The 70,968-nt window shown below is 38.6% G+C and overlaps 1 protein-coding gene and 1 pseudogene across 1 annotated transcript; both read right to left on the bottom strand.

Moving 5' to 3' along the window:
- Positions 1–16,186: 16,186 nt before the first annotated feature.
- On the bottom strand, positions 16,187–16,871 carry LOC124102875 (ribosomal protein uL30-like; annotated as a pseudogene).
- A 16,554-nt stretch (positions 16,872–33,425) lies between these two features.
- Positions 33,426–34,448, bottom strand: LOC124102207 (sodium/potassium-transporting ATPase subunit beta-3). The gene is made up of 2 exons (XM_046458411.2): positions 34,267–34,448; positions 33,426–34,205 (listed from the first exon to the last, which is right to left on the bottom strand). The coding sequence occupies exons 1-2, from the start codon at positions 34,372–34,374 to the stop codon at positions 33,474–33,476; spliced, it is 840 nt and encodes a 279-aa protein (XP_046314367.2). The 5' UTR covers positions 34,375–34,448; the 3' UTR covers positions 33,426–33,473.
- Between the last annotated feature and the right edge of the window lie 36,520 nt (positions 34,449–70,968).

Raw genomic sequence — 70,968 nt, 5'->3', positions numbered from 1 at the left:
TTGGTCATGAATTAAAATTAGGAACTAAGGAACCAATTTATAAGTACCTGACACTTAATAGGGGTCTAGTAGGTGAATAGACTGATTTGAAATGAATTAGTTTGATATGATAGATGCTCAGAACTATGACACTTTGTTTTTTGTTTTTAAAATTTTAATATGTCAAATAGTTGTATATATTATGTACTTTTGGGGTACAGTGTGATATTTTGACATTTTGATATTTTTGCTTATTTTCCTGTGCTTAGTTATCGTCTGGCTTTGTTATCAGGATAGTGATGACCGTATAAAATGAGTTTGAAATATTCCTTCTGATTTACATTGTGAAATGATTAAATCAGGATAGTTAATAAGTCTGCCTCTCATACCATTTTTATGTGATGAACACTTACGATATACTCAGTAATTTTGAACAATGTGGTACATTATTTATTGTAGTTACCATTCTGTGTAATAGCATCATTAAAGCTTATTCCTCTTGTCTAACTGAAATTTTAAACCTTATGATCAGCATCTCTTCTTTATTTGGCCATCCCTCTCCCTCAGCCTCTGGTTACCGCCATTCTATTCTACTCTTTGAGTTCGGTTTTATTTTGGATTGCTTAGTATAGTGCCCTCTGGGATCATCTGTGTAAATACAAATAATAGAATTTTCTTTTTTTTTATAGGTGAATATATTCTATTGTTTGTGTGTACATGTTTTCTTTATCCATTCATCCAATGATGGATACTTTGATTCCATATCTATTGTGAATAATGCTGCGGTGAACATAGAAGTGCGGATGTCATTCTTCAACATTCTGATTACAAATCTTTTAGATACATACTTAGAAGTGAGATTGTGGGTCACATGGAAATTCTGTTTTTTGTTTTCTGAGGAACCTTCAGACTGTTTCCCATATGGCTTTATTAATTAACATTCCCACCAAGTGTGCAAAGGATCCCTTTTCTCCACATCCTGATCAACACTTATTTTTCACCTTTTTTGTAATAGCTGTTCTAACAAGTGTGAGGAGATGTCTCTTGTGGTTTTCATTTGCATTTCCCTGATGCTTAGTGAACATGATAATTTTTTCATATGTTTACTGGCCATCTGTATATCTTCTTAGTAATGTATTTTTAGGTCTTTGTCCATTTTAAAATTGGCTTCTTTATTTTCTTGCTATTGAGTTCCTTATCTATTTTGAATATTAGCACCTTATGAGGTTCAATGGTTTGCAATTTCTTCCATTTTGTGGATTGTTTCATCTTCTATCAGTTGTTTGTTTTGCAGAAGCTTTTTAATTTGATGGAATTCCATATATTTTTTGCTTTGGTTGCTTAAATGCTTTTAAGAGTCTATCGAATAAATCTTTGCTCAGATAAATATGTAACATTTTGCTCTGTTTCCTTCTAGAAGTTTTGTAGTTTTAAATCTTAGGTTTATGTTTTTAATCCATTTTGAGTTGATTTTTGAATGTGGTGTGACATAAGGTTCCAGTTTCATTCTGTATATGGATATCCAGTTTTTCCAGCACCACCTCTTGAATATACTGCCCCTTCCCCCAGAGTGTATTTGTTTTGTTGAAAATAAACTGACGTTAGGTGTGTGGGTTTATTTTGGGGCTCACTGTCCTGTTCCATTTATTAATGTGTGTGTGTGTTTTTTGTCAGTACCATATTATTTGGATTCCTTTAGCCTTGTAATAGATTTTGAAATCAGTTAGTATGGTGCCTCAGCTTTGTTGTTTTTCCTCAAGATTGCTTTGGCTATTGGAAGTAGTCTTTTGGTTTCATATGAATTTTAAGTTATTCTTAAAATTTCTGTAAAAAAATGACATTGGGATTGCTATAGGGATTGTGTTGAGTCTGTCTATCACTTTGGGTGTTTATGAATTTTTTTTTAGTTGTAGTTGGACACAATACCTTTATTTTATTTATTTATTTTTATGTGGTGCTGAGGCTCAAACCCAGCACCTCGCACATGTTAGGCGAGCACTCTACCCCTGAGCCACAACCCCAGCCCCTAGTTATGGACATTTTAACAGTATTCTTCTAATCCATGAACACAGTATACCTTCCATTTATTTGTATTGTCTACTATTTCTTTCATCAGTGTTTTATAGTGTTTAGTATACAGACCTTTCACCTTCTTGGTAACACTGCTAAATATGTATGTATGTTCTTATTTATGTGATTATGAATGGACTTGATTTTTAGTTTTTTCTTCATTTATCAGTTCTGATATTTTTCAGATGAAATCTTTAATAAGAGTTTTCTGTTATAAGATCATGTCATCTGTAAACATTTCTTTATATTTAAATACCTCTGGATTTTCTTTTTCTTTTCTAGTTGGTCTGGCTAGAATTTTTTATACTGTTAAAAAAACAGTGGGTGAGACTGGGCATCATTGTCTTGTTATTGATATTCAAGGAGAAACCTCAGCTTTTCACTGTTAAATATGATGCTAACTGTGGGCTATTTATATATGGCATTTTTGTTTTGGGTACATTATTTCTAGCCTAAGTTATTGACAATTTTTCACTTTTATTTTTATCATGAGAGGAGTTTGAATTTTGTTTAATGCTTTTTCTGAATCTGTTGAGATGATCATTTTTTTTGTCTTTCATTCTGTTAGGTGTATTTTATTTATTCATTTTCATATGTTGAACTATCCTGCACTACAAGACAAATTCCCTTTGTTCATATTGAATATCCTTTTAATGTGCTATTAAATTTGGTTTGCTAGTATTTTTTGAAGATTTTTTTTTCCATCTGCATTCATCAGTGATGTTGGTCTATGATTTTCCTTTCTTATAGTGTCTTCATCTGGCTTTATTATCAGGATGATGATGACCTTATAAAATGAGTTTGAAAATATTCCTTCTGATTTTTTTTATAAGAGTTTGTGAAGGATTAATATTAGTTCTTTAAATGTTTGGCAGGATTCTGCTGTGAAGTCACCTGGTCCTGGGCTTTGTGGTAGGGGTTAAATTATTGACTCAATTTTCTTACTTGTTGTTGGTCTGTTTAAATTTTCTATTTCTTCTTGATTCAGTCTTGGCAGGTGGAATGTTCCTAGTAATTGATCTATTTCTTTTAGGTTTTCTAATTTGGAGGTATGTGATTATTCATACTGGACTCATTCTTTGTAGTTTTGTAATACCTGTTGTTTTGTCTCCTCTTTCTTTTCTCGATTTATAATTTGTTCTTTTTTTCTTAAGCTGGCCAAAGGATTGTTAATTTTGCTTATCTTTAAAAGAACTTTATGCCACTTTAATCATCTCCTTTTAAGTTCTTTTTATTTTTGCTGTTCCATCATATTTACCTGAGTTTATTTCTTACTAAGCAAGCTTGTTTCTTACTGTCATTTGACAGTGGATTTTCCCCCTTGTGTTTGTCCAGTTAACCCACTGGTGAGACTGCTTTTTGCCCTTATTTGTCCTTATACATCCATTTTTATTTTCATAGCAGTCTTCCACCTACCTGGGCTTACATCTGGTTTTACTTTGTTTCGCCTTAATGTCCATCCTGCTGTATTACTTTTCCTGTGATTAGGTTTTATTGTGATTATGGTCAGAATAGTATATAGATTCCCTACTGTTTTATTAAGCCGAGATTCTTTGTTTTGAAATTTTTATAGTGTAGTTCCAATTTTATCTTTTTTAGTTTTATTTTTTGTTATTCCTTTACATATATTAAACTTGTCTCCTTTTTAATTTGCTTCTTGCCTTTGCTTGTACAGTTCCTTTATGGAGCAACCATTCTTTTTTTTTTTAAGTTGTTGATGGATCTTTATTATATTCATTTATTTATATGTGGTGCTGAGAATTGAACCCAGTGCCTCACACGTGCTAGGCAAGCACTCCACCACTGAGCCACAACCCGAGCCCTGGAGCAACCATTCTTAAAAAATATAGTGAAAAGCTGGCCTAGTTTCATCTACGTATAAAAAGAAAAGGCTGGCCTAGTCTTCATGGTCCACCTCAATGTTTACCTTCTCCATAGATGTCATTTAATACTCAGATTCTTTTGTAACTTCACTCTTTTAAACTCTATAGCACTTTTTTCTAATCTTAAAGGACTTAAACATTTTCTTTATTATGATTCAATTTTTGTTTTTCTCATTTAAACAATGTATATAAAACTCACCATAGATAAAAGCTGGATTGGCGGGTGCAGCTACAACTCTGAAGGAGCTATAGCTACTGGTAGTGACTTGTAGAAGATAAACACAGGAAAGGCTGGGCGTGGTGTGGTGGGTGGTGCATGCCTGTAATCCCAGCAGCTCTAGAGGCTGAACGGGAGGATTGAGAGTTCAAAGCCAGCCTCAGCAATGGCAAGGCACTAAGCAACTCAGTGAGACCCTGTCTCTAATAAAATACAAAATTGGGCTGGGGATGTGGCTCAGTGGTTGAATGCTCCTGAGTTCAATCCCTGGTACCCCCCCCCCCCCAAACAAACAAACAAACAAACACAGGAGATAATGGTGAGGAAAGCCAAGGGGGTGGTAAAGGAAGTGGGCTGTGGAGGACCCTAATCTAAGGTGGGGGAGGTAAGAGGAAGAACCTGTTTTTGCGCACAATGATGGAGCCTTTCACCTTTTTTTTAGCATCTAGCTTTATAGATAGATAGTCATAAGAATCTGTTTAATTTCTAGCGAGATGTGAAAATAATTTGTTCCCAAGTTTTCACCATATCTGTGAATGTGGTTAGAAATATGTGCACATACATGGACAAAGACTCTTTGAAAAGGTCCTCCAGAAATTTTATTAATTGAACATTGACTAATATATGTGATGGTATCACACTTTGATCATGTAGAAGACAGGGATCAATTATTCATGCTGAAATCTGGCTAATAGGTTCATTTGTTCCATTTAACAAAATTTATTTTGGACCAGTTACATGCCAGAGAAAATTTAGAGCTTGGTTATAAAGTATATGAATAAGACATAGTGAATGACCTCAAGTTATTCCTAACCTAGGAGAGGTAGATGTGTGATGGGTACAAAATGCTTGGACTAATTTCTAACATCCATGTTTAGTGACTCTGTCAGTAGGGAGTTCTTTGAAGTGGCCTCTTCGCAACAAATTTTTGGCTTGGTTATGCCATATAGGGATCACAAAAGTATTGTCTTTGGGTGATGTGCAAGCCTGTGACTTGTGTTTTCTCTCTTTTAGAATAAGCAGTCAAGCCTAAATTCTTACAGATGTCAATTAGCAGAGGCCTGGTATGTGGTGGGGGTGATGCCTGGGATCCCTGGTCTAAGGCAGGCCGTATCTATCTATCTATCTCTATCTGTATCTATCTATCTATTTATTTTGGGGGTGGTGGTGGCCATTTTTATTTCAATAAGGATTTACCCATATTTTGTATATTGGGCATGACAAGCACTTAGACTTATAAACCTCTGATAAGATCAAACTAATTGCTTTCACTTTTATTTTTCCTGAGGCAAACAATATATGATGTTCAAATTGGAGTCAAAACTTCCTGTTATCATCCACCTGCTTCCAATTATCCTATCCCATTTTTCACTCTTTGTCCTTTTCCTCATCATGCATATTCTGTTTTTCTAGTCAGAATTCAGAATGTTCTATGAATGGCAAACACCTTGTAGCCTGTTTGAGGCTCCTGTAATTCCAGCCTTTGCCAGTAGAGCTGGCTTAGGTAGGACTTGGCCATTGGTTCCTCTCAAGTGTGTAGAGGCCCTAAGAAGCTGAGTCTGCTGGAGCCTGGAGAACCTTGAAAATAAGGTAAAATTCTGCGTCTTCTCAGAGGACCTGGTCTCACATCAGAAGATTTCTTTTGGAAACCCATCCCTGGTGATCCTGAATGATTGTCTACTACCCACTTTGCCACGCCTCTCACTTGGCAGCACAACAGCATTTGCTTGAATCTTGGAAGGGCTTTTTTATGTTTTTAACTTAAATTATTTACATGGTAATTTTCTTTACTGAATTCTGAATTCCTTTAGAGCTTCTAGTACAGTATCTGATATTGAACTTAATGTGATCTGTGCCTTCTCTTATAATTTTAAAGGGCTGTGTTCCTCTGGAGTTCTGAATCAATTGGGATGTAGATGTGGGAGGCAGATATCAATGATAAAACTGGAAAGGAGATTGTGGCTTGGAACCACAATCAAATTGAGTTTGCACTTCTTTGCTCTAAATTGGACTTACCCACCCAGTCACTGACTGCAGGCCTTCTTCCACAGGCGCTCTTCCCTGGAGAGGGATGCGTCAAGTCACAAGCACTACAGTTGCCTTGGGAAGGCTAGTGCCTCGAAAGTGCCTAGGCCATGTAATGCAATGATTTTTTCCAGATCTCACAATAAGGTAACTGTTTCCTCTGATGGGGGTAGATGAAGGATGAATGTTTTCTTTCCGAATACTGCCTAAGTAGGCAGAATTTTGTTTGATTAGCTAAGGAAAGAAGATGGGGAGATCTTCATTCCAAAGACCCTGATGCAGCCCTCATATTGACCTGGCATCTATGAATGGAAGGTAATCAGTCCCTGTGCATTAGGTAACTTGTGGTGGATGAGATAAATAACTTTTTCCTAGAAAAGACTAAAATTGGCCTGACCTCTGGGGACAGTTGGTTGTGGCATCAGACAAGACCCTCTTCCTCTCTCATCTCAGGAATGAAGTAGTGCTGGCCATTCTTAAATCTGTGCACTTTAAATCTTTTGATTAAATCATTGATGTCCCAGGCACATAGCAGTATTTGTTGAAATAAATCATTCTTTTTATGAGCTGATGTGTTTCTTTGGGACTATTTCATTGTGAAGATTAATGGATTTAGTTTAAACTTAAAGAATCAGACTTGAGAGTTGAAAGGGAATTGTACATCATATAGTCCAACTTAGTCTAATTTTGCCTGACCAAACTGAAACCCAGAAAACTTCAATTGATTTGTCCAAGCTTTCTTAGAAGGCCTGCAAAGGACAAGTTATTCTTTATTTTCAGCATTTGTATCCTTTAAGTTTCCATGTGTAAATAAAATGGATGCTGGAATAATAGGATTGTGCCCTTTGAGAAACACCTACCCAAGACCTACAGATCAAGAGAGGTCATCTAGGATAAGGGAAGGGAAACCATGGAGAGGTAAGTAAATAGGGGAGGCATCCTCTCCAAGCTGGTTTCCCTCCCTCCCCGATCACAGTGGTTTCACAGTCAGGCTGTGAAGCATTGACCTTCAAGGCTGGTCTAGAATTTCAGAGTAGAGGCCCAGCAACAACTTTCAGAGTTTCCCAGTCTCAGGAATCATTTTTTGCACAGGCAGCTCGATATGATAGATGTGGCTTAACTTTTCAAGCAGAGAGAGATTTGAATTCTAATATACACTGGTGTGTGACCATGGTTCTTGGGTTTTTAGACACTACTCTTTGTGAATTGGCAATGTTTGGGGTTGTGTGGCAAGGTTTAAATAGGATAAAGTCTAATGCCCTAGGGACTGTGCTGGTGCATATGGGGCCTCAGTAGTTATTATGCTCAGGCCCCTCCTGTTTGTAGCATTGAGGTAATTTCCAGCTATGGGAGCTGTACCAATTTCTCCAAATTCCAGTGGCTGGAATAGTCTAGGTCCTACCTTTAATCACCTGGGTTCTAAGCAGGGAAGACTTAGAAGTTTTCCCAGGGACAAAAGGCCTTGAGTGGTTTGGGACTTGCTCCTTGCTCTGCCCTGAGGGTCTCTTAGAACAGGTAGTTTTCCAGGACCATACCAGAGTTTCATCCTTCTCCTTGCAGCCTGCAGCCTAGATTCTTCTCTCTTCTTAAACTTCAGAATGGCTTAATTGTGGGTGGGAGACTTGAATTCTTAATTTCTCTGCTTAGTATGGGGCAAGAAATTTTCTTAGCAATCAGTTTTCTTTTAGATAAGAGAAATAATCCCTAACAATAATTCTTGATATATTTAAGGAAGTTGTGCTGCTCATTAGTAGTCTTAATTATTTATTAAGTAGTGGCAAAATAATGCTTAAAAATATAGGCTCTGGAGACAGATTGCTGGAATTTGTATCTTGGCTCAACCATTAATTTGCTGCGTGACCTTGTGTACACATTTAACCTTTCTGTGTTTCATGAGTTATTTATCAAGATTAATTTTACTTACGTAAAGGACTTAGACAAAGGTAGCTGTATTTTGATGTCTTTGATATCTGCTAAGCCTTGAGATTCTCTATATAGCTGCCTTTCCCCTTTATTACTATTTAACTACACACACTAATTGGATTTTCATTCTTTTACCTTTAGTATCTTGCCTGCGTGGAGTCTAGTGCCTTTCCTCCTCTCTTTATACTTTCACATCTGGATGACTGACACAGCCTATAGTACAAGGATGCTATAGAATCTTCCAGGAAAAAAAAACAAAAACAATAAAAAACTCCCAACCCTGGGTACCCTTATACTTTGTTTCCTGACAGCAGAGGGTGCCATAATGTTTTTAGTGACAGAAACCTGTGCAGAATGATTTTTCCCTACCTGGTATTTAAAAGTAAGCGCTTTTTCAGGACACTGACAGGAGGACTTTTATTGTCAATTATATAATGGTCACACAAACCAATATTGAGAATGCACAATCATTAAATAGTTCTAAAATTTAATTAAGCATGTCTGTTGCCAACATATTTCATATCTGCCTGTTTGTGAAATGGGGATAGATGGGGTTTGTGTGGCAAGGTTTAAATAGGATAAAGTCTAATGTATTTCTTGGGTCAGGTCTATAAAGACAGAGTATTTTCAAGAGTATATGATCAATGTTTTGTTAATGTTATGTATACATTTTGGAATGGCAATGGTTATAGGAAGGATTAAGAAGTCAAGTAGTAAGCGCAGGGATCTGGGAGCCAGCAGCACCATACTAATGAGTTTTGGTACTATGTGGAATCTAAGAGGTGTACAGGACCAAATAGATGATAGTGTTAAGCAGGAAAAGTACTGTTTGACCCGCTGATAATTGGAAACTGTTCAGAACCAGATAATCAAATGGGTTTACCAAGGGGGATGTAAAATGTGGCAGATTGAATAGTCTAAGATAGCTGCAACAAGATTGCCAATGTAACACTGACAATTTTTCTTAAAGCCATTTTTGTTTCTTATGCTTAAGAGTAGTACATGTTCATGATAGAAATTTAGAATATGTAGAAAAGAAGGAAAAAAATAAACAGTGGACCTTAATTGTACTACCCAAAGACAATTATCTGAGCATTTTGGTTTGTTTCTTTATAATTTCTTATCTAAGCATTAAACACCCCCCCCCAAAAAAACCCCCTGTTTGTGATCATAATATAATCTGTATTTTTATCTTGCTAATTTTCATGTGATAGTACAACATATCCCTGTAATACTACAATCTCTTTGTAAATATCATTTAAGTGTCTTGAACAGTGTTTCAATTTATAGATGCTGAACATTTAGAGTGCTACTGGTGTTTTTCATTTGCAAATATGGTGTGATGAAGAGTGCAATACACAATACGTGGCCTATGTTTCAGATGTTATCTTTAAGAAATATGTCATTTAGGGCTGGGGATGTGGCTCAAGCGGTAGCACGCTCGCCTGGCATGCGTGCGGCCCGGGTTCGATCCTCAGCACCACATACAAACAAAGATGTTGTGTCCACTGAAAACTAAAAAAATAAATAAATATTTAAAAAAAAAAAAAAAAAAAGAAATATGTCATTTAAAGTGGTAAGAAAGGTTACTGTTCACTGAAACATAACAAAATCAAATAAGAATATCACAGTCTGAGAACAATCTGTTCAATCACCAAATATTTATTGAACTTCTGCTATGACTCCTTTAGCACTGGGCACACAGTGGTAAGTGGTCTGTCCTCTCAAAATGCTTATATTTTAGAGTGTGTACGGAAAGATAGTTAACAAGTGAATAAGATTGTTTCAGACAGTGGAGTGTTACTTTATTTTATTTCAGACAGTGAAGGGGTTACTTTAAGTTAAGTTTATTTTTAACTGATACATACAAATACAAAGATTGCACATATTAGTGGGGTACTTTGTGATATTTCCATACATGTTCACTGTCATATTTAAATCAGATTATACATATCTGTCTCCTTGTTTGTGATTTGTTTCTGGTGAAAACTTTCCAAATCCTTCCTTCTAGCTTTTGAAATGTATAGTACCTTATTATTTACAGTCAACGGACTGCAATAGAACGTTTTGCTCCTGTCTACCTGTAACTTGGTACTTGTTATCAACCTTTCCTGATCCCTTTCTATCTGATTCTCCCCAGTCTGTGCTAACCTATTCTAAACTTTGATGAGATCAGTTTTTATGATTCCATCTATGAGTGAGATCACACAATATTGGAGGGGTTACTTTAAAAAAACAGGTCTTTATGGGCCTCCAGATAGACGATAAATTTTGATTCATTGGAAGTGTGAGGATGAGCAATGAAGGAAGCAGGATATGGGATATCAGAGTATATGAACATTTTATTGATAGAAGTTGAGAGGACGATCATTTTATTTATTTTTGTACTGAGGATTAACTCAGGGGCACTCAACCACTGAGCCAAATCTCCAGCCTTATTTTATATTTTATTTAGAGCCAGGGTCTCACTGAGTTGCTTAGTGCCTCACTATTGCTGAGGCTGGCTTTGAACTCACAATCCTCCTGTCTCAGCCTCCCAAACCGCTGGGATTACAGGCATGTGCCACTATGCCCAGCTGAGAGGATGACCATTTTAGGATGAAAATTTCAAAGAGATGCCTAAAATGATAGCTGACTTAAACTGCTAGCCACATAAAAAGACCCTTAACATCATTAACCATCAGGGAATCAAAACTAGAATGAGATATCACTGTATACCTACTAGAATGACTGAAATAAAAAAGAAATAATAATAAATATTGATGAGGATTTGAAGAAACTAGAACCCTCAAATATTGATGGTAATAAATGGTGCTACTGCTTTGGAAAATAGTTCAACAGTTCCTGAAAGGGTTAAACATAGGATTGCATATGAACCAGCAGTTTTGCTCCTAAGTATATACCTAAGAAAACAGCAAACATGTGTCCAGACAAAAATGTGTATATGAGTGTTCATAGTGGCAATATTCATAACATCCCCAAAGTTGAAAGAGCCTAACCTGATGAATGAATATTATTATTAATATTATTCAGCTATAGAAAGAAATGAACCAATCATAACATGAAGAGAGAGCCTACAGAATGGGAGAAAATCTTTACCACATGCACCTCAGAGAGCACTAATCTCTAGGGTATATAAAGAACTCAAAAAACTAAAACCCCCAAATAACCCAATCAATAATTGTGCTAAGGAACTGAACAAACACTTCACAGAAGAAGAAATACAATTGATCAACAAACATGAAAAAAATGTTCATCTCTAGCAATTAGAGAAATGCAAATCAAAACTATTCTAAGACCCTAAATGTGCAAAATTATAGCAGACCCACATCAAGGCACATTATAATGAAAATGCTTAACACACAGAATAAGAATAAAAATTTAAAAGCTGGGAGAGAAAAATATCAGACTACATATAGTGGGAAACCAATTCTCAGCTGATTCTCAATTCAGACCCTCAAAGTTAGGAGGTCCTGGAATAACATATACCAATCTTTGAAAGAAAATAGATGTCAACCAAGAATCCTATCCAGCAAAATTAAGCTTCTGATTTGAGGATGAAATAAAAGCCATCCATGATAAACAAAAATTTTAAAACTTTGCAACCAGAAAGACTGCACTTCAGAATATTCTCAACAAAATATTCCATGAAGGTGAAATGGAAAAAAAAAAATGAAAACCAATGAATGGGGGAACTACACCAAAGGAATAGTCACAAAGGAGACACTAATTCAAATTAAAAACTAAAAATAAACCAAAATGACTGGGAACACAAATCATATCTCAATTATAACCTTGAACATTAATGGCCTAAACTCATCAATCAAAAGAAATAGACTGGCAGTTTGAAATAAAAAACAAGACCTAAACATATGCTGTCTCTAACATATGCTGTCTCACCTCATAGGCAAAGACATCCACAGATTGAAGGTGAAAGGATGGGAGAAAACATATACTTTCATGGATCAAGAAAATAAGCAGGATTTTTTTTTCTAAAATAGACTAAGTTATGTAAGGTATATATAAGTGTAATATTACCTTAATGCATCTTTAGCATCTGTAGGGGTGATTTGATAGCTCTCTTTCCATTGATAGTATTTTTTTTCTTGATTAGGACTTGTTAGATTTTTAAAAATCAACTTTTAGCTGTATTATTTCTTTTCAGTTTTGCATATTTCTGCTCCTACTGTTATTTTTTCCTTCCTACTACCTAATTTGAAAATAATTTAATTGTTTATCTAAGTTTTTTCTGATACAAATACTTTAAGTGTTCGTCTGAGTACTATTTTGTCCCAGAGATTCTGATATTTTAAGCTTTTATTATCGCTTAGTTCACAGTACTTTTTATTTACTTTTCTTGTGCTTTCTTCTTTGACCTGTGAGATATTTATAAGTGCCATTTAATTTTGAAGTAGTTGAGACATGGGGTGGGGTTCTATATATCTTAAGGAGATTGATTTTAATGTAATATATCATGCAGGAAATACAGTCTGCATGATTTCACATTTTTAAAATTCTCAAAGCTTACTTTATGACAGAAGATGGTCTATTCTTATTAATTTTCTACTTATAATTTTTGTATATAGTTCTCTATAGATAACAAGTAGGTCAAGGTGGCTGATAATGTTAAACCTTCTATATCATTACTCCCTCCAGCAAAGTGAGGGGGATTGAAATCTCCAAATGTGATCGTCGTTTGTCTTCCTAGTCTTATTAATTTTTACTTCATGTATTTAGAAATTTTGTTATTAGGTACATACACATTTAGGATTGTGATACTTTCTTGAAGAAGTTACCCTATTATGGTCTTGAAATGTTCTCTTTATCTCTAAAAATATTTTTTCCTAAAATTTATTTTATATTAATAACTCTACTTCAGATTTCTCATGCTTATTTTCTCCTTCTTTTGCTTTTAACCAATTGGTGTATTGATATTTAAAGTATGATATATCTATAGAACATATAGTTATGTTTCATATGCTTATTTTCCATTTGATTATCCTCTTCAACAAAATACCTTTTATGTGTTTTGTTAATTTTTAATTGTATTATTTGCTGATTATTGAGTTTTCCAGTCTTTGTATATTTTGCAAATAAGTATGTGTATTGCAAATGTTTTTTCACACACACAAAATTGTGATTAAAATCAGGCAAGTGTAATATACAAAAATCCCAACTGAATTATATACTTCAATTATTTTATAATATGTGAATTATAGTTTAATAAAACTATTATTTAAAAAAATCTGCTAAGCAGGGCTTGGTGGTGCATACCTGTAATCCCAGCAACTCAAAGGGCTGAGGCAGGGGGATCACAAGGTTGAGGCCAAGTTTAGCAACTTAGCAAGGCCTTGTCTCAAAATACAAAAACTCTAGGGATGGGATGTGTAGCTCAGAGGTAAAGTACACCTGGGTTCAATCCCTAGTACCCAACCACCACCAAATCTGGTAAAACTACATCAAAGCATGATTTCAGATGGAGTGACATGATGTCTGGGATTTGCTTGAACATAGTTCATTATTAGGGGCTAAGGTTCTGAAGGAAAAAAGGTTGGCTGTGATTTGATTATTGTTGAAGCTGAGATATAGGTACAAGGGCATATTATTTCATCTACTATTTTATATAATTGGTATTTTTCATAATAAACATTAACAACATACTGATAAGTTTACTTTTATTTTTTAATTTTATTTATTTTTTATGACAATTATTTATTCATGTAAGATTATAAATTTAAAACCATTTTTGTTTTAACAACCATGTGTGGCAAACAAGCTAGAGGATATCAGCTCTATTTTTGCAGTGCTGCAGACTAAACCCAGGGCCTCAAGCATATTAGGCAAGCACTCTACCACTGAGCTATAGTCCAGCCTGTTTCCATATTTAGTAAGAGATCTGGGATATAAACCCAAGGCTTCCCTACCTACACCTATTTTTCCATGACTTTGCAATACATCATTTAAAAATAATCTGATATCACAATGCTCTCCAATATTAAATAATAACATTTATAATAACATCTGCTTCTGGCAGGTTAAACTCTGGAACCAAATCCAATTAATTACCTCATAACCTGGCACATTTTAAGGCATTCCTATACCTTTCATTCAATTTTCATAGCTGTATTCGAGGGTCTTAAGAACCAAAACTGCTGCAGAGCTGATCCCAAAGGATCAAGAAACATAATGTTTAAGCATGTTCTCAGTTTAACTGGGCTCTAACACATTCTCACCAACTGTTTAGATGATAAGCTGAAGTGTTAGGAGCTGCCATATGAGAACTGAGTGCCCCTTAGCCCTGAGCTATGAGAATGTGGAGATGTGGCAAGCCAGCCATGGCTGTGTGTGTGTGTGTGTGAACTGAGCATTGAGCGCACAAAGTGGACTGAGCCAATGTTGCCTCTCTGGGTGGACCTCGCTCCGGTCTTTTTGCTTGCTCTGCCATGATCCCCACACAGCTCATGAGATGGGCATGGCCTTCCTAAAAGTCAGTCAATATGCCGACAGCAGACATCAACCCCCTGAAATCTAACCCCTTGCCTCATTTGAATGGCTTATCCCCAATAAAAGGGTTCAGCACATGCTCCTTGCTCGCTCTTTCCATGAACCCCTAAAAAGGCATTTCTGTCTCTCAGTGATTATTTCATGTCAGCCCACTTCACCTGGAGTGACTTTGAGTGTTTAGTTGTAGAACTCGACACTGAAGCAATCAAGAGGGAATAGAGGGAAGTACCACTTCAAGGATAGACACTGATGAAAATAAATAGTATCTACTTTTTTTAGGATTAGCATCCCCAGAAACCTTGTTGATCTCCCTCATTACTAGAAAGATAAAGGACAATACTTCCTAAGTCCAGAATAAGGTGGGGGGGGGGCAAGAAATCCAACTGAGTTGCCTGCCTGGGTCCTAAAAAGTCAAAATAATGCTAATTTCATTCATGCCAAAACAAGAATATAGCTCCCTTCTTCCTAATCTGGATTTTAAGGAGAAGGCTGATCAGGGAAACCTGGAAATTGCATCCTGAATCCCAGGGGAGAAAATAATTAGTAATGTAGTTATAGATGATGTAGAAAGTGAAAAATCCATCACTCTATCCTTTTTTTGGCACTGGGGATTGAACCCAGGGGTGCTTTACCACTAAGCTACATCCCCTCCCACACTTTTTTTTACATTTTTGAGGCAGGGTCTTGCTAAATTGCTAAGGCTGGCCTTGAATTTGTAATCCTCCTGCCTCAGCCTTCTGAGTTGTTGAGATTACAGGTGTGTGCCACTGAACCTGGCCCGCCATTATGTTCTTTACAGAAACACAATTGGCTGGGTAAACTTTGGTCTTCTGCAGGTCATGGAATCAGAAGACTAGCAAGATCAAGACCTGGGTGACCAAATGCTAATAAGAACAAGACTTCCTTAGAGAAGATGTGTAAGTCCTGAAAGAGAAGGGTCTATGAACACCCTGAAATTCTAGGCAAAATTTGAGTACGTTGTGTTCAGGGTGAAGGATTCCTCCTTTCTCAACATCTGAGCTTGTGAAGGGAACTTAAGTCTGTTGCAGGATAGGATAGAAAAGCCCCCTATACACTTAGAGCCAAGGCAAGTCTGACAGTTCATAAAGCTGTCAGGTGAAAGGTGGAACATGGATTCACAACAGAGACATACGAGAACTTGGTTTTTGTGCTTTCTTCCCAAGTATTTTAAGTCTTTTCAAGACAAGGCTCTTGGGACATCTAGATTCAAGTGTGCTCCTGGACTTGGTCCACTGCTGCAAGAGGCTTAGGGAGACTTGTATACATGCCTGGGTTATTCATTCATCAATATTAAACCGCAGGACAAAAGATGAGACAAAGTAGGGCTCCTTTCTCCATGGCATGTGTTGATTTCAGAGCAGAGGTGGTCAACGTGGAAAACAATTTTCCTTGGAACTGGGCTGTGATGAGAGGTGCCTGCCATGATCATAACCTACTGTCTCTTCCCCAATCCCTTCCTTCCAGTTTCTTAAGGCAGAAAATAATCTTCTGTGAAGATACTTGGCAACAGTTCCACCCAACAGAAACACATACTTCTGATGCACTGCTTTCAGATATTCTGGGTTTAGTTCAGCTGGCGGATGAGCTTATTGATGCTGTCACCCCTAGGAAAGGGTGCCATAATCCAGGGATCTCCCAAAAATGCTTCCCCAGGGAGGCAATTTCATGAATGAGGTCTTCCAGACAAATGATATCAAACTTCCCCAGATGCTCCTCAATCACTGTGTTGTCTGTCAGGGGGATGGTCTTATTCTTGACCCTTGCTTATCCACGTTTCGAGATGAGTTCCCGGACAGACTTCAGATTTGGAAATCCCCAGGTCACATAAGGTTCTACTATCCATAGCATTTTTAGGCTTTTGGGGGTGACTTTAACAAAGACACCACTAAATATTTTCTTCAGACGAAGTCTTGCAATGGTCCTCTGCACCAGTAAGCTCACCCCATTAATCCTTTGGATGCTACAACAAAGGCCAAGGAATGTTTATCAGGTACTTCCAAAGCACAAGGTTTCACTTCTAGTCTGATGCGCATGTGGTCGCGTTTCTGCCTCCAAGAATCATGTAGGAATGATTCTAGTCACTTAAATCTGAATTCTTTTCCTTTTCTCTTCTTCTTTGCCAAAAGTACCTGCTTTGCCTGGGTAGCTTTGAGGGCCTGATTAGCCTTCCTCTTTTTCAGGAGATTTTTCTGGAACCAAAGGGATCTTTTTCTTTGCTCTTCCTCCGCCATCTCTCCAGTGCTGCAATTACTCAAGTTTACTTTTAGACTTTGATTCTAGGGTACTTACCAGCAGGTCATAACCATGAGAATTGAAATAGCACTGGTTAAGAGTCTGGCATTTGGGGACAGTCTATGTATTTTGAATTCTTGTTTTGCTTTGTGACCCTGGCAAACCATATAACTTCTTTATGCTTTAGCTGCCTTACTCATAAAATAGAGGTTTAAAGCACCTACATTATAGAAATGTTACAAGGATTAATGAGTTCATAGTCACAGAGTGCTTGGGACTTTTCATGTGAGAAAAAAGGAAGGCAGGGAGGGAAGGAGGAAGAGAGAAAGGAAGAAATGAGGGAGTGGGAGAGCGAGGGAGGGAAGGAGGACTGATTTCTTCACTATTTTTGAAGAACTTCATTTTCGTCTCCTCCCCTTGCTTTTAAACTGAGAATATGCTTTGGCTTTTTAAACATCTGTACTTGCTGCTCATCTATAGAGAGACAAGTGCTGTTGACATGCCCAGAGGAAAGTGCTGCTCAGACACTAAAGCAGAGCAGGAACTGATGGGTGGCCTGTCCCCATCAGCCTGCCGTTCCCAGGCACTTAGCATCATTTGTCAGATCCTCTGGGAATGCATTTCCATAGATTGTTGAAATAGGCAGATTCCTTGCAGCTGCTGCTCAGTCTCACTGCACCCTTATTTCTGACCCAGGCAGCCATATTTCTGCCTGTGGTGGAGTGGGAGGTTAGTAGAGATAATTGTGCTTTTTGGCCAATCATTATATTAAGTGTTTTCTGCTCTTGTGCTTGAAAATTATCTCTTTGCTCTGAAAGCATCCAATAGCTTCAGTCAGAGGGCCAGGTACAGGTTTCTTTTTCTCTACATTAATGGATGCTTTTATGGGCTTACTTTCACTCTTGGCAGGACACATTTTCTACTTTCTACCAAGGCTGGCTCTTGGTTCTGACCCTGGTCTTGGCAAGGATGGGTTCATGGCTGCCTCCAAGGTGATGTTCTTGATTTCATAGCAGGAAGCATCAACTTTTCCTTGCCATATACTACCCATTTCTCACCCTCTTTCTTCCCCACAAACCCTGAACACTCATCTATTTACCCAGCAAGCATTTACTGATTTCCCACTGCATGAGGAATGCTATAATAAAGATTATGGGGATTCCACAAAAGTAAAGGAAGGAAGATAAGAAGGCAAGAAGGAAAGAGAGGAAGAAAGGTAGGTGATGGCTGAGTTTGGGAAACTAATTATCTAGTTGGAGATTTGTTTAAAATTTCCACAGCAAATTATCAGTGCCTTATAATCCCTTTCTTGCTTATAACACAACATCTTCTATCTTGCATTGTAATTTGCTTTCTTTTTTTAGTTTTATTGATTTTACTTTTTTAAATACACGACATCAGAATGCATTACAGTTCTTATTACACATATAGAGTACAATTTTTCATATCTTTGTATATAGAGTATGTTCATGCCAATTCATGCCTTTATACATGTACTTTGTGTTTTTTTTTGCATTACAATTCTTATTACACGTATATACCACAATTTTTCATACCCGTTTATATATAAAGTATGTTGATACCCAATTCATGTCTTCATACATGTACTTCGGATAATGATGATAATGATGTCCATCACATTCCACCGACCTTGCTAATCCCCTGCCCCCTCCCTTTCCCTCCCACTCCTCTGCCCTATCTAGAATTCCTCTAATCCTCACATGTTCCCCCTCCCTACCCCACTATGAGTCAGCCTCTTATATCAGAGAAAACATTCGGCATTTGTTTTTTTGGGATTGGCTGACTTCGATTAGCATTATCTTCTCCAACGCCATCCATTTATCTGCAAATGCCATGATTTTATTCTCTTTTGCATTGTAATTTTATATGTGCAATAAAAGCTCACCTGTTCTTTATTCTTATTTGTCCCTTCATTCAAATCCTCTTCTATGAGAAATAAACTTTTTATGTTGGTGCTTTTGTAAATGTCATCCACCCTGACACAGGCCCAGCACATAGAAATGCATTTCCCTCCCTCCCTTCTTCCTTGTCCATTCTTCCCTTCTCATCTTCCTTCTTGGTATTTGGATTGTGCTAATAATTTTGTATAAACCATGCATATATCTAGGGTTACTCTTTTTTAATATTTATTTTAATATTTATTTTTAGTTTAGTTATTAATATACACAATATTTTAATTTTATGTGGTGTTGAGGATTGAACCCAGTGCCTCACGCATGCTAGGTGAGCAGTCTACCTCTGAGCCATAACCCCAGCCCCTAGAGTCACTTTTTAGGTTTATCAGCAATAAACAATACCAGCAATACTTCATTGACTCCTAGTGGCTTCATGCAGAAGATGGAGAGGAAAGGTTTGAGACTGATGATGTGAGCCAACACTACGTGAAGAAGAAGTGTACTGCCATGATAAGACATTTAGATTTTATGTAGGAAGTAATGTCTATTTGTGTTATATATTTGATGAATATTTACTATGAGTAGGCTCTCTTATAGGCACTGAGAATACAGCAGTGATAAAATCGATTAGGTCACATGAGGTTCTTACCCTGAAGGAGCTTTATTCTAGTGGAAGAAGACAGGTAACAAATGCAGAAATATGGTTTCTATGAATGAATAATAAGTACTATGAGGAAGATAAAATAGAATATTGTGAGGAGGAGTGTCTGGGGTGATGCTGGTCCCACCAGGCCTTTCTGAAGTGGTGACATTGGAGGTGAGAAGTAGACACTGGGAAGGAGGAAAGCATGTAGTGATGGGATGGGCAGGCTGGGAGGTGCACAGCATTCCAAGCTCAAGGTGCAGCAGATGCACTGCATGGACAAGTTTGTGCAAACAAGTTTGGCATCTTCAGGGAGGGAAAAAAAGGAGTGATGGGAGCCCAGGGCTGGGGACTGAATAGAGTGAGATGTGTTTCGAGAGATTAAAGGGTGGTCAGTTCTGCTGTCATTGGTAAGAAGTGTTGATATTTCTCAGTGGGAAATTCTGGAGAATTTTAAGTTAGATAGTTCTTCTAATTTACTTGAATGGTTGTCTGGAGGATAGATGGGAGAGAAGCAAGGGTCAAGGGGCCAGTTAAGAGGCGGTTGCATCCAGGGGTGAGGTTAGAGTGGTTCTACCTGGGGACTAAGCAGGAGGTCACATATAGAGAGAAACTCACTTTTGTCTCACTCATTCCCTCACCCCTTGTAGAGAAGAGACATAATTCTGTGTAGAAACACTGATGATGAGAACAGTGTTCATACCCAAGAGAGAACCAAGGGTTCTGAGGTTGACTCTCACTTTATTTCACTGTTCTAACTCATTATCAGGCAGGGCTCTGTGTCTCACTCCACTGTTAAAAACACTCTGTGTCACAGAAGAAACAGAGGTTGGGTGATGAGAGACTTTGTGGCCCCCAGCCTGCATTCTCTTTTCCCAGTTGATTCCAAGACTTGACCTCTCAGCTCCTGAGGACATGGATAGTCTTCTCCAGCTGCTCTCTCTAAAATTAACACCTTCCCCCAACACCGGGGAGAACTTGACAAAGACATAATAATTGTGGGAGATTTCAACATCTCTTTCAATTAAAGATATTTAGTAATCCAATTAAGTGAACACACAGAAGAGCTGAATTTTTTGCTACTTTTAATACATTTAATTTAATTGTCATTTGTTGAAATTTAAACTGGAGAATGTTCAGTTTTCATTTGTAAATGGATGATTTATAAAGATTGAGGTGCTTGACATTGAAGAAACCCTCAAATTTTGACAAGTAAAGATTTTACATGTCATATTCTTGGGTTACAATCCAGTAAAAACAAAAAGATAGATGGATCACCTAAATTTTCTTCACTACTAGGATTAAATGAAGGGCTATATACCTAAATAATCTCTAAATAAGTCAAAAGGGAAATTATAAGTTTTCTAGGAAGGATTAAAAACAGAGAGTAGTTCATGCCCAAATCAATGTACACTGCAAAAGCTATACATACCCAAAGAAAAATACATAACCTTAAATATTTTTATTAGTACTGAGGAATATAGACTACAAATACAACTTCTTAATATTTATTTAAGAAATTAGAAAAACATAAAAACCAGAAGGAAAAGAATTAAAGATAAAACTATAATGAATTGAATTATAAATAGAATAAATAATTTTTAAAAAATGACCAATAAACCACTTGTTGAGTCTAAGGAGAAAAAGAGAAAAAGTATTTACTAGATTAGGTATAAGAAAGGGGGCATAGACATAGATATTAGAAAAATTAAGAGTCCTAGGAGGTATTGCTTGCAATTTCATTATAACAAATTTGAAAAATTTGAAGGGAATAATTTGAAGAGAATAATTTATTTCCCAGAAGATATAAATAATCAATAGTAAAGAAGATATGGAAAATGACTGTTGGTGAAAACTGAAAAGGTGATAAAAGATCTATTTTTTAAAACCCCAGGAGAGGATAAATTCATAGCAATTGTCTAATTTTTCAAAAATGAATAACTTCTTTTGTTTTTTCAAGTGATTCCCAGCCATTTAAAAAAGAGAGACATCTCTCCAAAAGGTTTCTTGAAGCTATCATGACTTTAATACTAAAACTTGAAGAGGATAAGTAACAAGTATAATAAACCTCACTTATGAATATAGAAGCAAAAATTATAAGAAGTATTGAAAGAAATAATATGGCAATAAATAAAAAGAATTACACATTTGAAGAAGTATTTTTATTTTAGACATGTAAAAATAGATTAATAGCAAGAAATCTAGCAACATTATTATATTAGCAAATAATATCTTTTGATAGATATGGAAGAAGGGTTGCTAAAAGTTATTAGCTGATCCCAATTAAACTATAAAGAGCCAGACATAGCAGTGCTTACCTGTAATCCCAGCTACTTGGGACGCTGAGGTAGAAGGATCAAGAGTTCCATGCAAAAACAGCCCAATTATACTATAAGTAAAATAGTAACAGAAGGAAATTCTTTGTGGACATCATTTTAGCTGGCAATCATTATTTGTCCTATTTTGAAAATTAAATTTTCCTACTGCAACAATGTTTATGCTGCCCTCCCAAATTCATATGTTAAAATCTTAACTCCCACACTGATGTTATTAGGAGGTGGGACCATTGGGAGACTAGATCACCTTGAGAGTGGTGCCTCATATATGGGATTAGTACCCTTACAAAAGAGACCCCAGAGAGCTCTCCCACTCTTGCAATGAGAGGTCAAAGCAAAATCATAGCTGTCTATGAACCAGGAAGCAGGCCCTCACCAGATCCAACGCCAGCAACTTGATCTTGACTTCCCAGCATCCAGAATTGTGAAAAATAAATTTCTGTTGTTATAAGCCACCCAGTTTATGGTATTTTGTTCTAGCAACCCGAACCAGTTTTGACATAACTTTATGACAAAATGTTGTATTCTGAACTTGCTCATCAAGAGACTTCAAACAACTCTCCAACTAAATGGTTAGCTAGACCAGGTTTCCTTTCTTTTGCTAACTACAAAAATTCCATTCCATTACAAAATACTCATAACATTCACTCAGTTCCCTTGATATGAAATGTGAGGGGATCTCAGTCATTTCTCAGTAGAAAAACAATTGTTTGATGGTAGATAACTATGCACTGTCCAGGCCGAAGGTCAAGGGCATGCATGCATGCAGATTAACCTAATGATGACTCCTCCCTTTATTTACTCACTAACACTAGTGTGCTTTGTTATTTTCAGTTCCATCACAGAATTAAATAGAAACTCTATGTACCAAACCTGACAGCAAAATTATTCTAAAATCAAATTGTAAAATTTTTTCTACTAAAATTGGGAACTGATCAGGGATGTTCACTTATTATCATTGCTATTTACTACTGCATGGGAAATCCTAGTGATAAAGAGACAAGAAAATGTAATAATTGCTATAAATATTGAAAAAAGAAAAGAGAAAACTATCATTTTTTTGCTGCTGATGAAATTCAAGACTTCAGCAAATAAAAACACAAAAATTAATGAGAAAATTTGGCCAGGTGACCAACATAGATTCATATACAAGAGTCAGTCATTCAAAATTCTTTTTTTTTTTTCAAGATAGTAACATTTTTTTTAAAGATTGAGATAGAGAGAGAGATAGAGAGAGAATTTTTTTTAATATTTATTTTTTAGTTCTCGGCGGACACAACATCTTTGTTTGTATGTGGTGCTGAGGATCGAACCCGGGCCGCACGCATGCCAGGCGAGCGCGCTACCACTTGAGCCACATCCCCAGCCCCAAAATTCTTAATAATAAGCACTGAGTAAAAGAAATGGGAAAAATATCATTTATATAAGTTATAAGATACAGTATTTCTAAATAAATTTTAAGAGAAAAGCACAGGAACAATATGAAGAAAATTATACAAATTTAGTTATGACATTGTTCCAGTCAACTTTGCATCACTGTGACCAAAATACCTGACAGGAACAACTTAGAGGAAGAAAATTTTATTTGGGGCTCATGGTTTCAGTCCATAGATGACCGACTCCATTGCTTGGGGCCCAAGATGAACCTAGCATATCAGGAGAGGAGGACCCAACAGATGAAATATGCTCCGGTCATGTGGCAGGCTCAGGAAGCAGAGAGGTGCGGGCCACAGGGAAGATGCACCCTTCCAGAGCACACCCCTAGTGACCTACGCCCTCCAGTCATGCTCCCCTTGCCTACAGTTACCATTCAGTCATTCAAACTAGGATGGACTGATAAAGTTATAGCTCTCATATTCTCATCATTTTACCTTTGAACATCCCCACATTAACACAGGAGCCTTTGGGGGACACCTGATATCCAAACCATACAGACATTAAACAGATCTGAATAAATGGTAAAGTGAGGTTTTAATTTTATTGTTTTTAACATTTTAAATTGGTGCATTATAGATGTACATAGTGTTGGGATTTCTGTTTACATATTTATACATGCACACTATATAACCGTATAATTAGGCCAATATCATTCCCCAGTATTTCCCCTTTCCCCCGCTCCTTCCTCCCTGACCTCTTTCCTCTACTGTACTGATCCCCCTTTGATTTTCATAAGATAAAGTTTTTAAATGAGAAGACAATATAGTAATAATGTTGATTTCCCCTAAATTAATATAAACTTGATGAGATTTAGATTATAATACCAACATGGAATTAAAAAATCTTTTTGGAATAGGGTAAAATTACCTTAAAGTTTGGGAGTAAGAATAGATGCTTAATAATAGTCAAAAATATAAAAGCATAGACTGACAAAGGAGAGTGTTTCTTATCAGATATTAGAACACACTAAAAAGCCATTCAAATCAAATCAATGGGATAGTAGCCTAGGAATTGACAGGTAGACAAGAGGATCAAGACAGAGAGGGCAGAAATAGATCTTTGCATGTAAGAGAATTTACAAAGCAAAAATTGGTATTTTAACACAATGGGAGAGATTAGAATCATTTAATAAATACCAATTCTGGAAGAAAGTAAAATTTAACATTATATTATACCATATTAAAATAAAATTTCGAGATCATTAAAAAATGTCAATAAAGAAAAGAAAACATAATGAAAATTCTTCAAGAGAATTGTAAAAAAAAATAAACTACTATTTAGGGATGGAAAACATCTCAAGCAAGACCAAACACCCCAAAAGTCTGTAGTGTGTGTGTGTGTATGCATGTACACATGCTTACACATAATGCTTGTATATTTTTTCCCCAAATGGTAATGGTCATATCAAAGGTGGTTGAACTCACTTGTAGTCAGGAGACACAAATGAAAGTAACAATGAGATAGCTCTTAATAATCACCAGCCTGGAAAACATGTAAAGTTAATAACATTCCTTGCTGATAAGGATCCAGAGCAAAAAGTAGCCATATGTTACATATTCCAAACACAAAAGGATATTCTCCTACACAACCATAAACAACCGTCCAATTCATTGATTATTACTATTCAATCTGCAGAATCCATGCAAGTTTTATAAATTATCTTAATAATGTCCTTTATTACAAGAGTCCAGTTCATAATCATGTGCTACATTTAATTGTCATGTCTCTTCAGAACAGTTCCTTAGTTTTTCCTTGACTTTCATCTCCTTGGTACTTTGAAGATTACAATTTTTTTTTTTTTTGCTAATTCCTTACATTTGGGTTTGTCCAATGTTTCTTCATGATTAGATTCAGGTTATGCATCTCTGACAGAAACACCATTGAAAGGACGCTGTGCTCATCTCATTGTGTCCTACCACATGACACATGCATCATGTTTTTCCCACTACTAATCATATAAATATTGATTGCTTGATTAACATGGCATCCACCAGACTTCTCCACTGTGAAGTTATTCCTCTTGTTGTTTTTGATTAATATTTTGCAGGAGGTCATTTGAAACTACATAATACATAGTTTATTTCTCATTAAAGCCCAATTTACTTGTTGATTTGTTTATACTAGTATGGACTCATGTTGCTTATTTTACTCAATGGGGTCTAATTTTTCCCTATTATTATTTGTTTTCATGTTCAGAATGTGCCCAACTTGTCTGTAGAAGTCCTCTAGTTAGCATGTGTTTTCTGTCAACAGGTCCCATCATTTTATAGTGCCTCCTTGCTTTCCATAACAATATGATATAGGATCATCTTTGAATTTATCTTGTCCCAGCCCTGAGTCAGCCATTTCTCCAAGAAGTCCTGGTATCCTTAGTGGAGAATGATATTATCTGGGAGCTAGGTGTGTCCCTTGATGTTGAGGGAACTCTGCTTCCAATGCCAGTTTATGGACACTGTTGGTGAATATTGGTATCTGTCTCTCTCTCTGACACACACACGTACATACGCACACATGCACGCATGCACACATGCGCACACACCCACAAATACACCTATTTTTTTGTATTCATAAATTGAAAACCACAATTTGCATCAAATCTTCATTTCCAATCCAACAACACAGGTGTAATCTAGTTTTTGCCCTTCCCATCATCATTTGAAGATTTATCTATTTAACCTTCCTTTTCACCTATTTATTTTTGTGAATTTTTAATAATACATTTTTAATTTGATCATTCTGTCTCAGTCAACATTTGCCCTCTTCAACCAGTGACTGAAATAAAAATCTAAAATTAAATAGCACTCAAAGTATACAAACATATTATTATAGAAGAAATTTCAATGAACATTGTAATTATTTTTTACAAGTTTGTAGAACTTATGCTGCAGAAGTTATTATAGTTTAAAACTGAAGACTTCTAGGACACCCTGAATTTGCTTCTTTGATCGATCCCCTCTGTGTAACCGATTTCTCATCCCTGTGGCCAAGCCCTGGAGGCTCCGTGTGGATACCCTACTGGCTGTGTCTTCCTGTAATTCCCATGCTGGTCCACCCCTTCTCCGGAATGTGGCCCTTGCTCTGTTCAGGCTCTGAATCCTGAGGCAAGGGCTTAGAGGTAACCTTCCACCTTCGATAGGTTATGCAGGGCCCCTCGCCTGCCTGCTCACCTTCTTAACCTCCTAAGGCTCCCGCTCTGGGTTCTGGGCCACTGGCTCGCCCTCTATCCATTCCTAAGGAGTGGATGCCTATTTTTTTGAGTTCATTTAATATATTTAGGGCTGATTTTTTTCAGGAAGGGTAGGAAGGACAAAGAATGGAAAGATGAAGAAGAGGAAGAGACATAATTTGTTTTTAATCTTCCTTCAATATATTCAAAGATATAAAATTCCTCTAAGTGCTATTTAGGTGAATCTCCTAGATTTTTAATATATAGTGCTTCACTGTCATTCAGTTCTAAGTAGCTTATAATTGTCCCGGTGATTTTGTTTAACATTGGCAATATTCACTTATTTAAATAAGATGAGACTTTCAATCTGAAAGGCATTTTACTAGGCATGTTAAGGGCCAATGACCTCGTTCTGGCTTAACAAAGAAAGTCAACAATTATTTGTATTTTCAAGATGCCAATTTACACATCACCAAGGCAACACATCATAAGACAACCCTCAGCATTCTCAGCTTCTGAGAGCTGAGGAACTATTTCCCCGAGAGGTAACAACCATCTCTGACTTCTAGGTGTCTTACAAATCTTTGTTAAAATGATGCTGTCAGGTCAGTTGTATGCTGCAGAACATCCTGTGCTTTTCTGAAAGCTTCAGGGGAAAGTGAAGTATTTGTTCCTTAATTTGAAAAAATTCTTCACCAGATTTGGAAGCACCTACCACTTTTTTTTCAAGTGTAAATGGTAACAATATATGAAAATAAAAGAGAAGACAAAGTGAGAAGTTGCAGTTTATGAAAAACTGACCCTCACCAGAAACCACATATGCTGTTACCTTGATTTTAGACTTCCCAACCTCAAGAACTGAGAGAAATCTCAGAAAGCCCCAAACTCCATTTGGATTGGGTTATGTAATTTCTGCCTCTATGTTTAGTAACATGTTTTTAAGATTCAGACATTACATTACATTGATTGCTATCCTTGCACAATCAGTGTGATACTATATCAGTATTTATAATATCTAAATATCTGGATAGAGGTTTCCTCAGTGCTCTACAACATAGACAGTTTTGGGGCATGTATTCTAAGTGTGGGATAATATCCTATGTATATCTCTGGGTTTTGGTTTATGTATCTATTCATTTGAGATTAAACTACTCTGTATTTTTCTTCCTGCCCCCTTTACTTTGGCTATCAGTTTCTCAGATTGGTGCCATGATCTGTCTTCCCAAAATTTACAAGTTGAAACCCGTTTCTCAATAAGAAGTGGGGCTTTGGAGAGTTGCTTAGGTCAAGAGGGTGGATCCCCCAAAATGGGATTAGTACTTCCATTAAAGAAGCCCCAGAGACCGGCCTTGTCTCTTCCATCATATGAAGACAAAGTGAGAAGGTACAGTTTATGAAAAACTGACCCTCACTGGAAACCACATATGCTGTTACCTTGATTTTAGACTTCCCAGCCTCAAGAACTGAGAGAAATCGATTTTTGTTCCTCATAAGCCGCCTAGCATATGGCATTTTCATTATAGCAGCTTGAGTGGACAAAGACAAAATGTAAGTTAAAAAAATAATTAATTAATAATAATAATAATAATTAATAATTTCTTCTCTGTGTTCTGTCAATTATTGTTTCATAGATGTTTAAATTTACATTATAAACTATATTATTAAATATACATTATATTATAAATATAAATTATACTGAAATCTTTTTGGTCTGTTATTCCTAATACCAGTATAAAACCTCTATTTATGCCACATGTTTTACTTTTTTTATGTTTTTTTTATCTAATATTAAAATTTTTTATATTTGTTTTTTTTTCTGGTTCCAATCTAGTAGTTTATCTTTTATTCTTTTTTTTTTCAAAGATTTTCCACTTTGAATTGTAACCCACCCCTTGACTCAAGAAGTACAACAATAAAAATTGCTTCTGCCAGTGTGCTTTCCCCTACCTTAATGCCCTGCTTTTCCTTGGAAATAATAGTAATCCTAAATTTTGTATTTATCATTGCCTTTTTTAAAAAAATAGTTTTACCATATATCTATCTTTCAGCCTACCTATTATATATAATAAATATGTGGCATGAGAACATATATACATACATACATATAGTAAATACACCTACACACACACACATATGGCATATGCATATACATACCTGCATACATAAGTGTGTGTAAATGCATTCCAAAACAATATTCTTTATTATTAGTTTTTTAAAACTTTACCAGTATTTTTCCTGCCTGGAGCTGTTGGGGATGGAACTCAGGGTCTCACACACTCTACTACTGAGCTACATCCCCAACCATCTTTTCCTATCTTTTTCATTATTATTTTTTTATTTGTTCTACTTAGTTGTATATGACAGCAAAATGCATTTCAATTCATCATACACAAATGAAGTGAAACATTTCAATTCTCTAGTTGTACACAATGTAGAGATGCACCATTTGTGTAATCATACATGTACCTAGGGTAATGATGTCCATCTCATTCCACCATCTTTCCTAACCCCATAACCCCTCCGTACCCTTCCCTTTGCCTAATCCAAAGTTGTCCCATTCTTCCTGTGCCTCCCCCTGCTCCGTATCATAGATCAGCATCCTCTAATCAGAGAAAATATTTGGCCTTTAATTTTCTGGGATTGGCTTACTTCACTTAGCATATACCCAAAGGACTTAAAATCAGCATACTATAGTGACATAGCCACATCAATGTTTATAGCAGCCGAATCCACAATAATTAAACTATGAAACAACCTAGATGCCCATCAATAGCTGAATGGATAAAGAAATTTATACATGGTGCCAATACCATGCTGTTTTTGCTACTATTGCTCTATAGTATAGTTTAAGGTCTGGTATTGTGACCTTAAGGTCTGGTATTCTCCAACTCCATCCATTTACCTGCAAATGACGTAATTTTATTCTCTTTTAATTCTGAGTAATATTCCATTGTGTATATACACCAGAATTTCTTTATCCATTCATCTATTGATGGGCATCTAGGTTGATTCCATAGTTTAGCTACTGTGAATTCAGTTGCTATAAATATTGGTGTGGCTATATCACTATAGTATGCTGATTTTAAGTCCTTTGGGTATAGACCAAGGAGTAGGATAATTGAGTCAAATGGTGGTCTCATTCCAAGTTTTCTGAGGAATCTCCATACTGCTTTCCAAAGTGGTTGCACCAATTTGAAGCCCACCAGCAATGTATGAATGTACCATTTTCCCCACATCCTCTCCAAAACTTATTATTGCTTGTGTTCTTGATAACTGCCATTCTGACTGGGGTGAGACGAAATCTTAAGAGTAGTTTTGATTTACATTTCTCTAATTACTAAAGATGTTGAACAATTTTTTATATATTTGTTGATCAATTGTATATTTTCTTCTGAGAAGTGTTTGTTCAGCTCCATAACCCATTTATCTATTGGGTTGTTTTTTTTTTTTTTTTTTTTTTTTGGTATTAAGTCTTTTGAGTTCTTTATATATCCTGGCGATTAGTGCTGTATCTGATGTGCATGTGGTAAAAATTTGATCCCATACTGTAGGGTCTCTCTTCACCTCAATGATTATTTCCTTTGCTGCAAAGAAGCTTTTTAGTTTGAGTCCATCCCATTTATTGATTCTTGATTTTATTTCTTGTGCTTTAGGGGTCTTATTAAGGAAGTCAGGGCCTAATCTGATATGATGGAGATTTGGGTCTACTTTTTCTTCTATTAGGCACAGGGTCTCTTGTCTAATTCCTAGATTCTTGATCCACTTTGAGTTGAGTTTTGTGCATGATAAGAGATAGAGTTTTAATTTCATTTTGCTACATATGGATTTTCAGTTTTCCCAGCACCATTTGTTGAAGAGGCTATCTATTCTCCAATGTATTTTGTGGTGCCTTTGTCTAGTATGAGATAACTTTATTCATGTGGGTTGGTCTCTGTATCTACTATTATGTACCATTGGTCTGCATGTCTATTTTAGTGCCAATACTATGCTGTTTTTGCTATTTTTGCTCTGTAGTATAGTTTAAGGTCTGGTATTGTGATGCCTCCTGCTTCACTCTTCTTGCTAAGGATTGCTTTGGCTATTCTGGATCTCTTATTTTTCCAAATGAATTTCATGATTGCTTTTTCTATTTCTATAAGGAATGACTTTGGTCTTTTAATTGGAGTCTCATTGAATCTGTATAGCGCTTTGGGTAGTATGGCCATTTTGACAATATTATTTTTGCCTAACCAAGGGCATGGGAGATCTTTCCATATTCTAAGTTCCTCTTCAATATCCTTCTTTAGTGTTCTTATTTTTCATTGTAGAGGTCTTTCACTTCTTTTGTTAGATTGATTCCCAAGTATTTTACTTTTTTTTGGGAGGTTATTTTGAATGGAGGTAGTTTTCCTAATTTCTCTTTCAGTGGATTCATCACTTATGTATAAAAATGTATTTGATTGGGTATTGATTTTATATCCTGCTACTTTGCTGAATTCATTTATTAGTTCTAGAAGTTTTCTGGTGGAATTTTTTGGATCTTGTAAATATAGAATCATGTCATAGGCAAATAGTGATTGTTTGAGTTCTTCTTTTCCTATGTGTATTCCTTTAATTTAGTTTGTGTGTCTGATTGCTCTGGCTAGAATTTCAAGGACTATGTTGAGTAAAAGTTGTGAAAGAGGGCATCCCTGTCTTGTTCTAGTTTGTAGAGGGAATACTTCCAATTTTTCTCCATTTAGAATGATGTTGGCCTGGGGCTTAGCATAGACAGTTTTTATAATGGTGAAGTATGATCCTACTATTCCTAGTTTTTCTAGTGAACATGAAGAGGTGCTGTATTTTATTGAATGCTTTTTCAGCATCTGTTGAGATAATCATATGATTTTTGTATTTAAGTCTATTGATGTAATGAATTACATTTATTGATTTCCATATATTGAACCAAACTTGCATCCCTGGGACGAACCTCACTTGATTGTGGTGCACTATCTTTTGAATATGTTTTTGTATGTGATTGGCCAGGATTTTATTGAGAATTTTTGTGTCGCTATGTTCATTAGGGATAATGTTCTGAAGTTTTCTTTCCTTGATGTATTTTTGTCTAGTTTTGGTATCAGGGTGATGCTAGCCTCATAGAATGAATTTGAAGAGTTCCCTCCTTTTCTATTTCATGAAATAATTTGAGGAGTATTAGTGTTAGTTATTCTTTGAAGGTCTTGTAGAACTTGGTTAAGAATCCATCTGGTCCTGTGCTTTTCTTGGTTGGTAGGCTTTTGATGGCGTCTTCTATTTCCTTGCTTGAAATTGATTCATTTAAATTGTGTATGTTCTCCATATTCAGTTTAGGTAGATCAAAAGTTTCTAAAATTTGTCAGTGTCATTGAGATTTTCTATTTTATTGGAGTATAGATTATAAAATAGATTTTCTAATTATCTTCTGTATTTCACTAGTGTCTGTGGTGATATTTTCTTTTTTACCATGAATTTTAGTAATTTGAGTTTTCTCTCTTCTTCTCTTTATTAGCATGGTTAAGGATTTATCAGTTTTATTTATTTTTTTCAAAGAACCAACTTTTGATTTTTTTGAATTTTTTCCTTTGTTTCAATTTCATTGATCTCAGTTCTGATTTTAATTATTTCCTGTCTTTTACTACTTTTGGTGTTGATTTGTTCTTTTTCTAGGGCTTTGAGATGTAATGTTAGGTCATGTTGACGTTTTATTCTTTTAATTAATGAGCTCAATACAATGAATTTTCCTCTTAGCACTACCATCGTGTCTCAGAGATTTTCACATGTTGCATCAGTGTTCTCATTTATCTCTAAGACTTTTTTTTTAAATCTCCTCTCTGATGTCTTCTACTATCCATTGCTCATTCAATATCATATTATTTATTCTCCAGGTGTTAGAGTAGCTTCTATTTTTTATTTTGTCATTGATTTCTAGTTTCATTCCATTATGATCTGAGAAAATACTGGGTAGTATCTATTTTTTTGTATTTGCTGAGAGTTGCTCTTTGGCATAATATATGGTCTATTTTAGAGAAGGATCCATGTGCTGCTGAGAAGTAGATGTATTTGTGTGATGACTGATGAAATACTCTATATATCTCTGTTAAGTCTAATTCATTGATTGTATTATTGAGCTCTATAGTTTCTTTGTTTAGTTTTGGTTTGGAAGATCTATCCAATGGTGATAGAGGTATGTTAAAGTCAGCAAGTATTATTATGTTGTGATCTATTTGCTTCCTGAAATTGAGAAGGGCTTGTTTGATATATGTAGGTGCTCCCTTGTTTAGAGCATAGATATTTATGACTATTATGTCTTGTTGATGTATGGCTCTCTTAAGCAGTATGAAAAGTCCTTTATCTCTTCTGACTAAGTTTGGTTTGAAGTTCACTTTATCTGATATGAAAATGGAAATCCCTGCTTGTTCATGTGGCTTATGTGAATGGTATGTTTTTTCCCATCCTTTCACCTTCAGTCTGTGTATGTCTTTTCCTGTGAGATGAGTCTCTTGAAGGAAGCATATTGTTGGATATTTTTTTTTTCATTGAATCTGCCAGACTATGTCTTTTAATTGATGAGTATAGGCCATTCACATTCAGGGTTATTATTGAGACGTGGTTTGTTTTTTTTTTTACACTTTTAGATCCACTTTTATTTTCTTTTTTTCCTCCTCACATACAGAACTTCTCCACACACACTGCTTGTAGCTATAAAGTCACTTGATGTTGGCCAGGTACCATTTTATCCCTAAAATTTTGTTGGCATCAAAATATAACAGTTAACCAGTGTTAAATCCATAAAATATTTACATAGCACAGCACATTAAGCTTTAGACACTTGGCAATTAAACCACATAAAAAGAGGGCAAGACCCCATCCTACGTGTTCAGAATCAGGTGTTCACTGGTCCCTATCAGGTGAATGAACTGGTTCAAAGGGCAGCAGAGGCAACAGGCAGTTACTTCAGAGGACACTGAACACTATGATCTGGAAGCACGTTATGATGTCACCCCAGTGTCATGTACCACACACCTTCTCCAAGGTGGTCTCTTAATTCTAGAATGGCAGGTCCAGCTGATGCAAAATGAAGACAGACAACACAACATTTATTCTGTGGAGACATCCTACACATACTATGCACGTGCTATAATTTTGAACACAACTCGTCCCAAAAACTTGTCACGATCATTCTGGTTTTTTAGGTTGGGTGATCCATCAATTTTGCACTCAACTGTTACTTCATTCCTGGTACTATTAGATCCAAAGATGACCTGGACAGCAACTAATGGCTGCAGATATCCCACATGCAGTTTTTTCCCATAATATGGAAAATACTTTAAGTCTATAACTCCAAGATTAGGATATGTTTCTACAATTGCTGTGCTTCCATCCTTTGGAACACATTCTATCCTTGGATCTCCTTCAGGTTTTAATCCAATTATTCTGTTCATTTTTACAAGAATACAAGGTTTTCCTTTGGAATAGCCAAAATCAGGATCACCTATACCACTGCATTCTTGGAGTAAGGCAAGAGGAAACTGACATGCAGTATAAACTGGACCCTTCTGTTCAAAAGGAACTCCATCAGGACAGTCTTTGAGATTACTCTGTTCTTCTCCAGAATATGATTTTAGAAACTTCTTAAGGTCTTTAACGTACCCTTCATAGGAACTTGGATCTGATACACTAAATGTATATTCCAACGCAGTCACTGGTTTTGGGAAAACCATAAGTCCTGGACTAGGAATCTGGTCACGATATTTTGGAACCTCATCGTTCAGAGTCTGAAGCATAACCCACATTGTGAATGAGAAGAGTGCAGCCAAGAACCCATAAAAAACTAGGTAGAAGAGCAAGATCAAACCTGTAATCCCAGCTACTTGAGAGGTTGAGGCAGGAGGATCACAAATTCAAGACAATTTGGTCCCAGCTCTTGGCGGTGCGCCCCAGGAACTCTCCGGTGGTCGGGTTGTAGATGAAGAGCTTCCACTCGGCCAGGCTCTGGTTGAAGGACTTCTTCTCATTCTTCGTCATGGTGGGTGTGCGGACAGCGAGGGGAGCGGCGGCCGCGGGGGTGCAGGCGGCGAGGAGGGCGGAGGCGCGTCCCGGCTCTAGCGGCGCAGCCCGGCGACGGCGGCGGAGGGCGGCACAGCCGAGGACACCTCCTCCTCACCGGGAGCACTCGAGCCGACTGAGCCGCGCCAGGCCAGGCGGCCTTGAGACGTGGTTTGTATTCCCAGTCATTTTGGTTTATTTTTGGTTTTTAACTTGAGTTGGTTTCTCCTTTGATTGGTTTTTCCTTTAGTGTGATTCCTTCCTTTGCTGATTTTCATTGTTGTTTTTCATTTCCTCCTTACGGAATATTTTGCTAAGGATGTTTTGTAGTGTAGGGTTTCTTGTTATAAATTATTTTAATTTTTGTTTATCATGGAAGGTTTTTATTTCATCATCAAATCTGGATGATGAAATATTGCTGGATATAAGATTTTTGGTTGGTATCCATTTTCTTTCAGAGCTTGGTGTATGTTGTTCCAGGATCTCCTAGCTTTGATGGTCTGGGTTGAAAAATCTGCTGAGATACAAATTGGTTTCCTGTATATGTAATCTAAAACTTTTCTCTTGTGGCTTTTAAAATTCTCTCATTATTCTGTATTCTAGACATTTTCATTGTAATGTGCCTTGGTGTGGATCTGTTGTAATTTTGTACATTTTGTGTCCTGTTATCCTCTTGTATTTGATTTTCCAATTCATTCTTCATGTTTGGGAAATTTTCTGATATTATTTCATTGACGAGATTGTACATTCCTTTGGTTTATAACTTTATGTCTTCCTCTATCCTGATAATTCTTAGATTTGGTCTTTTCATGTCATCCCATAATTCTTGGATGTTCTGTTCATGGTTTCCTTATCATCTTTACTATGTGGTCAACTTTATTTTCAAGATTATATATTTTATCTTCATTGCCTGAGGTTCTGTCTTCCAAGTACTCTAGTCAGTTGTTGACACTTTCTATTGATTTTTTTATTTGGGTTATTGTTTCCTTCATTTCAGGGATTTCCATTTGTCTTTTTTTTTCAGGGTCTCAATCTCTTGAAGTAATCTTTTGCTACCTGTATTTCCTATCTTATCTCTTTGTTGGAGAAGTCAATTATTGCCTATATTTGCTCTCTTAATTCATTCTTTGCTTTGCATATCATTTTAATTGTGTACATTCTGAACTCCTTCTCTGACATTTCATCTACTGTGCTATCAGTGAAATCTATTATTGTATCAACTTGGTTTGTTTTGGGCATTTTCTTCCCTTGTTTCTTCATATTGTTTGTGTGTTTTCCTTTCTAGCAGTGTGGATTTGAGGTATTACAGTTTCTACCTTATAATCTTATAGTGTCCCTGTAGTTTACCAATACCTTGCCTGCAGGAACCTGGATGATGGCCTTGTAAGTCCTGGCTGTTGTCACTAGATGGAAGCCAGTGGGAAAAGCCACCCTAAGAGATGGTAGATGGAGCTCAAGTCCTACCATGCATGCATGGTCACTCTGCTTCTATGGGGTCTTCTGCTGCTCCTCCTTCCACATGGAGGACAGGTGGAGGTTGTCTGCTCTCTTTTATATCTTAAAGACAACTATCTTCTTGCTGTGTCCTTGCATAGTGGCAGCAGAGCTCTGATATCTTCTTGTTATGGTACTAATACCATCATAAGAACCCTACCCTCATGACCTCATCTAAACCTAAGTGCCTCCCCAAAACCTCATCTCCTATTGCCATCAAATTGTTAGTTAGGGATTCAACATATAAATTTGGGGGCACACATATATTCAGTTCATAATGAAAGCCTAAACATGATTTGATTGGCTTATACCTAAATATTTAAAATTTTGAACAAGTATGAGTTATTATATTTTAAATTTGGTGTCCACGTGTTTATCACTCATATGTAGAAGTACAATTGATTTTGTATATTTATTTTCTATTCTGTGACCTTGCCAAAATGGTTAATTAATTGTGAGAATTTTGTTTTAGTTTTAGATTTCTTGGAATTTTCTGCATAGACAAATCACTATGTTGAATGAGAGTGATGAATGGAAATTTTTACCTTGTTCCTGAATTCAGTTAAAGCATTCAGTCTGTCACATTAAGTATAAGGTTAATGACAAAGACTTCTGTTGAAGCTCCTTATCAGTTGAAGAATTTCTCCTCCATGTCTATTTTTCTTAGAGTTTTATAATGAATGAGCATTGAATTTTGTCAAATGATTTTATCTATCTACTAATATGATCATGTGAATTTTTTTCTTTTTAGCTTGTTAATATGCTAGATTACATTGATTAGTTTTTGAATGTTTAATAAGTCTTGTAGATGAGAAAGAAAAATCCATTTATTTATGGTTTTTAACTGACTTTCTTTCCTTCTTTCCTTTTTTCTTTCTTTCTTTTCTTTTTTGTAGCACTGGGGATTGAATCCAGGGCCTCACACATGCTAGGCAAGCACATCTTCTGCTGTGCTATGTCCTCAGTCCTTTTTCATTTAAAAAATTTGAGATAGGCAGGGTCTCACTAAGTTCCTAGGCTATCCTCCTGCATCAGCCTCCTAAATAGCTGGCATTACAGGTGTGCACCACTGCAACCAGACCTCCTCCTATCCCTTTTCCTTTTTCTTCTTCTTTTCCTCCTCTTCCTCTTCTTCTTCCTCCTCCTTTCCTTCTACTTCTCCTTATATTTCTCTGTGTAATGGCTTTGAATGGTTTTGGTATAACTGTAGTATTTGATTTCTAAAATGAATTAAGAAGTGTTTCTTTCTCTTCCACAAACTAAGATTGTATAGAATGGGTCTTAATTTTTGTTTAGACATTTGATAAAATTTTCCAGTTAAACCATTTGGGTCTGGAGATTTCTTTTTTGGAAGTTTTAAAACTGTGAATTTGAATAGACTTTGATTTTGTTGGCATGGGTATTGGTTGGGTCATAATATTTTCTGTGATACTTGGCTGCAGTAGAGTAGTTACTGTTTAAAAGTTTTCTGTCTTGGTAGATTGCTCCTTTAGTCCTTTGGCTGAGAGAGAAGCTTTTGTTTTTGTTTTCCCTGTGCTCATTGGTGTTTCTAGGCTGCCAGTTTCTTTAGTTTCAAGTCTGTGACATATAAAGGAAAAAAAAAAAAGAAAGAAAAGAAAAAGAAAAAATTCCAGGAACCTCATCATTGTGTTATTTCTTGGGCTCTTAGGTCCCTAACTGGTCTGCTTTCTTCTTTCCACCTTTTAGATTCTTCTTAGTTTTAGACATAACATCCAGGATTTCTAGTTGTACTTAATGAGAGGAATAGGGAAATTTAAGTTTAACTCATCTGCTCCAAAGTGGGAGTCCAGAGTGGTTTTAATATTTTCATTTTACAGAAGAAACATCTCATATTGAAAGACATTAACTTGTCTTAGATCACACAGAAAAAATTAGGATTAGGGCAGGATCAAAACTCAGGTTATGAATTACTGGATGTCAGGATTGAGGGACAATCCCTTTGAGCATCTTTGTTTTTCCTTTCTGTTAACTTGGGTCTTCTTTTTGATGTCCACATCAAGTGGTCATCATTGAAGCCATGCTGAATAGCTGTACAACTCCTGATTTCCTGCTTCTTGCACCAAAGCATGGCCTTTTCTAGGTAGCATGAATCCAGGGTGTCCTGTTGCTCGATGTTTCTGTAATTCCCACTCTGGTGCTAGACAAATATGGGTGATCGGTAGCTGTTAGTTGATTTTGGTTGTTTAAAGCCCATATTAGGCAGCTCCAAGCAAACACCATCTGAGATGTGTGAGAGAGGTTTGGCTGACTTCATTTTTTCTTTTACATCTGCCTATCCATGCTTCTCCAACATATTAGATCATGGTGCTGCTCTACTCGGAACCCCTTGAACACTATATCACCATTTTTGGGCACCACTTGGTTTTGCTGTGCTTTCCAAATCCAGTACTTGTGACCTTTCTCCAAAATGCTCTGTCCCTAGAGCCTGATGAGCCTGATTTTTCAGAAAGGTAAAAAGGTAAAAGTACAAGGGAATTACCTCCCCTTGGGATAGACCTTAATGATGACAGATGAGTCAGGCAACTCTGGGGGACAATTTATACTCTGATTTCCCTCACAAGATTAGGCTGAAGTTACCCTCTGTAGGACTGTGTCCAGGTGGTATTGCTGCCTTTCTCTTTTCCTGTACCACTTGGTCCTACCTTTCTGGTTTCCCTTTGGAGCATTTCTTTTTAATAAATCGCTTGCACACAAACTCTAATCTCAGGGTCTACAACTGGGAAATCTGACCTAGGACATCCATCAAAGGAATTCAGAGGTGTACATTTGTCTATTCGGTAAATGAAAGTGTATGGCATTGTTACCATGATCACTGCTGAGGAGGAAGAGGGAGGAATCACAGCCAAGTTGCCATGATCCTGTTGTTATGGAGACAGACATGCTGGGCTTCATCACAGACTGCTTTTTCTCCAGGTATGATGTTGCTGTGGAAACAGAGTCCGGAGCCTCAAAGAACACTCAGTTCTAATCCCAGCTGCTTCATCCATCTGCTTTGTGTCTCTATGAGCAAAAGGAGCTCAGTAAGATAGGCTGCTTTGATTACGTGGATGTTCAACCTGGCTCCCTAAGAAAGGGATCTACTCCTGGTCTTTTTCCTGGGAGAATGAGAAACTTGGCTACTTTGGGATAAGATTTTCTAAATTAGAGTGAAGCAAAAATCTTCCTGTGATACATGGTTTTCAAAATCACGGCTTGGAATCATAGCACATGTTCATTTCAATCTAGGATCAAGTGAATCCATGTTAAACTCAGACTTATTTTGGACCTGTAGATTCTTTGAGCATTAGCCTCTCTGATCCCAGAAATGAGAATGCTCATGATAATTCATGGCCAATGTCTTCTGTGGTCAAGAAAGCAAGATTTTAAACTGAGTAGTTATGGATGCGACATCTCTCCACGGGGACGGCACTGATATTGGAGTCTGAGTATAAGTATTGATGTGGCCCAAGTCTAGTGCCCCAGTGGATCATCATTTTGCAATTATGATAGAAGGTAGTAGATACAATCTCATGATTAAGGGCTTGGACTTGTCAGATGGGTTTTTGGTTGAGTTGGGTGGAGAGCCATGGAAAAGAGGTCTCTTGGTATAAATTTGTTTACTTTGCCTCTTAGAATGGCAGTGACTTCTGTTTTTCATCATTGTCACCATTGTTGTTGAAATTAAACTCTGCTGTTGAATTAGAACTTCTAAAGTCATCCATCACATTTACTATCTTTTTCTCTTAGAGGTATCAGCTAGATTAAGGGGTCAAGATCAGTTTTCAGAGAAAAGCAGTAATATCAGCCAGGGTGCAGACAAAAAATCATTCTAGGTATTTCACACAGAACAAGATTTAATATGGGGAACAAGGTACCTATACTACACCAATCATTGAGAGAGCAGAAGAAGCAAAAGGATGAGCAGAGAGATCTGCTGATGCCCCTCAGGGGTCGGAAACCAATGGACATCACCACTGGATCCTCTGCAACATGGGGCCAAATTTCAAGGGAACATGGAAGCTGTTATTAACACCTCCACTGATGAAGCCCACCTGTCTGCCTGGATGGCAGAAGAAGAAGGGTAATTCCATCTCCTTTCTGCCTTCTAAATCTTGAGTGGCTTTATACGCTCCTTGTTATGAACCAAACCAGACCCTGTACTGTGCTGGCCATTGAGTATGTGACATTTAATTCCCAGGATGGTAACCCTTGAGAGTGAAGAGGATGGGAGAATGTGAAGAAGAGGATGGGAGAGTGGGGAGAGCCAATAAATAATATCTGGTATCCATTTTAAAGGTTTAGTGGCGGCAACTTAATTCTATTTCTTGGCACTTGTAATGGCGAAATGGATTGTGATGTACGTGAACTGAATGTTTCTAACTAGTCTGCAGTCCTTACACTTTTGCCCTTTTGTGACACCATATATTGAATAGAGAAATTCACAAGTATGTGCACAATAGATTATATGATTTGGGGTCAACTGCAAGTCAAGTGTGGGTTTAGTGAAAGCTGAGAAGCCAAGACCCAATCATTACAGTGCCGTTAACTACCGGGATGGCAGAGCGACAACAACAGGAACAATGATGATAATAACATGATGACAATAATGACAACGACAGCTACTGCTTCTCTTTTTTGTTGGTCCCTGTTCTAAGTGCTTTACATTTACAAAGTCATTTGATCCTCACTCCAGTCACGTAAGATAAAAAGCCATTACTATTTTCATTTTGTAAATGAAAGCATTGAAGGCATTAAAGTATCATATGGTTAAATGAATTTCCCGATTTCATACAGCTAGTGAATAACAAAACTAGGATGTGAATCCCAAACCAGCTTTCCACCACTACAAAACAAAGAAATTCTAGCAGACGTGAGAGTTCTTATTCATTTGTTGCTTAATTTTAAATGTATTTTTATTGAGTGGCACCAAAGCATGAACTTTCTCTGACTTTCCCTTCAGTTTAATTAACCCTTATATTTTGTGATAAAATTAGTGGTTAATATTTATTGAGAGGTTTCCACAGGCACTTTATCAAAGGATTTGCAGGTACTATATCATATAATACTCAAAACAACTTTATGAGGTTAAAGGAAATCAAGTTTTCTACTCAGGATAACATGGTAAGGATGTAGCAGAGCTCAAACTCTAGAGCTACGCTGGCCAGTTTGGTAGCTTCTGGCCAAATGTGAGGATGGAGCATTTAAAATGTGTATAGTCCAAATTACAGTGTGCACCAATAATAAAATAAATATTGAATTTCAAAGACCTTTCATGCTGCAGTGTATGTGGGAGATGCTGTTTTGTAAAATAAGACTAAAAAATTATTTCCAGCTTCAGTCTCTTGCCAGAAGTTATCTAAATGTTACTGAGTCATGTTGGCTATGGAGGTTGGAGAATATGTTCCTGAGACCGAGAAGCTTGGGTTGGGGCAGGTGTGGTATGGATTGGTTGGGATGCTGAAAGGATATGGTAAACTTGCATTTCTTAGAAATAAATGTCAGAGGTATTTTGGGGTCAATGAACAAGTCGGTCTTGCTGAAGTGATGTGTTATGATTAAGTTATAGTTAAGTTTTTGGATGGTTCTGGACTGCCTCCTACCCCACAAGCAGATAGGACAGTGGAGTCTCATGTGGAACTGGAACCACTGGAACCAGGGCTTTGAAATCTGCTAGGAATGTAGGAGGCCACTCCTCTTTTCTTGGGGTTGCCTAGTCTAGCAAGCAAGGCTCACTCTCTAGATTGGCTAAATATTGTTGTTTTCTAAGCACATGGTAGAAATAGACCCACAGTACAAACCCTTGGTGTGTTAGTAAGCTTTCTATCACTGTGACAAAATACCAGAGAAAATCAACTTTAAGGAGAAAAAAATTTATTTTGGCTCACAGTTTCAGAGGTTTTGGTCATAGTCATAGAGCCATGTGGTGAGGTAGGACATCATAGTGGAAGGGAAGGCAGAGGAACCTGTTCTTTATGGTGGCCAAGAATAAGGGGTCAGGGAGAGAGGAAGAAGAGGAGAGAAAAGAAGAGGGAGAGGCCAAGGAACAAATACACCTTCAAGGTCACACCACCTGTGACCTGATTCCTTCAGTAGATCCTACCTCCTAAAGTTTCCACCATCTCTCAGTGCAAAGTTAAGCCATTAATCCATCGCTGGATTAATCCATTAATGAAGGTAGAGCCCTCATGATCCAATCACCTCCCCAAAACCTGGGTCTCTGAACACTGCTGTATTGTGGACCAAGTTTTCCACACATGAACTTTTGGGGGATATCTCAGATTCTAATCATAACACATGGGTAACTGTGAATACTGGTTCCCAAAGTTCCTTAGAGGTAGAGCCACATTGGTGGGGTTTTGGTAAATATTCTTTCAAATAAGTTGGTCTATGTAAACTAAATAATATGACTGCAATAGAAATAACTTCTAAATTTCTTACTTGCTCTTGTATTGTGAGTGCCTTGCTCAATTCTTTTGCCTCCCAAAATAAGTTTAAAATTTTTTTCAACTCTATAATCACATCACAGTTCTTCAACAAATAAAACAATATAGTTAGTGCTTTTATTTAAGGATGTTCCTGATCCAGGCATTCTGAGAAACCCTCTAGGGTTTGGCTAATGTATGTACCTTTTATTATTCCTATGTTTCATGTGTAAAAAATCAATTAGGTTGCAGTGACATGGTGAACCTAGAGGACATTGTGGTAAGTGAAACAAACCAGGCACAGAAAGACAAGTGCTAGATGACTTCACTTATGTGGGGAGTCTGAAAAAGTTATTATTAACAGTAGAATGATGGTTACCAGAGGCTGGGGGCGAGGAGACCCGGAAGATGTTGGTCAAGGCACAGGGATGATGTTGGTTAAATTTCTGGATGGAGCCTATAATAAGTTCAAGAAATCTATTGTACATCATCATGTTTTTAGTTAATAACAATATATATTTTCTACTTAAAAATCACTAACAGGGGGCTGGGTTGTGGCTCAGTGGTAGAGTGCTTGCCTCGCACATGTGAGACCCTGGGTTCGATCCTCAGCACCACATAAAAATAAATAAACAAAATAAAGATATTGTGCCCATGTATAACTAAAAAAATTTAAAAAAATCACTAACAGTAGATTTTTGTCTTTTAACTACCAAAAAGATGTTTTTGAGGTAATATATATTTTAATTGTCACTTTATGATATTTTGTTTATCATTTAGATAGAGTTGGAGTATGAGGTTCTGGAAGACAAGGACTGTGTCTTGTCTTTTAAGTTCCTAAGACTGTTGCATAATATACCTTTCCATGAATGTACTGAATGAATGAATGAATGACTAGCACTGTGTTTTCCATATAAAAAGGAAAGATATTTTTGTTTTACTTACTCATATTTTATTGGTGTATTATAATTATACATAATAGTAGAATTAATTGTGAAATATTTGTACATGCACATAACATAATTTGCTCAATTTCATTTCCCACTACTCCCCCTTTTTCTCTCCTTCCACCCTTCACTTCCTTCCTCTACTGATTTCCTTCTATTTATTTGTAATTGACACATTATAATTACACAGAAAAGTGGTATTCTTTGTGAAATACTTGTACATGCACATAGCATAATGTAGCCAATTAAAGGTTTTTTTTTATTTTTATGGTCATCCACCCTGTCATCTTTTCTAATATACCAGTATTGCTTTTCAAATGACTTGTGCTTTGTACTTTCTTTCTTAAATGGGGAAAATATTCACTTAAGATTATTTTGAAATAATCCAAACATACTCATGTAAGACATGACACTTGGTAGCTGAGTTGCACCTTTTCTCTGGAAAGGCTTTTCTCAGTAGGGCTCAGTCCTATAAAATGCTCTACGAGGGATGCTCTCTGAAGGGAGCCTCCAATAAACAGAAGAATGGTTTCATTCCTTGTAGATGGCTGTCGTTTAATAGATTTATGAATGGAATTATGCAATTGTTTCTCACAATGTGTTTGGGGCTTCTCTAAGTTTTCTTCTTAGCCATGTTTATGGGTATGATTATTGCCTAGATATTTTCAGGATAAAACGGTCAATACAAAGTCTATTGCTATAGGTTTAGCTACAGAAGAGGATATTTTTGGCCTCTTTAGCTGTCTACAGGATCATATGTCCTGGACAGTAGCCAAATCTCTGTTCCATATTATGCTCTGGAACTAAAACTCCAGAGTAAAAGAATATTGCTGCTAATTTTGGAGCTTTAAAACCTTGACAATAATTATTAAAAACCATTAACAGTTCAAATTTTCGGCAGTTTAATGCCATAAAAGTTAAGCCAAACCTTCAAAGGTTTCTACTCTAATTTAACTGATTCACATATTACATGCAAAATAGGTCAGTTTAAAATTGCTTCAGTTCTACTATTGTGAAAAATTACTTATTTTACCCTTGAAATGAGGAAATTTCCATCTTGAACAAGAAAATTGAATTATTTATTTCCTTAGTTTGTACTAAACATTTGATATGGACAATTGCAAATTTTCATTTCATTTTATGTTGTATAGTGAAGAAGAAGATGATAATAATGATGATAATAATAATATATAATAATAATATAGACACATGTATTGAATTATTCCTATGTGTTAGAAACTTTGCATGTTTTATGTTGTTTAATATCCCAAGAACTCACAAGATTATCTCCATTTTGCTCATATGGAAATTTATATCTTCAAGGGTGATAGTATGTAGAATAGCTTGGTATTTAAAAATCTGAGTGATTCTAAAGCTCTTTTTTCCCTAATATATCAAGATACTCCTTTTTTTAAGTTCTCTTCTTTTAAATGCCTCAAAAATAAAAATACATAGATTTAATATGATATTAAAAATAATAAAGCTAAGGATATTTTTTTTCTGGATACAATGAAAGTAATGATATATTTACTAAGATAACTTCAACAAGGATGATAGAAACAACTGCCTTTGGGCCCAACTCAAGTGTTCCCAAGCTGTTTCTAAGTGTTCTGAGGCGACTTCATGGGTCCTCAGGAACAGGAGCCCACAGATCCTTCTTCCTTGATATCTGGCTATATCTTGAGGCTGAGTCTCTTCCATGTCTCAAAGTTTCACTCTCTCTGCATGGGCACTCTCACTTTGACAGAGGAGACCTGTTGAGGCTAACATTTCACTGTTCTTTGTAGCTCTGTTCTCCTTATGGTTTAATCTTATACTCAGTTTGCAGCACAGACTGTAGGATTTCAGGGTCTCTTTAAACTTTGCAAACAAGACTTTCTGAGTTTCACAGTATGCCTTGAATTGTTAGTTTGCTAACCTGAGACTATAATTTCTTTTGTCTAGTTTTCTAAATGTATTAAGTAAAACCAGTCAGCTTCCCAGTGGTAATTTTCCTGGGCCCCACCATGCAAGGGTCACTGCTAGCACCGAGACCAGTGCTTGGTCTTCCACATGCTCCTTACCTCAGTCCATCAGAGGAACATCTTGGTCGTCACATTTCTCTGCATCACAGAGGTCATTACCACCCCACATCTGTGTGGTCTTCATCTCAGTCTGACCATGAGATCTAGCCCCAGAACCCCATCCTGAGGGGCTGTTTTGCAGGGTTTATTTTGGTAACAACTCTCTTGGCCTAGGTCTTTTTGAAAGCAGGGCCTAAGATAAGGGCTTGTGATTAGGATTTTTATGCTGGGATCATGGGAGTGGGTGGAAGCCAATCCAAGGGTACATGAAAGTCCCATGTCCCATGTGGGACACCAGGGCTTGATCTTCTCAGGAAACTTTTGAGAATTATGCCAATTACAGCTCAGAATTGTCTGTTTGAGAAGCAGAAGATGGAGAGTTTATTGCCTCGCATCCCTCACTGGTCAAGGGTTGCTCCCTGGTGTTACTTCCCTCTGACGTCCATCCACAGATGTGATCAGAATGGCTGTTTGCGACACCTCATGAAGCTTGGCAGTGTCAGAGAAGCCTAGAGTAGAAGGTAAGCAATGTCGGGGACTGACATACAGTGCTTTCAGCTCTTGTCTAGCATAGCTGATTGCTTCTGTAAGGACTGAAGTAAAAAGGGAGATCAAGAGCATGTGAAAAGGGGCACAGGAGGTGTCAGATGCAGATAGGGTCTTATTCTGTAGCTCCAATGTATTGATCACACAATGGTCAATAGGATTGTCAATAGGAAGTCTGGGTCAGTGAGAGCTTGGTCACCCCACATCTGGGCACCAATGATAGTCTTGGTTTGCATGCCCCGGTTTCTCTGTGCTTCCTTCTCATCCAGCATTTTCAAATCTTGAGGGTTAGACTCAAGGTCACATTATACAAATATTCAATGCCTTATCTAAACTAAAACCTATTTACATTCCTGTGGCCAGTGCCCAGCATGGGTATGTTTTGGCATAAAACTCATGTGGCTACTGATGTTTTTGAGGGCTGTTGTGGTTTAAAAAGCTGCTCTTCTGTGAATCAAGGAAGCCCAGAAACTGGCTTAATGAACTCCAGAACAAAGTCCAGGACAAAGACGTGTTTCTCAATCAGGTCCTCTTGAGGTACTTTTCCTGCTGCCATACAATATTCTTGGGAAGGGAAAAATGGCAAGAAATAGGAGAGGAAGAGTACGTGTTGTTTGGATACACTCAGGGTGCTGCTGGACTGCCCTCATTTTCTTTTGAGAATACTGAAGCAAGTTCAGTTGCCCAGTGGCTAGCTGAAACTTCTTATTGGGCTCCATCAGGTTCCCGTAGTAATATCTAAGGCCAGGAGAGACAATGTGGAACCAGGGGAGCTCAAGATAGAGCTCCAATAATAAAGCAGAGGTAGTTAGCATCAGGAGTCCTTGCACCTGTTTCGTCAGCTTTGGAAAACTCACAGTCACCCTCTTGGCCTCTTATCCACATGTGCTCATGATGCCTTCTCCCCCAATACACAGAAGGGTCTGAATCTGACTATGCCTCCCTAAACCCGAGTCTTGAGGCTGGCAGTAGGCTGTTTTCCAGGCTGCAGATCATCTGCATGTGCTGGGCGTCTTGCCCACCACCTTCCCAGCCTGGGCAGCCTCCGGGGATGTTTCCCTTGGCAGGAGTATCTTACAGCTGCACTGATTATTAGTGAGTTTCTGAATTATTTATATCAATGCTCTCTTTCATTAGTGTGAATTGTCATGAATTGGTTGTAATTAAAATGATTTAGGCTTGAGAAACAAAAGAGTGAGGTACATCTTTTAGTTTAATGTTATAATTTGTTGGGTTCTGCTGTTGCTTTTCAAAGCTCTCAACAACATTGTTAGGAGAAGCAGTTTGGTGTGTTGGAAAGGACGCTGGATGTGGAGTCAGGCCTGCCTGGACTGAGCCTTACCATTCCTTGGTGATCACCTTATCCAACATTCAATCCTTCAGTGAAGCACAGGCCCAGGAAGGAAGCTTAGTGGTAGAACTGGAATTAGAAGCCAGATGGCTGAGTTCCCTCTTTGCTTTGATACACACACTCCCATCAACCTGTTGGGAGTTTATTTAACTTCTCGAAGCTTCAGATTCTTTATCTTTTAAAATAAGGGGCACTCTGTGCTGAGTTGTGCTCCTTCTAAATTAGTATGGTGTAGCTCTCTTACTAAATGTAACTGTATTTGGAGACAGGAATGTATTAAAGGTTAAAAGAGGTCACAAGCAGGGGGCCCTAATCTGATAGGACTGTGGCCTTTTGGAAGAGGATGACCTAGCAAGTGGGAGGCCCTGGGTTTGATCCCCAGTGCTGGGGGGCGGGGGAAGAAAGAATGGAAGAGGGATCTGTTTTGCTTTCTCCCTGTCTTGAGGACACAGTGAGAAAGCAACCATCCACAAGCCAGGTAGAGCCCACCTGAGAAACGACTGTGTGGGTGCTTTGCTCTTGGGCTTCCAGCCTCCAGAAATGTGAAAAAAAAAAGTGTCTGTTGTGGTGAGCCGCTTCTGCCGTTTCTGCAGATTATGGTCGCCATTACAAGATGGCGCTGGCTCCGCTGTGGTCTGTGACAAACAACTTCTTATCTGGGAAAGTTGGCACATGATTTTTCACCACCCTGTGAGAAAGTTCCACGCGGCAGCTTTGCATTGGGGCTTGGGATGCTTTATTAAGGCTGGGAGGGGCACCCGAGAGTGAAGAAGAAATATCCAGGGACCTGAATAAAACTGTTGAGAGAAGATTCTCGAGAGTTGCGTCTTCCTTGCGGGCAAGGGGGTCGCGACAAGTGGTGCCGAAACCCGGGAACCAGAACTTTCAGCAGTCAGGGGTGGTGCACCGGTTAGTCCCAGGTAAGTGGGATCCGCGATCAAAGCGGGGTTAGTCCCTAGTAAGTGGGATCCGCGACCAAAGCGGGACAGCTCCTCTGTAATGAAAGAGAGAGCCTTACATTTTATTGCAGCTGCACTGTGTACTTTCGCTTCTACTTTTGCTTTCTTTTTTTTGTGCTTCCTTTGTTGTTGTGTCATGGGTGCCGCATCTTCAAGTCCGCTTCTCCTGGCCCTAGATGGCCTGTTACGTTCCAAGGGACTGGAAGTGAAACATAGTACTTTACAGAGATTTTTACAGAAGATAGATATCGCTGCACCGTGGTTTGCATTTTCGGGCAGCCTTACTGTGCCTAGTTGGGATAAATTAGGCAAAGATCTTGACTTTGCTTCTGAGCAGGGCATATTAGAGGGTGGGGTGATACCCCTTTGGAAAATGGTCCGTGGTTGCCTTACAGATGGTAAATGCCAGGAAGCTGTGAGTGAGGGTCAAGCTATTCTTGAGCAACTGCATGAGGAAAAATCTGAAGGATCATGTAGTGAAGTGGCAGAGAGTATTAAAAGTAACAGTAGTGAGAAGGCAAAAGAGTCTGAAGATAAAAATAGGAGAAGGCTCTACCCAGACTTGACCAAATTAAAAACGCCTGAGAACACAAGCGACTCAGAGAGTTCTGAGGACCTTGATATATTGTTACAACAACTACATAAGATAAAAATGAAAAAGAAGAAAAAGGAGACACAGGGCACGCAGGCCTACTGTAAGAAGGGGAAGGGAGTTAACATCGGTCAACAAAACTCTGAGGAGGAGGAGGTAGAATATCTAGAAGAAGATATGGTGCCGATTGCCCCACCTCCGTATGTGGGGGGGAGCCAAGGTTCCGGGAGATCTTTTCATGCACAAGTTTGGAGGACAGTTAAGACAGATACGGGACTTGCATACCCTGTATTTCAGGACAATAACAGGGGAAGATATCATGAGCCTTTAGACTTTAAGATAATTAAAACCTTGGCAGAATCTGTCCGCACTTATGGCATAGATGCCGCTTTCACTCTCACTCAGGTGGAGGGACTTACTAGATTTTGCATGACTCCCTCAGATTGGGCTAGTCTAGTCCGCGCTTGTGTTTCCCCAGGGAAATATTAGGAGTCCAAAGTTGGCTGTTTAATGTTTCTGGAAGTACCCAAGACTCGGAGCGAGGTAGGAGGCTTAAAATTTCTACAAATAATTCACAATTATCTAATGCTACATTACCCTCCACAGCAGTCTGTCTCCAATCTCCGTTCCTGTTTCTTTTGGCTAATGTTACATTACAGGGGATGCTTAATTGTTCTAATATTACCTGTTATTTGTCTGAGTGTTGGAATGGATCCTGGACTATGGCAATGGTTATGAAATTTCCAACCTTTGTCCCGATCCCGGTTACTGCAGATCCAGAGTCATTTCCTATTGTTGAACTGATTAGAGCCCGTAGAGATTTTGGAATTACGGCAGCCATAGTGACAGCTGTGGCGGTATCTGCTGCTGCAGCAGTTATAGCTGGAGTAGCCATGGCCAGCCAGGTACAAACTGCTGCCACTATTAATCAGGTTATTCAACAAACATCCACCATACTTGAATCTCAAAGTAGAATTAATCAACACATTTTATCTGGGATTCTGGCTGCTAATCAAAGGATAGATCTGCTTCAAGCTCAAGTTGAGGAATTGTCTGACCTAGTACATTTGGGTTGTGTTGATCAACGTGCACATTTATGTATAACCTCTGTCAGATTTAATGATTCCAGAAATGCCTCCCGCATCATCGGAGAGTATCTATCCGGAACCTGGTCCATGGAAGCAGAAAACTTGATCCAGTCTCAACTAACTCAGATTGCTGTTTTGAATAGTACCTGTGTTGAACCAGTGACTTTGGGTCAATTCACCGATTGGATATCTTCTGCTTTTTCCTTCTTCAAAGAGTGGGTGGGGGTAGGCATTTTTGGTGCAATGTGTTGCTTCAGTGTTGTACTTTGTTTGTGGCTTCTCTGTCGCCTTAAAACTCGCCATGCACAAGAAAAGGCTATGATCATACAAGCTCTTGCAGCTTTAGAAAATGGCAACTCGCCTCAAGTCTGGCTTGCGCATCTTAAGCAGTAAACCTTTGTCATGGTCGTTACACCCCAAGTTATTATAACATTGCACTGGGATCGACATGACTTTCCTTGTTATTCTCTTAGTGTTGGAAAGCCCTTGCACTCTGCCGGTCTTACTGCCATTGCACGCAGATGGGTTTCCACACTAGTGCTTTTCTATCGCCTTGAAGTTCGTGCCTTTCTTTCAGGGTGCTGTCAACTCGTTTGTCATTATAAACAGCCACAGTTCAGCCTCAGCTATCCCCCTTCGTCCACCATCGTCACGATACAGGATGCGAGGCAAGGCACTGCACTTGAGTGATCCTTGACGTGGACCTCAAGGAGAGCATGTCCTATTGCATGCGGGTTAGACGCATTCACGCCCCGCCCCACGAAAAAAGGCGTCGGCTGATATGGCCTCAGATCTGGGGAAGGCGCCTCCTTAGGACTGAGTCATACTATGCAGCCACTTCTGCACAGTGCGATAGGACCTCTACTCTCGCCTGTATTGTTTTAAGAAAACAGAAAAGGGGGAACTGTGGTGAGCCGCTTCTGCCGTTTCTGCAGATTATGGTCGCCATTACAAGATGACGCTGGCTCCGCTGTGGTCTGTGACAAACAACTTCTTATCTGGGAAAGTTGGCACATGATTTTTCACCACCCTGTGAGAAAGTTCCACGCGGCAGCTTTGCATTGGGGCTTGGGATGCTTTATTAAGGCTGGGAGGGGCACCCGAGAGTGAAGAAGAAATATCCAGGGACCTGAATAAAACTGTTGAGAGAAGATTCTCGAGAGTTGCGTCTTCCTTGCGGGCAAGGGGGTCGCGACAGTCTGTTGTTTAAGCCACCCTATCTGTCCTGTTTTGATATGACAGCACAGTGGGCTATAGGAGGGACTGGAATAGAACACAGAGCATTGGAAGTGAAGGTAACGTGTCTCAGGTGGAGTTCTTCTGGAAGTACACCTTGAAGTGAGGGCGTGAAAGCTTATTTGGGAAGTGATTCTAGGAAGCCGTGTTGAGGTTTGTGGAAGTGAGACAGAGGAAAATGAGAAAACCCATAGTGAGCTGGAACTGTGGGAAGCTGGAGCTCCTACTGCTGAGAACCCTTTGCTGCAGGATTTTCCTATCGAAGACTAAGAAAACTTTGAGGCTCACCTGCCAACCCACTGTCATGTGAAGATGTTAAGGTCCTGCCCTTCTAGCCAGCCTGGCACACACCAGCCTAGCAAGCTTGCTTGTTTGCATGCTGTCAGGCAGAGCTGTAAGCAGGGCACGCCTGAGAACTGAACATAGGGTGCAAATACAACACAGACATCGTCTACAGCAATGCTCTCACACTTCAAAGTGAGCACCAAACACCTGGGGCTCTTGTTAAAATACAGAGTGATCCGGTAGGTCTAGAATATAGCCGGAGATGATGCATTTCTAGGAAGCTCCTAGTGATGCAGCATAGCTGGTCCACAGGACAGACTTTGAGTGGCAAGGAGTTACACATTCCTTCATGAATTCAGCTCAGTTCAACAACATTTGCTGAACAACTGGTGAGCTGAATTCTGGGTATGCACTGTGCTTGCCGTAGGGAATAACAAGACGAGAACACTGGGATCAGGTGGTACACTGACTTTACAGATGATCTAAGGGGTTATTTTAAATGCCTATCATTGGGAGGGTCCAGAACATACCTATTTGTTTTAAGAAACAGAGGAAGGCAGGAGTCTTGATCATTTTCTGTTCCTTGAACGGAATTTCAGGCTCTAAACATTTTAAAAGCCATGAGCACAGATCTACTTCTAGGTAGGTGTCCTAATGTCTTAGTGGCAGCCTCTCTGGGATGATGATAAGGCTTTCCTAAAGTCCTTGCTCCCTTTAACATTTTAAAATTTTAAAAAATCTGAGGTCATAATAAAATTCACTACATCTTTAGAGTACAGCTCACAAAGTGCTTCCCACCACATTATCGCATTACGTCCTTTGCAGGCCTGAGATAAATAATCTACAAACGGCATTTTAAAAGAAATCTGTTGGCCATTAAGTCAGGTACATTACACAGCTGGGCATATGATATTCCACATCCCATGATAATGAAAAATGACTGTGAAGAAGCTGTGTGTGAACACCTACTGTGTCCTTGGGCACTTAGACTCGACATGAGCTAGGAGAAGGAGGTTCAGACTTCTTGGGGTTAGTTTCTCACTTTAAAATTTTCCAAGTTAAAAGATGAAACATTTATACAAGGGTCTTACCCCCCACCCTAGCTCTCTGTGCAGATCTTCCTGTATAATCACATGTCTCTTCTTTCCCTCGATTGGCATTTGTCCATCTATTTACACACCAACTCCCAGGCCAACCACAAGGAGTGTGGCACATGTTCAGAGGGCACCCACAGGGCTGCCAGCTTCTTCCTGGACAGCCAATAGTCAGAGAAGTGAATGCAAATGAGATGACAAAGACTTCCTTCTGGCATTGTAAAATAACTTGGCTGTAATGAATACCCTTGTCAAGATTTAGTTTCATATTCCAGTGAATTCTACTAGCACCTATCAAACATTATCAATTATGTTATGTCTCACTTATAAATCAATCAGGGCATAGATTTTGTTTATAATAATATTCAATAATTTTATTTGTAATAATTTCAATAACTTTACAATATGGAATAAAAGAGAAGTAGATGTCATTCATGACTATTTCATCAGGATAAGTTTTGCTTTAAGAAATAAAATATTTAATAGAGCTTAAAAACAAGAGTTTATTATCCACATACCACAAATTTGAAAATAACTGATTCTGAGGTTTAACCATTTAATAGTACAGTTGATGTCTGGTTCTAAGTCGGCTTCTCTGTGATTCTTTTGGATTTTATCTCATGGCCACAGAATAACTGCTATTGCTCCAAGCATCATGTCCTCCCACAATTTAATTCAAACAAAAAGGAGGGTACTTTCTTTATTATTATTATTTTTAATCATAAAGAAAAACCATTCTCCGAAGTTCCTAGTAAGTTCCCCTCAGGTTCTTTTAGCTATGAGTGGGTCCTGTACTTAACTCCAAACCAGTCACTGGTAGAGGAAATGGGATCAACATGATCCTCTTGGCTAAACATGATCCTCTTGGCTAATTGTGATTCATCTTCAAAGGCTGGGCAGAGACTAAACTTTCATAAGGACATTTTCTCCTCAAATCTGAACAAAATTAGCATTGTTAGGAAGGAAAAGGGAGTGACTTGGATAGGTGAGCACTACTGTCTGATGAACACATTTTCTATTGTTTTTTTTTTAAATTTCTCCATTGCCTTCTGTGATGGTTAATTTGGTGTTCACTTGATTAGGTTAAGGAATGGCCAGAGGCTAGTCAAACATTTCTGGGTGTGTTTGTGGGGATGCTTCCAGGAGAGATTAACATTGAGTCAGTAGGCAGAATAAAGAAGTTTGCCCTCACCAATGTGAGCAGGTACCCTCCAATCCATTGGGGGCCCAAGTGGAGCAAAAAGACAAGGAAGGATGAATTCACCCTCTCTGCTGAGCTGAAATGTCCTCCTCTCTTACCATGGGACATTGGAGCTCCTGGTCCTTGGGTTTTAGACTCAGACCGAGACTTACACCACTGATTCTCCTGTTCTCAGGCCTTAGAACTCAGAGTGAATTATACACTCGTTTTCCATTTTGCAAAATGGCAGTCAGATTTCATCCATCAGAGTAAAAATCAATGTCTTTAATAAATCTTTTCTTGTACATATCTTTATATATCCTTTTGGTTCTGTTGGAGAACCCCAATACATCTTCTAAATGAAATGGGGACACATTCAGGGACTATAATCAGAGATTAAGATTGAAAATCTTACATCTTACTAAGTTTCTAGATGTTTAAAAATACATTATGGGACAAGCTGAATTTCTTGCTTGTTTGGGTTCCTTATAAAATGGAGAAGCTCCTGTCTAGAGCTCAGCCATGGTACACGTTCCTGCCATATTGCTGCAGGCAATATGGGGTTTTCAGGGGGGTCAACCAGAAAGGGCATGAGGGTGATAGTTATTGGAAGGAGTTTTCTGAGGGAATTTCCAGGGATTTGGAGGTTGAGAAAGGGCAGAGCTAGGAGTGGGAAGAAGATATGAGGGGAATGGGAATGTAAAGAAGTGCTATGGTAATCAGAAGTCTACCTCCTTTACGTATTTAAAAGACATAGCTAATAATGTGAGTTAATCTAGAATTGACTAATGTCTGGTAGCTTGTGTCTCTTTTCAACATTGTTCTAAAAGTTACAGCATTAGCAGGCTTACACATTCATATTCTGATCATTGATCTCAGGGGATAGGCATAGTATTCCAACACAACCCCTCATTTCAAATAGAAAAGCCAAACTAGGCCCATGGGAAGGTCCTGTGGAAATGATAAGACTTGGGGATGTCTGTGCTCAAGGCCATTTCAAGTTTTGAGACAGCTGTTCAAACTCTAGCCATGACATCTATATTTCAGCATGCATCAAGGAAGAGGAAGGAAGAGGAGGAGGCCAGGGAAGCGCTAGCTGGTTTCTTAAGCCTGCCTCTTGATACATTTGTTTGTATCCTATTAATCAGAATTTAGGCACAGAGTCTATCCAAGCAGCTACAAGAGAGTCTGGGAAGTGTAGTCTTTATTCCATGGACTTAGCAGAAATCTTGCTATGATGAAAGAAAGAAAGAAAGAAAGAAAGAAAGAAAGAAAGAAAGAAAGAAAGAAAGAAAGAAAGAAAGAAAGAAAGAAAGAAAGAAAGAAAGAAAGAAAGAAAGAAAGAAAGAAAGAAAGAAAGAAAGAAAGAAAGAAAGAAAGAAAGAAAGAAAGAAAGAAAGAAAGAAAGAGAAAGAAAGAAAGAAAGAAATTGGAGGAACAAAAAGGGAGGTGCTTTAAGGTTCAGACCCTTCTCTCCTCTCTCTGATTCTCCCTCTTTTTTTTTTTTTTTTTTGTACCAGGGATTGAACCTAGGGGAGCTTAACCACTAAACCACATCCCTAACCCTTTATATATTTTGAGAAAGGGTCCCTCTAAGTTGTTTAGAGCCTTGCAAAGTTGCTGAATCTGTCTTTGAACTCACAATCTCCTTCCTCAGACTCCCGAGCCGCTGGGATTACAGGCGTGTGCCACCATGCCTGGCTTGGACCCTTCTGTAAGTGGAAATGAACTAGCACTGTTTGTGGTTCTTTGCTTTTGTTCATGGTATTTATCCAGCATAGGAAGTCCTTTTATCCTCCTATCATCTCATAGCCCTTTAACTCCTTTGTTGTCTACTAAAATTTTATTCATCTTCAAAGCTTAACTCAAAGGAGTCTTCTTGGATTCTGCCAATTAGAATTCTGTGTTCTGCAGCAGTATCCTCGATTCTTCTTACAACAAAGTGTTCATTGTGTTTCACATTATCAGCAATTGTTTATGTTTTCCTTCAGACCATAAATTTCCTGAGGGCTGAGTTTTGAATTTAGGCATCTTAAAATACATACAGTAACTGCATGAAAGAGAAATAAACTCATATTTTGTTTAAGGCAATGTAATTTTGTGCTTTTTTTTTTCCTTTTACCACTTCCAGACAAATATAATTCTAACTAATATAGGATCTTTTCCTCTTTCCTGTATAGATGGGCACCACCCTATTTCTGAGCTAATGATTATATAGATAACACCAAGAAAGGGCTGACACATTAAATGAATGTTTTCCCCCACATTTTTTATTGATGCATTATAGTTATATGTGATGGGATTTGTTGTTGCATATTTGTACTTGCACACAACATAATTTGGCCAATATCTCTCCCTAGCACTCTCTCCGCCACTCCACGTACTCCACCCCTTTGCGCCTTTCCTTTCCCAATCTCCCTTTGATTTTTAGGAGATCCACCCCCATCTTTCTTTTCCTTTTTCCTTTCTAGCTTCTGCATATGAGAGAAAACATATGATCCTTGATCTTCTGAGTTTGAGTTAATTTACTTAACATGATTGTCTCTAGTTCTATCCACTTTCCTGGAAATGTCTTGATTTCATTTTTCTTTATGGCTGAATAAAATTCCTGTGTGTATATATACCACATTTTCTTTATCCATCTGTTGATGGATAACCACGCTGGTTCCACAGTTTGGTTATTGTAAATTGTGCTGCTGCAAACATGGATATGCATGTGTCACTGTTGTAAGATGACTTTAATTTTTCAGGATAAATACCAATGAGTGGCATAGATGGGTCATACCATGGTTCTATGCCTAGTCAAATGAATGTTAGTGAATTGAAAAAGACTGGGAAACATTCTTAAATTGTTACTATGATGTATTTTCAATTTTCAGGGCTGGAAGAGTTGGAGTGGTGTAGAAAAAATAAAGCAAGCATTGAAATTGGAGATACCTGATTTAAAATCTTGGTTGAGCAACCTCAGGTAATAAAGTTCTTTCTAAGCCTGAGTTTCTAGATACATATAAAGGAATGAAAATATTTACTTTGTAGGGCTTATCTGAGAATTAGATGTCTGTAAAGAACCTGACACTTAGAGGGTACTCAGTTCCTGGTCATTATTATAATCATCATACTGAAGACTTGTAATGATTAGGGAAAAGCTTCATATTCCCTACCCCAGGGCCACAGAGGTGATTACACAGGGGTCAGGGGATTTTGGAAGGAAGGTTGATATTGAAGGCAAGAAATGTCATTACTGGTAACGGAAACTGAGGACATATCATTTATACCTTATAATTGAGTTGAAATTTGGCATATTGACATGGACACTCTACTTCCACTTAAAAGTCTCCAGATGAAAAACAGACATGAAACCCAGGCACTCACTGACGTTTTCAATAGTCATAGCACCATGGAAGATAATAGTGAAAATGGTGAAAATGATAACTCTGCTAACACTTGGGCTGAAGCCTACCTATTAAATCAGATCCACAGTTAGAGGATGTTAACCAGGCTGTTTTCATAGTTCTCCATGGAGGAGCATTTAAACTCTAGGCTTTAATATAGAAGTTATACAGTGACACAGCTGTCAGAAAAAAAAAAGTAGAGGCTGTGATTTTAAGGAAAATTGGAGAATTTTATGTGAAGACTTGGTTAAAAGATTATCTGTGACTTCCTGAAGCATGGGAATAATTTTTTTGACTTTGTTTCATGTAAAGCCTACATGAAGCTTTTGTTGTACTTCAAGATTGATTATCTAACAGATCTATCTATCTATCTATCTAGATAGATAGATATAAAACAGATATGCTTTGGCATATGTCAATTCATTTAATTATTGTTACTTTTCTATCACTGCATAACAAATAGCTATAAACTTAAAAGTTAAAACAATATAGATTTATTTTTACACAGTTTCTTTGGGTCAGAAGTCTGAAACTTATGTGGGTCCTCTTGCGTAGGGTCTTGCAAGCTGTGATTAAGGTGTCAACTGGACTGTATTCCCATCTGGTAGACCAACTGGGAAAGAACCTGTTTTTAAGTTCTTTCAGTTTATTGACTGTTATGATTTAGATATGAGATGTCCCACCAAAATTCATGTGTAGGAATGTTCAAGGGTGAAATGGTGGGATTGTGAGAGCTGTAACCTCATCAAGTAGATTAATACACTTGAATAGATTGAGTGGTAACTGGGCAGGTGGGATGGGGCTGGAGGAGGTGGGTCTCTGGGGGTGTGGCTTTACAGTTTATATTTTGTCCCCAGTGAGTGGAGCTCTCTCTTTGCTCCCTTGTTGGCATGTTTTGAATTGTTTTCTTTCACCATGCTCTTTTGCCATGATGTTCTGCTTCACCTTGAGCCCAGAGCTGTGGAGTTGGTGAACCATGAACTGAACCTCTGAAACCAAGAGCCAAAATACACTTGTCCTCCCCTAATTGTTCTTGTCAGGTCTTTTGATCATAGTGACACAAAAGTTGATTAAAATATTTGCAGAATTCATTTATTTGTGATTGGAGGACTGAGAGCCGTGATTTCCTGCGAGGCCCTCAGCACCTAGAGGATGCCATAAGCTCTTGAGGGCTGCCATCAGCTCCTGAAGGTCACTCACAGTGCCTTGGCATATTTTGTTTTTCTAACATGGCCATTGGATTCATCAAGCTAGAAGAGTCTCCTGAGTCTGTTAGCAAAAGGAGTCATACAGTTGTCCTTTGGTAGCCATAGGGAACTGGATCTAGGACCCTGATGGACCACCAGATCCACAGTTGTTCAACTCCCTTATATGGCATAGTATTTACATATAACTTACACATAACCTCCCATATACTTTAAATCATCTCTAGATTATTTATAATACTCAATATAATGCAAATACATGTAAGTAGTTGTTATCTTGTTTAGGTAAGATGATAACAAAAGTCTGTACATGTTCAATACAGACACAAATTTTGGGAAGAACATTTCTAAATTATATTTGATTGAATCTTAATTTGTGGAATCCAAGGATACTGAGGACTGTATAATGGAATGTAGTCAGGAGTGACCTCCTGTAACTTGCCATATTTTCTGGTTAGAAGCAAGTCACATGTCCTACTCACACTAAAGGGGAGAGGATTAAACAAAGGCATGGGCATCAGGAAGCAGAGATCATGGAGGGCCACCAGATTTATTGCAATTCCAATCAAAATCCCAATGGCATTCCTCATAGAAATAGAAAGAGCTGTCATGAAATTCATCTGGAAAAATAAGAGACACAGAATAGCTAATACAATCCTTAGCAAGAAGAGTGAAGCAGGTGGCATCACTATACCAGACCTTAAACTATACTACAGAGCAATAGTAACAAAACCAGCATGGTATTGGCATCAAAATAGACTTGTAGAACAGTGGTACAGAATAGAGGACACAGATGCTAATCTACATAATTACAGTTATCTTATATTAGACAAAGGCTCCAAACATATACATTGGAGAAAAGATAGCCTCTTCAACAAATGGTGCTGGGAAAACTGGAAATCCATATGCAACAAAATGAAATTAAACCCATATCTCTCACCATGCACAAAACTCAACTAAAAGTGGATCAAGAATCTAGGGATTAAACCAAAGACACTGTGCCTATTAGAAGAAAAAGTAGGCCCTAATCTTCATCATGTTGGATTATACCCCACCTTCCATAATAAGACTCCTATAGCACAAGAATTAAAATCAAGAGTCAACAAATGGGATGGATTCCAACTAAAAGTTTCTTCTTAGCAAAAGAAGCAATCAGTGAGGTTAATAGAGAGCCTTGGGAGCGAATTTTTACTGCTCTCACATCAGATAGAGCACTAATCTCTAGGGTATATAAAGAACTCAAAAAGCTAAACACCAAAAAAACCCCAAATAACCCAATCAATAAATAGGCCAAAGAACTGAACAGACACCTCTCAGAAGATGATATATAATTAATCAATCAACAAATATATGAAAAAAAGTCCAACATCTCTAGCAATTAGAGAAATGCAAATCAAAACCATTCTAAGAGTTCATCTCACTCCAGTCAGAATGGCAGCTATTAAGAACACAAACAACAATAAGTGTTGGAGAGGATGTGGGGAAAAAGGCACACTTATACATTGCTAGTGGAGCTGCAAATTGGTGTGGCCAATATAGAAAGCAGTATGGAGATTCCTTGGAAAACTGGGAATGGAACCACCTTTTGACCCAGCTATCCCACTCCTTGGTCTATACCCAAAGGACTTAAAAACAGCATACTACATGGCCACAGCCACATCAATGTTTATAGCAGCACAATTCACAATAGCTAAACTGTGGAACCAACCTAGATACCCTTCAGTAGATGAATGGATAAGAAAAATGTGGTATATATACACAATGGAATACTATTCAGCATTAAAAGAGAATAAAATCATAGCCTTTGGAGGTAAATGTATAGAGTTGGAGAATATAATGCTAAGTGAAGTTAGCCAATCCCAAAAAACGAGTTGACAAATGTTTTCTCTGATATGAGGATGCTGATTTATAATGGGATTTGGAGCGGGTAAAGCATGAGAGGATTAGATTAACTCTAGATAGAGCAGAGCAAAGGGGAGGGAGAAGAAGAGAGGGAGCAATGGGGTAGGAAAGATGGTGCAATGAGATGGACATCATTACTCTAAGTACATGTATGAAGACATGAATGTTGTGACTACTTTGTGTACAACCAGAGATATGAAAAATGTGCTCTATATGTATAATATGAATTGTAATGCATTCTGCTGACACATATAACAAATTAGAATAAAAAATAATTAAAAAAACTAAAAAAAAAAGAGGGCTTAGTGGTAGAGCACCCTTGGGCTCAATCCCCAGTGTTAAGAAGTAGCAACAACAACCACAGAAACCAACAACAGCAAAACCTGACAATAACAACCACAACAAAACATTCCAGAGAGATCCGTGCCTATTGAGGATTCAGTGAGAAGACGCTATCAGTGAACCAAAAATTGGGCTTTCACCAGATACTAAATCTGCTACTGCCTCAATCTTGAACATTTCTAGTGTTTATAAACCACCCAGTTTATAGTAGTTTTGTTATAGCAGCTTACACACTGTAAGACACTAGCCTGTGTAAAAATTGGGTCCTGGCATCTTTGTGCTCTTTGTGGCCTTAATCTAAACCCCAGTCTAAACCTCTTGACCAACTTTTTCTTTAGACCTATATGTCTCCTAAAATCTGAGTCTTGCGACTTTTTCTCCACATTAGGTTTCTACCTTCCTTCTCGATCACAATCTTTGCCTTGTAGAATTCATAATAATATTGTTTTCAGTCATTCTGAATAAATCACCAAGTCTTGCTGCACCCCTGGAATCTGGAGCCTAGACCCAGATCACACAGGCCAATGGCTCTAAGAAGCAGAGCAGGTCATTGATAATGCAGTACCACAATGAATGACATCTAGGGAGAGAAATATTCTATCATTAAGCATTCTCCCAAATTCCTTTCTTCAGAGATACTGCAGGGACTGACCTAAATTTAATTAGCATGTGCCATAAAAAGAGAGATATCAATGGAAAAAATAGATCAAAGGGCTAGACATGACTGAACTCAGCAGGAAGGCATAGCTGACCACACTAGAGATGATTAATTATCTGAAAAAGGTGAACAATAACACAACTTATCAGTTACACACTCATTTTATCCCAGTGTGAGAGCTGCAACAACGAGCTAAAGTATTAATGCTGGGTAAGGCTTCTTAGAAGAGCGTTGTGTTAGTACAACAATCTCAGTGGGTGCCTTACTGCTGTAACTAAAGATAAAGAAGCAGCTGAACTAAATGTATGTTCACAGTAAAACACACACACACACACACACACACACCATTTTCCAACCTACAACCATAGTCTATCATTTTGGGACTTCTGCCAACTCACAGACTAAATTGCTCTGAACCTCCTTGTCCATATATTTCATTACCAGTAGACATATGATAAAAACTTCTTTGAGAAAAAAGAAAATACTGGGTTAGGAGGAACAGAAATTCTGGGAAACATATCCCTTATGAAGGCAAAATGCATAACCTCTAAAATTTAGTGACAAACAGCATATGCTGATCAGGAGCTGACTGGCCAGAGAGGCTCCTTCTGCCTTTGATGTTCTGCCATCTTGATTCTTGTGATTCTAGTCTGACTGTGCAGCCCCCATGGATGGCTCTTCTTGTTCAAATTTAAGGCTTCAATTCACACCTAAGTAGAAGCCCCTCTTCTTTGTTTCCCCCAACATAGACAAACCAAGGCAGTCTGGAACTTAAAAACAAAACAAAACAAAAAACAAAACAAAGCAAAAACTTCAGAGAACAAAGGGGTACATAGACCTTTACGACTTATGAAGAAGAGGTTTCTGGTCCTTTCCATAATTTGGTCATGGCTAGGGTGTGTGGGTCCTACCACATTCCATTCTCCATCTAGCTCTCCTAGTATGTGTTACCCAGACCCTAAAACAAGGCTCTGTGTTTGATTTGGTTTGGGAGGTTATCTCAGGAAGGATATGAATGAGGGAGTGGAGAAGTGGGGTAGGTAAGGGATGGGAGAGCCATGGTGGGGATATGAGTATTAATGCCATTGGGGATTCTCTAAGGTACACTTTAGAAGCGTCGCACTGAAGAGAGATGGGGTACTTATTCCCAACTCTCAGCCTCACTGCTGAGTGAGTTAGCTCTGAGGGTTACCTCCAACACTTTCCATGCACCTCTGTGTTAGTCAGCTTTGCATTACTGTAACCAAAATACTTGACAACAACAACTTAGAAGAGAAAAAGTTTATTTTTGTTAGAGTCAATCCATGATGGACTGACTCCATTGCTGTGGGCCCAAGGTGAGGCAGCACACACTGGTAGAAGGTTCTGGCTGAAGGAAGCGCCTAAGAACAGGTCAGCCAGGAAGCAAAGAGAGGGTGTGGAGGAAGGGGCCTGGAGAAGATGACTCTTTACAGGGCACCTCCTCCCCTCTCAGTGACCCTCCACCTTCAAACATGCCCCACTTGCCTACAGTTACCACCCCTAGTCCTTTCAAACTAGGATGGGCTGATTAGGTTACAACTCTCACAATCCAATCATTTCACCTCCAAATCTTCCTGAATTATCACAGGAGCTTTTGGGGGACACCTCATATCTAAACCATAGCAATTGTTCTACATGCAAGCTGGGCACCTTCCCAGAGAAAGACTTCAGAGGGACAGAGGTGTGTGATGAAAAAAATCACCAACAGGTTCATGAGAACTCGCCACTGAAGCTGCAGGTAACCCCCATACTGGGCTGAGAAAATATGTGTGTATTGGGCACCAGCAGCATCAGCTACAAGGAGCCCTAAAGGGTCAGGGCAACCTCCTTGGCCCCTCTCCAAGGTTACTCTGCCCTGTTCCTGATCTCCCTTCTAGCCATCTTACTTCTCTCTTCCAAGGACTAGTCTCTGACAACTGTGTTTCTCAATGAGCATAAATCAATGTGTATAAATCACTTACACACACACACACACACACACACACACACACACTTTACCGAAGGAGTTTAAATGACACTTAAAAATCTTACTTTCTCATAATTTCCCATTTCCCTTGCTGTTGGAAGTGTCTTTGAAATGCTATAGTGATGAAATTTACTCCTGAAAGTACTGCCACAACTGTTTACATTCTTAAAAATTCATTGCAAATGAAACTATAATGATAGAATGCCTGTAAGCACAGAAGCTTTTTGCTTTATAATGTGGTTGCAAATTTTCTCTCACTACAGGTTTGTGTATAAACCAAACATAAGTAATCCAGTGGTTTCCACAAGTTCCCTGCCCTATTGGGTAATGTATGAAAATCAAATATTAGGTCAAAATGGTATACTCAGGCTGTTCTGATACTTAAAGCAATCCTTTTAGATTAGCTTAGTCTCTGTGGATGATGCAAGCTTTCATATATTCTTCATCTACATTACTCCTCCCAGATGGAATCTAAGGTGACTCCATGATGTTGGTACCTCAGGGCAGTCCTTGGTGTGCCCATACGGTGTCCGCTGAGAGATTGGTCTTATTTTATCTCTGGGCATCATGCTAGTTTCTGCTTCTGATATTATCCATTTTTTAAAATTGATTTTTTTGGGATTCAAAGGTCCTCCCAGTTGTGAGTCCCACCTAGTACCTGGCCTGGGCGATTTGTCCTGCAGCCCTCAGTTCAGGATAACCTTGCCTTTGTCCTAGGAACTTCTTCAAAAGCCTGGCCAGTTGACATCACCTATCATGGAGCATATGGGAATATCTATGAACCTTCATACCACTGGAGAGCTCTCCCAGACCCTCCCTTTGTACACTACACCTTATTGCCTATTTTATACCCACCAGGGACATCATCATGGAGGATAACGACAAGGAAGAATAGAATCACCAAGAAGGTAAACCTAGCTGCACTGAGACAGTAGGTGCGAGAACTACTTTCCAAGAGCAGAACAGGGGCTACCAGACTAACATGGGAAATGATTCCACTCCCAGGTCAGGGAAAATTTTCAGTCCTTCCCAGCTAGATATAACAAGCCTCTAATTTCTCTCCAACACTGTGCACTGGGGATGTTGGGGACAATTAGCTTGGTTTTTAGTTTGGAGGTTACCAGATAATGAGGAGGTATATCTGGAACTGATAGAGAAGATAGCATAGCACCCAGAGGTTCTAGAATTTGGGCTGGATGATCACTTAATGAGATTTCATGATTCACTCTCTTGGGTGTTCAGGTGTTCACTGATTTTTGAATGCTCAGGAGGTAGACTGGCAGATATTGCTAGTTTTTGCCATTGTTATGGTGACTATACAGATTATGACTTAAACTGGGACACTTGGATGGTGAAAGCTTTCTTAAATAATTAACATTTTGCATTTATAAGCACTTAAAAATAAAAAAGCATTACTAAATAGTGAACCCCGAAACATTAAATGACAAAAACACTGTAGCAAGAGTTCACACCACTCCTCATACATTCCATGTTAACACTGCTCAGCCTCCATTTCTCCCATATTTGATGCCACTGGCTGGTATCCTAAGGGCTTTAAATTCTCTCAGCCTTCGGTGCAGAACTGGCCGATCTGCCAGGTGGTTGGTAAGGACAGCAACAAGTTTTATTTTTTTAGCCTCATTCTCTGGAATTCTTGGGAATTCTGTTAGCTTTCTAATGCTTTCACCCAGGAGAGGAGTGGGCCCTCAGAGCTGCCTTTTTTCTGAACACACCTTTTGTAACCAGCTCCCTTCATGCTGGACCTTTACAGGAAGGCATTAACTCTGTAACACCTGGAAAGAATCAATAAAGGAGAAATGGAGTTTTGCTGCTTGTCTTCTGGATCTATCCGGGTGTTTACGTGAGAATGTACATGTACCCCACATACTACCAGACAGGCCCATGACATGGAAATGAAAAGTGAATGCCTACCAAACTCTTCCTGGATTATTTTATTACAACATTTGACAATAACTAAATTTTATAAAAAAACATACAATCCAAGACAAGTGTTAGACTGTTAGGGATGAGGCAACAGGCAATCAACAATATCTGAGACAGTGCCAGACCAATTAGGATACATTATCAGTCTGACCCAAATTCATCCTCCACGATCTTCATTCTTTAATAATGATGTCTCTTTTTTTCTGCTTTCTGGTTGAACACCTGGTTGCTCAGGAGGAATTCTTTCCAGTGGGGACAGCAACTGAGCCAGGCCCAGAGTGGCAGTGATGCCAGTGGGGACATTGGGGTTCTAGTGGAAGATGGCAGTTGTAGCATTGGTGCTCAGGAGTTGCTTTATAGTATGATTTTAGCATGAGTGCTGGCTCTCCCTCTTGTTTCTGAGCCTCATTCTCAGAACTTCTTTGCAAGTCTGTTAGCTTTTTAATATTCTTTCAATAAACTTATTTCTCCCAAGTCGGTCTCTTGGGGAAGAGACCTTAGGTAAATTTCTCTGGGTAGAAAATGTTCCTAACATTCTTTTTTGTTTTTTGCAATACTGGAGACTGAACTCAGGATCTCACACATGCTAGGTAAGTGCTCTAGCACTGAGCTATGTCTCCAGCCCTTTGTATTTTATTTTAAGACAGATCTTGCTGAATGGCTCAGGTTGCCCTTGAACTTGGGACCCTCCTGCCTCAGTATCCCAAATAGCAAAGATTACAGGTATGCACCTCTGTTCCCAGCACCTAACATTGTTTAAATTCAGTATTTGGGCATTTATTGCTATGATCCCTCAGAATTTTTTCTTTCAGGAAACTGCTTCTGACCTAGTTATATGTAGTTCATGCCTGGCCTGCACCACCTTGGCCTCCACATATAGTGCTCCTGTTTGCCTGGGAGGAACACATACCTAAGTCAGGCCAATCAAAGTCTTTCTCAGAAATTAAGAATTTTACCCACTAAACCTAAAGAGATGAACAATGTTCTCTTGCTTTTCTTGGATTGTAAGTTGTGTGGACATGAGGCTGGGAGGTTGGCAGTAATATATTTGCAGGACTGTTTTCCAAATGGCTGTACCATTTTACATTCCTACCAATAGCAAAGGAGGGTCCCAATTTCTCCACGTCCTTGCCAATGCTTATTATCTTACTTTTTTCTCCTAATTATCCTAGTGGGTATCTCATTGTGGTTTTGATTTGCATTTCCCTGTAACTAATGATGGGGCACATCTCTTCATGGGCTTATTGGCTGTGTATTTTCCTTGGAGAGATGTCTCTTCAGATCTTTTGCCCATTTTATAATTGGGTTATTTGGTCTTTTTATCATTGAGTAGTAAGAATTCTTTATATATTCCATATACAAGCCCCTTACCAGATATATGATTTGCAAGTATTTTCTCCAGTTTGTGTGTTGACCTTTCACTTGATGATGTCCTTTGTTTTCTAGTTCTTATTAGCATAATCAAACAGAGGAGGCCTTAATGCCCTTTGTTTCATCCCTTTTTATATATTTCTGTCCCCACGGAGTCTAGAGTCAAGCAGAGGGCTTTTGATCAAAAAGCATTTAATCATTTTTCTATCCCAGGAAAGTGTGAAACCTAGAGGACAAGTTTTGAAATCAAAAGAGGATTTTCTTAGGCTGGTGTTTAGCCTTGATGTTAGGAAGGAAGAGTCATGATAGAAAAACAAATTTATTTTCCAGATTCTTTCACATTTTATCTTCGTAACACAGATATAATTTTGTTTGGCAATACCTAGAATATTTAAATCTCAGGTATATCAAAAGATATTCACAAAGTTTCTGGACTGTTACCAGATTTAAATGGACAAGTAATAATTGATAGCATGATTAGAGAGGAAAAAGAAAACAAATTTCAGGATTAAAAAAAAAATCTCAGGATAAGAACTCAGTTCAACTACCCCATCAAGTATAATTCCCTAATTTAGCAATTTATAAGTTGAATGGACAGTTTGGAGCTCTGTGGTGTGGAAGGCCCATGCTCCCTGCTGTTGTGATGGGGTGGGAGGTGTGGGAAAGGGGAGGAGAACACAGGATGTCTGCCCCTGAGCTGACAGTTTATCCTAAAGGGAGTCGGAAGAGAACATGAGTGGCTAGAGTTGGGGGTAGAATGTTGCCAGGACAATGACAGAGATATCAATGACGTGGAGACTGGAGAAGTCCTGCCCAGGATGGGGCATCAGGAGAAAGCTCATGAAGGAAGTTCTGAAAAGATTCATCATTTTAGCTGAATGCGAAAGTGGTTTTGGGCTTCCTCCAGAGGGGAATCGAGAGGGAGGACGTTGCCAGCCTCTGAAGAGTTTGGAGGACATATGAGTTGGTTGACTGGAGTCCAGGGCACATGCATGGACAGGAGAAGCTGGAGAGGAGGCTGGCAAGGCTGTTAGTCTCAGAACAAAAGGGCTGTGCACACTGGACAAGGACCCATAATTGCCCATCATTATTAAGACAATGAGGAGCTACTGAGAGCTGTTGAGCAGGAAGGGATGTGCTGCGAGTCGTTCTTCAGGAGGTGCATTGGCAACTGGAGGTAGGGTGAGTGGAGAGAGCCTGGATGTGAAGAGGACAGTGAAAGGTGCCCCAAGGACACTATGTGTGACTTGACTTAAAGGACTGCCCTTGTGGGACAACAGGCTGCCTAAACCCAATGCCAATGACTGGATTGCATCACTGGCTGAAGACGCCATCACTTCTGATATCATCAAAGGTGTCAAAGCCAGAGGAGAAGATGCCAGCAGATGCAAGATGGGCAGCATCTACTGTCCCCACTCTCAAAACTAATCATACATATGAAGTCACATAGAGCTTTACAATCAGTGCAGGAGCTTTGAAAGTGCCAGTTGGCGGAGACAATAGGCGATGAAGAAGAGACTGCCTGCCACTGGCTGTGCCAAACACATTTGTCTCTCAGGGGGACCTTCCTGGGGAGAAGATAAGGGGCTGCCCTGCCATTTGATCTGCCTGCTCTGCATATCAAAGCAGAAGGGGTGAAATGGGGCAACTCCAGCCACCTGGATCTCTGTGACAGGGACAGGGTAGAACCTCAGCTTCTTCACCTGTAAAATGGCATGCATTTTGAGGACTGAATTAAATAATTCATGTGTAGCATTTGGCAAAGAGCCTGGCACAGAGCAGACTGTTGGAGTTCCCTATGGATGTTCCTGGGGACAACTTGTCTCTGGAATTATGAGAGGATCTTTTATTTAAGAGCCTTGACCTTCTGTCCCTGGAAGGCATGGGGACATCTGGGGTTTTGCATTGGAGGTTGAAACCCAGAGGCAGCCTGTGGATTATTGGAAGTGCTCCTCCACTCCTGGAACAACAATTATCAGGCAAATCGCTTTATCTATTGTATGGCTTCTCACTCTCTTCGCCCGCAGGGTGATTTTTTCTAAGAGCTTCTGCCCTATTTTCCTGCCTTCCCTTCCCTGCTATCAAGACAATGTTGGCCTCCTGCTGAAGGCCCAGGGATCTGCCAACCTATGCTGGTATTGCTTGTGGTTCTAAAAAGGGGAGAAAAAGAAGAGAGAAAAATATGACACATTTTGGATAGACGTTGAAAGTTTGGGGGAGACAGTAAAGCAGGAACTAAGTTTGTTGGGGAGAGGGACAACTCAGGGCCTCTGGGCAGCTGGGGTCAGGTCACTAACTGGCTGGTATCCCTCCTTCCTTCTCTTACTTCCTGCCCACAACCTGTCCTTCCTTACATAATGTAAAGAATGAGTCAGACCTTGCCTGGCAGCAAACCCTGAGAGGGGGAAAGACAATCAACAAAGAGACCAGAGGATGAGGTCTGGGAGTTGGAGTGGGGAGCAGTGACTGATATTTGGAGGGTTGGGGAAGGCTTCAAGGATGAAGAGTCTGGGGGCTGGAGTCTGCAGGAATAGGGAGATTAACATTTGCCATAAAGGGGGAAGGCAATAGTTTGAAAAAGAAAAGAAAACAAACAAATCCATGTTGGATGTATAAAGGGATGAATCCTTTAATTTGGCCAGATTTTTAAATGTGAAGAATCTTGGGTCATATTAGGGAGACGTTTGGAAGCCAGGGTGGGGATTTGAGAATTATTCCATAGCAGTCGGGAGGTGGTCAGTGACACTGATGGACTTTGTAGAACGAACACATGGGGTGGGGGTGTGCGGGGGATATGGGAAGCAGGGAGATGGCTTGAAAGGATTGCAGTGTCCAGGAAGAGCAATTAGTGTGAACTCAGCACTGTTAGGGGAAGAAAGAGTAGTGACCTATGGAGGGGTTGCCTGCTGTGGAGTTAGAATGAGCGGAAACTGGTAACCTTGACTCTAGGGGCCAAGCAGGAAAGAGGAATCAGAATGCTTTTTCTGCCTTTTCCCATCTGAAGTTGTCTGGCTCTGCTCAGCCCTTAAGGAGACTTGCACCTTCTGGATGAGCAAGTTTCTTCTCATCTGGGCTTTGCCCTTTGTGCCAGCACCCAGCCCCCCACCCCACCACCTCTTTTGATGATGGTTTGAAAATGTTTCTCTGTTTATCATCAGACCCACATACAAAGAAGCACTCTGGTTTCTTTTTCTTTTTGTCTCTTTGTTTTGTTTTTTAATGAACAATGGCATTTTACTGTAACTTTTCCTGAGGATTTCACACTTGGAAAGGTTTTCACAGTGCATTTATACTGTGGGAGAAGAATTGAGTTTTCTCCAAAGTCCTTACATTGCCATTCAGATTATTGGCTTGTGCTCTTATTTTTGGAAAGGGAGGGAAGATATCTGCTTGGGGGCATTGCTGACAAAAGGCTTGTAAGTGTGACGATTTTTCACTTGTTCGCTGTGATGTCTCCTTCTGAACCATAATCAATTAGGCCTGGGGCAGCAGCTGCTCCTGTGCATTGACCTGTCTGCCCAGTTTCCCCTGGAATCTCGTATTTTCTCACTTTATCTGCCAGTTAGGACTTGCTTGAGTCCACTTGGTGATAAACTATATGCCAAACACCGCTCTTCCATTACGATTTTTCTTGTTGATACCCTGAACATTTTCTTCCTCTCATCGTCTCTTTCTGTCTCTCTTTTCTTCCCTCCTTTTCTTTCATGGATATGAAGATGTATAAATGCACCGATTCTTACTGATTTATTGGGGGTCCTGAAAACAACAGAGATTCACTCTTCAGTTTTGTCACAGCCATGGCTCTGCTCAGCACCCTGTATCTTCTTCATTCTGGGATCTAGCTAAGGAGGTGACCCCATCTTGGTCTCGTGTACAGGAAGGGAGCAATAATAAGCTTATGCAGTGGACTTCAAGCTTCTGCTCAGAGGTGGATGTGCCGCTTCAAAATGAGTTTCTTTACCACCCATCTCTTGAGCCCAAAGACAATGCCACATGTATTAAGTTTTTGTTTGTTGTTATAGCAGCAGCCTATTTATATATCTGTCAGCTTTTTCTAGGTCATGCTGTAATGAAAGCAATCCCCAGTCTCAGTGGACTATAGCAAAGTTCTGATTTCTTGCTACATGTTATGCTATGTTTGCCAGCTCAGGGTCAAAGGCAACTTTTACCCTGTATTATGGTTTGGATCTAGAATGTTCCTGAAAATTCATGCATTGAAAATATGATTCCCTAATGTAGCAAGGTTCAGAGTTGACATTTTTAGGCAATGATGAGGGTTCTGGCCACATCAGTAGATCAATCCACTTGCTGGATCAATACATTGATGCATGAACTACTGGGTGGTAACTATAGGCAGGTGGAATGTGGCTGGAAGAGTAGGTCACTGAGGGATGACCTTGGACTGTATCTGTCCCTGACCCTTTCCCCTCTCTTTCTGCTCCCTGGCTGCCATAAGCTGAGCAGACTTCTTTGTCACACCCTTCCACCATGATGTTTCTGTCTTGGAGCCAGCTG

Source organism: Marmota monax, unplaced genomic scaffold (assembly GCF_021218885.2).
Source record: "Marmota monax isolate L192 unplaced genomic scaffold, Marmota_monax_Labrador192_F-V1.1 WCK01_AAM20220418_F8-fsc00112, whole genome shotgun sequence".
Lineage (NCBI taxonomy): Eukaryota > Metazoa > Chordata > Mammalia > Rodentia > Sciuridae > Marmota > Marmota monax.
This window is presented reverse-complemented; position numbering and strand designations above follow the sequence as displayed.

Bases quoted from the DNA above. Each gene is read 5' to 3' on its own strand.
- LOC124102207 (XM_046458411.2), bottom strand. From the start codon at position 34,374: ATGACGAAGAATGAGAAGAAGTCCTTCAACCAGAGCCTGGCCGAGTGG. The intron at 34,206-34,266 runs GACCAAATTGTC...GCTGGGATTACA, and splicing joins GGCGCACCGCCAAGAGCTGG to GGTTTGATCTTGCTCTTCTA.